Raw genomic sequence first — 72,089 nt, forward strand, 5'->3', positions numbered from 1 at the left:
TGTTGACCCACCTGAAGATGTGATACCCATAGGTGTAAAATGGGTTTTCAAAACCAAACTCAATGAAAGAGGACACGTAGAGAAGTATAAAGCCCGCTTAGTTGCAAAAGGGTATGCTCAGAAATATGGAATCAACTACACTGAAGTTTTTGCTCCAGTTGCTAGACTTGACACAGTGAGAGTGTTGCTAGCAGTAACTGCTCATCATGCATGGGACGTGTTTCAGCTTGATGTAAAAGTGCCTTCTTGCATGGTGAAATTCAAGAAAATATCTATGTTCATCAACCTGCTGGGTTTCTCAAAGAAGGTAGAGAAGGCCAAGTATACAAGCTAAAGAAAGCTCTCTACGGGCTCAAACAAGCTCCACGAGCCTGGTACCGTAAGATTGAAGCTTATTTTGCCAGAGAACAGTTTGCACGATGCACCAGTGAACACACCTTGTTCACAAAACAGGTTAGAGGCGATATTTTAATAGTAAGCTTGTATGTGGATGATCTCCTCTTTACTGGGAGTTGCATAGCTATATGCGAAGAATTTAAACACTCAATGCAGTTGGAGTTTGACATGACTGATCTTGGCAAAATGAGACACTTCCTGGGCATAGAAGTCATACAAAATGAAGCTGGTATTTTTATCTGCCAAAGAAGATATGCACATGAGATTCTAGCTCGGTTTGATATGTTACATAGCAACTCTGTGCGAAATCCCATGGTTCCAGGAACTGCTTTATCTAAGGATGATGAAGGAATTCCTGTAGACGCTACAAGGTTTAAACAAGCAATTGGCAGCCTCATGTACTTGACAGTCACACGTCCAGACTTAATGTTTTGTGTCAGTTTAATTAGTAGATATATGGCCAACCCCAAAGAGTCTCATTAGGCAGCAACAAAACGTGTTCTCAGGTATCTACAAGGCACTATTGAACATGGTCTCTTCTATCAAAAGGGACAGCAGAAAATAAGTTTTTCTGCCTATAGTGACAGCAACTATGCAGGAGACTCAGATGATAGGAGAAGCACTACTGGATCAGTATTTATGTTTGGAACTGCTGCTGTATCTTGGGCTTCAAAAAAACAGCCTGTGGTAAGCTTATCAACCACTGAAGCTGAATACATTGCTGTAGCATATTGTGCATGCCAAGGTATTTAGGTCAAACGAATTATAGAGCATCTTGGAATAGAAGCAAACGGAGCTACAAAAATTTTCTGTGATAATAGTTCTACCATACAATTGTCCAAGAATTCAGTTTTTCATGGCAAGAGTAAGCATATAGCAGTAAGATTCCATTTTCTCAGAGACTTAGTTAATGATCAAACTATCACACTGAAATACTGCAATACAAATGAGCAAGTGGCTGACATTATGACGAAAGCTTTAAAGATTGCACAATTTGAAAAACTGAGACGTTTGCTTGGAGTATTTGCAGTTCATGAGATAAGCTCAAGAGCTTAAGGGAGGGATTGTTAGCTATTTTAGTTTGTTAGCTATTTTTAATAAGTCAATAAACATTCCTAACTTATAGGACTGACTAGATCTAAGTAGTTGCTTATTTTACGCTTCATTTGTTACCATTTCAGTTTGTACAGGCCTATAAAGCCATGCTTCTATTATTGAATAAATCATGTATTCTCTTCATAGCTTTCTCTATGCTTTCATATATTTAGATTAACAACAATTCACCTTCAAACCAATAAAAGATGCATTGGAATGGCAATACCAAAGGCTCAAGGGAAATGCCTCTTGAAGGAGTAGCATTAGTAAGCTTTTTGCTTCTAAAGAGAGGAGCTATAATGAATCTGTCAGAGAAAGCAAGCTAAGGAGTTTAGATGTAAGAACTCAGTGAGTCATGCTTTCCTTTGAACAAAAGTCACAGCTAAAATTGCACAACTAGTTCAAGCATATATCTGTGATATTTTGGTGTTACATGAAAATATTTTCTTGTGAGCCATTTGTCAAATACTTGATCTGCAAAGAATTAGAAAATGATCAAGTGGTTTGAGAGAAAGGCATCAGGGGAAAACTTCTTACTATAAAAATCTGACACAGAAGAACAATGCAAAAGAGCCAACAAGAGGAACAGAAGAATGATGTTGGAGACCAGAGATGAAAATATTTCATTGTATATAAGTGGGTGCAAATCTCATCCCATGAGCCGTTTTTATGGGGTTGAGTTAGACTTAAAGTCCACTTCGTAATATGGCATCAGAACCATTTAAAGCTTATCATATCGAGTGTTTGTTGGGCCTATCGTGTCACCCGCTATCGGATTATCCATAATATGTTGTCCCACGCTCTCGGACGTGAGGGATACTTCGTAATAAATGAAAAACCAGTTCTAGTATGCAGATCACTCTGCATGAAGTCTCCAAGGCAACCCTGAGAGAAACATAACAAGTCTCTGCACTGAGCTTTTTCACCAAAATGAAAGTAGCATATTTTCATAAAATAAATTAAAAAACACTAAAGGGAGTGCATAGAAATTTAGAATAGTGACATATTACGAACAAACCAAATCCAGGAAAAAGTGTGCAAAAAGTCTAGGCACAGTTCTTGCTGGTGATTCAATATAGTGTATTTGAAGTATACCATTGTTGAGGCTTGTAACAAATTCTGATGTAAAGTATTATCCGAGTAACCTAAATAAAAAGAAATATAAATAAATATTTCATTTAAAAGCTTAAATAACAATATTTAATTTATCAGGTACTCAGTTCAAAGAAAAAAAAAATCTTAAAATAAGAACCGGATTTGAAATCTATATTTAAGCCTGTAATTTTAGACTTGTAATACAAGTACTTGTATACATACTTGAGAAAAGTTATGAAAATGACATGATTTATTTCAATAATTTTTTTCATAATTTCAATTACTTTTAATAATAGAAACAACTTATATTTTAGTTTTATTTCTTCAGTTATAGAAGCATATTATACAATAATTACTAAACAAAACAACTTGTATATAAGTGTTTAATCAAGTTATTTAAGCTAAATGCTTCATCAAGCTTCTTACTTTAAAGACTCCAAAGAGACAAATTTTGAGTCAAGGGAAATAGCAATTTATGTATTTGAACTAATTCAATGTTTTTTAATTCAACCAACAGTAGTTTATGAGGTTAAGAAATAGCCTCACCAAGACACATTTTAATCCAAATCTTCCTAGTCAGAACACCTATCTGATAAAGACATAAATAAAAGGAGTATGAACTCTTTATTGAAAATAAAGATAGTTATACTAAAAACCATCTTTTAATAATCAATAACAGTACAATTTCTACTGAAGCAAAGAAAACACAATGCATAGTTGATTTTGGTAAAAAAAACAACACATAATAAAATGAGTGAAAGTGTAGAGAGCAGCTACTTTTAAAAAATATTGCAGCATTGTTTCCGGCAACTTTAGAAAACACTACCAAAGGCTATTGTAGTTTCTTGGACTCTAGATAATTACACAAAACATAGAAAAGTTCTTGCACAAATATAAGATGACATAGGATTCTTGTATATATTTTCTCTTAATGCATGATATTATTAAAGTAGGGTAAAGCAGATTTGGAAAGTTAAGATAAGAACCACTAAATGCAGTGTCACTACCTTTTTCTTTATTGTAATCCTAGTGATGCTACTGTCACTATACATTAATCCAAATTCATTATAAATGCACAACTGAACAATAGAAAACAATTGAGCCTATTTCTGGCTAATAATTTTCAATTTCAAATGCAAACACTGGCATTGATAATAACATTTGGAGAAAATAACATCTGTATTTTCACTATACTGGTTGTCTTTGTGTGCCTAGCAGCAAAAAAGAAAAAGAAAAGGAAGGTGGACAATAAATGAAAGTAAAAGCAGCATTCTTTGTTTTTTCCACTTTAATTGTCTTTGAGATCTTTACCATTTAAAACGTGTAGTAGCAGAAATATTATCCTGGTAGAGGTGCCAAATTGGTTCTTGCTTAATGTGGTATATGAAAATTACATGTACTCCAATTAATAATTGATGCATTATCCATTCTTGAACTTTAATGTGTTTTCTCACTTCCATATCTTCACTCATAAGGAACTGAAACTGATAAATTCCCCATTGGTTTCACTTAGAGTTGTGTTGTGACTCTTAGATAGAGAGAAAAGGTGAGAAAAAAGAAAGATGTATGTAACTAGGCCTTTGTCTATGTATAGAAGATCTCCAAGTACTTTATCAATACCACCACCAGATGGTCCATATTCAGGTTATCTTGTGATCACAGATGAGGAAGCAGAAGCAGAAGACATGTGTTGTTGGCGTCTATACAGGCGTAAGAATGTCAAAAAGCTACCTTTCCCTCAGGACAAAATCTTCTCAATCAGTCATGCATCAGAGTATCAGCAAACTTCAAACACCAAGGTCTGGTTTATCCCTGTGCCTGATCAACCTCTATCTTCTAACCGCTACTATGTCATCAGAGCCAAAGGCAGACATAAAGGGTATGTATATATGAGTGCATTATGCTTTGGTTCTGTCTATATATTGAGTATGGACCAACACCTTACCTCATGCTTAAATGGTTTTTTCATAGTCTTCTGTGCTCGCCATAACTATTGTTGAAAGTCTGTATCATCGTATCAACTCAATTTTAATTTATAGAAGATCTTGTTTTACTTTTTATTTTTATTTTTTCTTCTTAGAAAGGTATATAGAGTTATTATAGAGAAAATTGTTCAGAACAAACATTTAGAAAAAGCTTTATCTAACTTATTGTCAATGTGAATTAGTTTTAAGATTGAATCTAACACCATATTAAACTCTAACCTATTATGGTGTGTGTATATATATATATAGAGAGAGAGAGACAGCTTAACTAATTTTGAATCGATTTTAAGATGCAATCTAACAATTGCTTCATTATTTATACTAGTTTTTCAGTTAGTCATGAGCAAGCTGAAGTCAGAATTAAGGTCACTTCATTCTTCTTAGAGGAGTAATGTTACCAATTTGAGTCTTTGACTATGAATGAATCCAATTAGTTCAACTTGAACTTATTCGGCCTTTTTGTCAAACTTGCAACCACAATGGTAGTTTATGTAAGATTTATCAGAAAAGTTTGTGCAGTTAACATTTGTTGTCTTAGATAACATTTGTTGGAACTATTGTGTGGTTTTGTAGGAAAGCATACAAGTGCTCGAGAGAGGGGGACATTGTCACATGTTGCTTCACTGACATGTTGAATGATCAAAGGCCAAAGCCTTTCAATCTGAAAGACTTGTACCAAATTTTCAAGATTCACAGTCACCAGACTGGTGGTTTCTTTGCTAGGTCCATTACTCCTGATGGCATTCCCCCCTCATTCCTAAGGAAAAAAGGGTGGAGAATGGAAATCTCAGGCTCATACAGGTCATGCAGACTAAGTGAAGCTCTAGGAGTTGATGCTCCTCTAAGGGAACAGCTACCAGATTTCAGCTTCACCATCTCTAGAAAACGTTCACCTCCTCTGACAGTAGGAAAATGGTACTGTCCATTCCTGTTTGTGAGGGATGGAACAAGACTCAGCCACCAAATGAAGAAGTGCATGTATTATAGCATGACTCTTGAGCAAAGGTGGGAAGAGGTTTACTCTTGTGGCAGAGAAGAGAGTGAAGGGGATGATGGTGTTGTGGTTGTGGATGTGTGTGTGGAGAGAGAGGTGGCTATGATTTCTGGCATGGAGGCCACAAGGAGTGGAAGCACTGATGCTGATGGTTTCTTCTGGTTCAGGGCATATGATCCATACAGCAGGAGAAAGGCTAATGTGGGTTTGAGTTCAGCCATTGTTGAGCACATGAGATGGGTGGAGGAGGCTGGAGGATGGGCCAATGGACATGGAAGAGAGAAGGTGGTGAGAGTGAGGGAAGAGGCAAGAAACCAGGGTGAATGGTTAAGGTTTGGATGTTATGTGTTAGTGGAAAGTTTTTGTTTGAGGACACTAGAAGGGAAGTTAGTGTTGAGATATGACTTTAGGCACATACACAAGGTCAAATGCAAGTGGGAGTAATCTAGAATTAAGTACATTTGTTACTTTGTAGGATTAGAGTTGGAGTTTTATGTTATATATGGATGAGATTGAGATAAAAAAAAAAAAAAAAAGCAATTATAATTCAAAAATAATGGTAAAAGTATTTAGAAAAGTATATCCAAGTTTTGTTTTGAATGCTTAAAAAGAGTTTTATTTCTAAATTATCTCTCCATGCACAAAATGTTTTTGTTTACACATAAATTGTATTTTAAACTTTTGTGTATTTGTTGTTATGTGATAGTTGTAATACATATGCATCTCTTGTGACCATTTATAAACTGAAGAGTTGTTGGAATTTTAAACTAATTTTAAAGAATTAGATAACACTATAAAAAAATTATTAAATAATAATTAATGTAGAAATTACAAATAATTACTTAATATATTAATTAAATTAGATATTATTGTAGAGATTAAAAAATTATTGGTATTTAAGGTGATTTTTATTATTAATAAAAAATTATAAAATAGTTTCTAAATTGATATCTAAATTAATTATCAATATTTTAGTTATTAATATTTTATATTATAAAGTAGTCTCTAAAAGACTACTAGAGACTAATTTAAAATATAAAATAACCAGTAACTAAAATCTTGGCAGCTAATAGTTAAATATCAATCTAGAAACTACTTTATAAATTTTTATTAATAATAAAAAGTACTTTAAATACCAATAATATTTTAGTTTATGAAGTGATCTGTAATTTAGTCAATATAGTAACTAATTATTTTGATTTCTAAAATTAATTTATATTTAGTGATTTTCTTGTAGTGAATTTAGAAATTATTTATTAATAATAAAAATTACTTTAAATATCAATAATTTTTTTTAATGTAGTGTTAATTTAAAATAATTATTTGTCTGTTTTAAATTTTAAAAAAATGCTAAATTTGAAAAAAAATATTCTTATATTATTTATTTGATGATGAAGTATGACTAGCTTTAATATTTGACTAGCTATCGGATAAATGGATTAGTCTCTCAAACCGTTAATAATGATATTTGACTATGAAGACTTGGTTGGAGAAGTTTAAAAAAAAAAATCATTTTTATAAGTATTTCTAGTAATTTACAATAATACTTATTTAATTAAAATGTTTAATACATTTTAAACCCTAATCCTCAAAAACTATTTAAAAGTGTTGCAAATCTTTCATGTGATATTTAAATGCTAAATATTTTTTTCAATATTTTTATTTTGCAAGGATCATCCTTATTTAAAATCATAGAACTAACATATACAAATAAGAGTGTTATCTTCTATTCAAAATGTTTTATAAATAAAGTAAGGTTTGAATTTGTAACATCCCTATATTTTCCCATATCTAATAATTATGTATGAAATATTAAAATAAATATATAAATATAATACAAATATATATAAAATTTCATTAGTTTAATGTTTCAAATTATCTCTCTCTTCGTAAGACTTGAAACATTTACATAAAATTTAAAACAAAATTTCAAAAGAAAAAAAAAACATTTTCCATCATTCATCTTCTCACCGAGAAACTACTTTATCACCTGTAACATCATCTGCTCCCGTGTAAAATACACGATCGTCACAGATTAAAGAAAAACAACCACAAAACAAAACAAAGGGTAAGCTAGGTATTTTTAAAACTTATAACACAAATATAGCTTTAAACATCCACATAAATCCATCCTTTCTCATGCATTTCACACAACCATCAAGTGTCTGTCAACAATTTCAATATTCATCCTTCTCATGTCAGACTTCTACTGACTCTTAACACATAGACATTTGACTCTACTTCCGGAAGACTCGTGTATTGAAATTAGCATCCAGAGACCTGCACCTGTCATACTACTGCTATGAAACCCACACAGCCATGCGCATAGTTATCTCAATATCTCCTCATCATCTTCATATGACAGGGTAAATCCATTTGATCTGATCAGTTCTTTCAAACCTCAAACTCAGCCAAATGGACCTCCTTCAACTCTCACCAACTGAATAATTTCATCTATGTGATTCCATTATATCAGTAGAGTCAGGATCGTCTCATTTACAGGACACTCACAAATCAATACACCCTAATAACAATCTCAACACGGTATTCTCTTTCCTGAAAATACTATGTCTTGATTAGAATTCATATTTTGAACCTCATAATATCCAACATCAAACAATCAAATCATACCAATGTTTAGAATTTCCAAAATACACAGCAATTCATTGACTAATTATATAAATGTCTAATTAAAGAGATTTTCAATTAACTATACATGAAATAAAAGTTTACATACTTTATAAGAAAACTATATAGAAATAAATAAATCAATCTTTTAAAAGCGAATAAAAATTAGTTTAATATTTTTTATTTTTTTTTATTTTACTTTAGCTTGAGCTAGAATTCGCTAGCTTGAGCTAGAATTCGCTAGCTTGAGCTAGAATTCGCTAGCTTGAGCTAGAATTCGCTAGCTTGAGCTAGAACTCGCTAGTTTGAGCTAAAATTCACTAGCTTGGACTAAAATCCTCCAGAGAGCACCCATAATTTTAGCTTGAGCTAAAATTCGCTAGCTTGGGCTAAAATCCTCTAGAGAGCACCCATAATTTTAGCTTGAGCTAAAATCCTTCAAAGAGCACCCAGAATTTTTAGCTTGGGCTAAAATTCACTAGCTTGGGCTAAAATCCTCCAGAGAGCACCCAGAATTTTTAGCTTGGGCTAAAATCCTCCAGAGAGCACCCCAAAATTTTTAGCTTGAGCTAGCACTTGCTAGCTTGAGCGAAATATGCAGAAAAATTCTGCATAACTTAATATACCTATTAGATTATAAATCAATATCTCATTCAATTCATAAATTATAAATCTACACATTACATTGATAGCATGATACAATCACTCTCATTGAATCATTGAGTTATTATGTCCATTTATACATATATATGATTTCTAATTCCAAAACCATTTAAATCAAACAATCAATTCTCAATCACAACACTTTCAATTTCAAACAAACTACCATGTACTCAGAACAAGAAATCTAGCAACAAAATCTGGAATTGGTGACCCCGTCACACTCACATTCAAATCTTCTAACCTAGGGTTCTATTGAAGATTTTAAACTAGCTTCCCTTACCTTTACTTGAGCATATGCTCACGAAGAGCTCCAAACCTACCAAAATCTTCAAAAGTAGCTTAACCTGCACCACAGAGTCCTGATAAAAAATCTAACTATATCTCTAAGACTCTGATCTACTAAAGACTAATCCTAAAACTAAAAGACGCACATGCATACACTTAGATTGAGATAGACCTACAAGTTCAAAATTTGACTCAGAGAAAGGTAAAAATTGAACTTACTCTATCAGATATTCTGATCGGGCAATCTTATAGGATTCACTGTCAGGAGTCCAATGGCAGACTCCGATCGCCAAATTGATAAGCAAGGAGATCAGAATCTTAGAGAGGAGGAGAGAAAAGGAAAATGAGGAACAAAACTGAACTTAGATTTTGATCGGGCAGCCTTGTAGTCTTCGCTGCCAGGAGTCCAACGACAGACTCCGATCGCCAAACTGATAAGCGAGGATATCAGAATCTTAGAGAGAATGCAGAGGAGGAAAGAAAAATGAGTTTTTAGAGAGATGATGGTTCTTTTAAAATGAAACCTGAATAACTAAATTTCTATTTATATAGCCTTTTCACTTTATTCAAGTGTCATTTTAATTGTACCATTTATACTCTAAGACTATTTTTCTCGGTCCTTACAGAATTACTTTGCTTATACCAAAAACAAAATCATTTTTAAAGAGAATCTCCCAAATGAATCTCTCAATAGCTCATACAACTACTTTTCAGACTATCAAAAAATATTAAATAAAAATTAATTTTAAAAATAAAAATAACTATTTATTTTTTTTACTAAATTAAATACTATTTTATAGATTTAAAAATTATTATTATTTAAAGTAATTTTTATTATTAATAAAAAAATATAAAACTAGTTTTTTTATTGGTATCTAATTAAGCTAATTACATATCAATTTAAAAACTAATTTATAAATTTTTACTAATAATATAAACTACTTTAAATATTAATAATTTTTTATCTATAAAATAATATTTAATTTAATAAATATAGTAATTAATTAATTTTTATCTTTAAAATTAGTTTTTTTAATAATTTTAGTAGTATGAGCTTACAAACTTTTCTTCTTCCTATAATATTACCATTAACTCCATATATCTCTTTCTCCAAGGCTTCAATGAGGATGCATTTTTAACATTAATTTATTGCAAATGCCAATCTTTATTTGTTGGTAAGGACATAAGAATGGATATTGGTATTGATCTTGGCAACTAGTGCAAAATGTCTCTTGCTAATCCATCATATACCTTTGTGCATACCCTTTAACAACTAGTTTTTATATCTACAAATATTGCCATCAACTTAGTTTCACCGTGAATAGTCATCTACACCCCCACTATTTTTTTTCTTGGAGATAGTGGAACACGTTTCCAAGAGACATTCCTTTGTAGAAAAGTGCTTGATAAGGATCGCACAAAATAGGATTTAAAATTTAATGTAAAAGATTATTTATTGTTGATTTTATAGTTGATATGGTAGTAGAATCGAGATACAAGTAATGTATCGGAGAGATGATATTATGAATCGTAAATCATTTCGTATTGTGAATAGTAAGATTCATAAACATTAAATATATAAGATATGTATATATGCAAGATACAATAAATTATATATATATATATATATATATATATATACCACACAATTTCACCAAAACAACCTCTAAAAAAATAATGTGGTGCATAATGTTATTAAACAAATTCTGTCTATCTTTTTTTATTTACTCATTTTTTAAAATCCATATTGATTCACAATACGAAATCGTTTCGTTTCACGATGCAGCGATTCTTCGTACAAATTGTACGATACAACTAAGATTCATGAACGAAAAAGATTTTTCAAACGATTCGTATCGTGAGAGGGTGAAACCGTATTGTTTCGTACGATACGTATCATGAATCGTAAGATACTAACTAATATGGTTGTTAGCATAGGTATGGTTAAAAAAAATTATAAGGTTTTGGTATTTTATTACATAAAAAAAATCAATAAATAAAATTAATTTTAAAGATAAAAATAATTAATTATTATATTAAATAAATTAAATAATAACTAATTAGACATTTTAAACATTATTTATTGATAATAAAAATTACTTTAAATAATAATAATATATTTTTTTTCAAAAATAATATCTAATTTAATTAATATAATAGCTAATTATTTTTATTTTTAAAATTATTTTTTATTTAATAATTTTTTTTGTAATAATATTATTATAGAATATGCTTATAGTGAAGCTATTCTAAAGAAAAATCTTGACAAAAAAAATGCTTTGAATTTTTTCATATCGTTTAGAATGCAATTAAAAACTTACTGTTGGGTTTTTTTTGGTACCACTTCATTTAATAATTTTGGTTAAATTAATAATTGCATAATGAGAGTAATAAGTGCTTGTTTGTTCAGTGTCAAACAATTATTTCAATGAGCATTGGGCACTGTAAGAAGAGCACGTGTGTGTGATCATCAAATACATGGGAGGTTTTATCCTTCACAATAACATTAGGTTCGAATTCTTATAGGATATGAGAAGAGTTTGAAGAAAAATGTAATAGTGTGAATGTTAGAAAGCTCGATCGAATATAACATTGTTATGAATAAAAGATATTGAATGATAATAGTCTCTTTCACGGTTGAAAGGTATGATAACATATGTTTATGCTTATGTTGATGTTAAATTCACCTCACCTTTGTTGATTGTGATTTCATTCAAATAGTGAGGTGTCATTGTAAGCTTTTTCAAGATAAATGCAAGTCCTAAGACGTACTTCTAACGCTTCAATTATTATTTTTGCATTATTACAATACTTGCTTATTAGTGGGTTCTCACATGTTATAGCAAGCCAATGGTTTCATTGTCCTTGCACCTCATCCCACAATAATTTTAAAAGATAGTTTTTTTCTTTTTTATGATAAGGATGTTTACTACCTTTTGAGATGAAAGTTTTCTTACAAAGCTATTTAGGATACATAAAGATTATTTTGATAACATTTATATATATATATATATAATAATAATATAAGGTAGAATAGTCAATTTACGATAATTTTTACACATCAGTTCAGAGTCAAACGTTATCTATTAAAACGCAGTGATATTTTTTAAAATTAAAATAAACATATAGACAATGGTTCATGGTAAAACTGTTGTCTATGGCATTGACTGGACTCATTGATGGCGGTTCTTGATAGGAATCGCCGTCTATGAGCATCACATTGACTACGGTCTAAAACCACAATCTATTTTTTCAAATTCAGACATAGATGACGATTCTTACTAATAATCGTCGTTTATGTGTTTTTTTATTTACCCTAATTACGAGTCTGTCATTCTCACTTTCGTTCTTCTCGCGCTCTCATTCTACACTTTACTCACTTTCGCACTGCGACCTCCTTATCAATCGCCAAACATCTTTCTTCGTCGAGCTAACACTTCTTTTGGGCCACCAGTTTTGCTTGAGGGAGTATAGCAAGCTTGTGGCACATGGAGTTTGAATCTATGTTAGGCATATATATGGGGCTCCATGCAAACAAATCAGCATTGCTACAAAGGACTTGTTTTATCTCATTTTATAATGAACGACGAACCATTTTTCCAACTCGTGTGGTTTGGCTGGAAGAGAAATGAACTTTACAATGGCCATCGACTTGTCGAAGTTAGACAAATTTTCTTCGAACTCGGCCTTGGGATCCAAATCCACATCATCTTCGGGATGTGCCTCCTAGATATTGTAAATTTGATGAGTATTGCCGTACTTTTCAGGGATATCGAGGATAGGCTTCGTCTATGTGGTACTACTCGAAGTCGGAGCCTTCATGAAGTAAGGCGTCACCTTTAAACTTGGTACATAACATTCCCAAGCAATTTTTGGGTCGATCTTCACTATGATAATGGAGTCATTATCGGCGAGAAACTTCATAGTCAGATGTGGAGTAAACATAACAACACTGAGTTGATTGAGTGTTCGACAGTCGATGAGCATGTATTATGAAGTATTTGCTTCATCCAAAAATATATTTGATAGTTAATGTTCGATGCGCCGCACTGGTACCGAAGGCCGGGAGCAAGCTGATGTACCCTAGTGTGCACTCGCTCCCCGATCATGACCTTAATAGCCTCCTTGGAAGTTTTAACTTCTACCTCGCCATCCTCCATGTCCTCGATCGCAGTTGGGCTGGCCAGTCTGAACAAAACGGCCCAAAGCTCCAGATCATATGAGCTCTTTGATCAGGTTATGCACTTTGTGTCATTCTTCAATAAGTCGCTCCTGATTTTGATGGTAGCTACATCTCTTGGTCGGATAAAAAAAGGGGGTGATGGCATGGGTTAGGGTACCCGGACGAGCTCGAGGTTAAAAGCTTATTGTAACATTGTATTGCGGCTAGCTTTAAGAGGTGTGTATGTTTCAAATTTGTTATTGCACCTTTTTTGAAGTTTTGAGTGTGAGCGGGTAGAGCGGTAGTCTGAGCTTTAACTCGTTTTCTTCGAGTTTTGCTCAATACTAATGTAACTAACATTTCGTGCTCGGAAGACATCCATGTTGGCCAAAGGATCAACATACAAAGAATCTAGGAAAGACCCTAGATGCATGGCCACGACTGGATGTAAGTTAGGAATACTCATGGATGCTTTGGAAAACCGAGTCATGTATTGTTATAAGGGTTTGACATCTTCTTGGATAACACTTTGAAGGGACGTGGAATCTATTAAAATGGGTTTATAGTCGCAAACCAAGATGTGAATCTGGCACAAAAGGTTTTGAAAGAGTCAATCAAGTAGGGAGGTAAAGATAGTACCACATGAGAGTTGCTCCCTTCAAAGTGGTTGTGAATAGCTGACATTGTATACGAAGATCTCTAGAAAATAGATTGGCCCAAGTGAGATAGGCCTTGACGTGAGTTTTCATGTTTGAGTACCCATCGTATTTTTCAATGTTCAACCACCCCATGTTTCATGTAACTAAATTTGCATGACCTCTAGGGTGAAAGGAAGAAAGTAGGCCAACATTTGCATGTGTCGTCCTTAGGGTGGAGGCAACAGTGCCTTGAAGAATAATTGTTGTGGGCACAGTTGAGTTTCTATAGTTCGTGACTGAACTCTCAGTTGTAGGGCATCAACTGTTTTCACTAGTCCTTAAGATTGGTTGTAATTCAGTATTGGCGAAATATTTGAAATCAACTTTCCTCGCATGCTTTGCAATGTCCTGCTTAGGTCCACAATTGATCTTGGAGGAATTACAGGGTTGGACTCAACTTCCTGCTTTATGTGTTGCTATATGTGTGTTCGGAATGGTGTGTTGTCTAATCTTGCTAAGTGTAGCAAGTTGTTGTTGAAGAGTCATTATCTCATTATGATGTTGTTTCTGGATAGTTTGGATCTTCTCATGATGTTGATTTTGTAATAACTTTGTGTCCTTGTCGAATTTGTGTTGCATTCTCATGATCACGTGTTGTACAAATGTTTAATTCTTATAGAAGATGTGTGTATGTGTGTCTTAAGTGCTTCTAAGGTTGAGGGATCTATTTCAAAATATAATGTTGACTCTACTGTTTGACTTCTGGTGAGTATTAAAAGAATTGTAAACTGGGAAGAATTTTATTGAGGTCCCACGATAGGTGTAAAATATTCTTACCAGATATGAGCTGAAATTGTTCGAGATAGATGTCTGAGTTATTGGGATTAAATGACCTCTTCGTTGAAGGGTTGTTGAGCTTTAATGATGAAAACTGAGTGATCCACCTAAAAAAAACTCTATGACATTCAAATAAGTACAAGTTTAATGGAATATGAGTATATAAATAAGTAAGTAAAGTTAAGTGAGTACTCTCTTAATAATAATAAATCTATATTTGTAGGCTTTTTAAAAATAATCTAATTAACTAATATTCGTTATCAAATGTCAAGTAAATTCTAGTGGTAATAAAAGTCAATTTCTTCTAATATGACTGAGTTATATAGATATTCATTTGGTTAATTTTCATTATTACAAGTGTGCATTATTTACTCGGTATTTTTACTCTGTATTTTCTTTTTGTACTGTATAGTACAATAATCATTTAACATTTTAAATAGAAAATGATAGATAAAAGAAAATTAAAACATGAAAATAAAAAAGAAAAAAAAAAGAAAATCTTGGGTTCGCACGATCTACACATTTACAGAGACACAGTGAACAGGTTGACGAGGAACGTCAACGTTTTCAAATACAGTTCGGTGCTGTTTTTCTTTAATGTGGAAGTTTCAGTATTATAACTTATATATATCAGCAGAGAGTTAGAGTTTTATATAGTGCTAGAGTAGAACTTCTATTTCTGCAACATTCATCAGTAACTAGTTTTTCATCTCCTGAACAGAAAATGATGTCTCACTGTGTTTTCCCTGTTGATCCAGCTACTCCTTCACCTTTCTTCCACTCTAAAGGTACTTTCCTTCTTACTTTCCATGATAAGTATATTACTATTCTACAGCAAGTTAATCTCAAAGTTCATTCCACAAATTTTCAGGCTTTTTGTGCTTATGGGGTTTTATAAGATGAAAAATTTAAAGACCCCAACTGATATTTTTCTATTCATAAACAAACAAGGGAAAAAATCCAAGTGGGAGACAAACAACTGTTAGGATAAGTAATTTAAAATAGTGCACACTACACTGTCAAACTCAGATTTGCAGATTTGGTTGCTAAATTTTATATAATCAAATGGGGATTGCGATTTTGTTTTGACCTTTGATTCCTGGTCTGCATAAATTGGTTATTACTTATGATTACTTGTTCTTGTTTTGTCAACTTCAGTTGGAAAGCCATGGTCTCAGAGATTTGCCTTGAGTGTTAGGCCAATGCACCCTAAGAGGGTTTCAAGTGCCTGCAGAGTGAGAGCAACTTTGGGTGATGCTGATAAATCAATTGGAATTCCACGCCAATGGTACAATGTTATTGCCGATCTTCCAATAAAGCCACCTCCACCGTTGCATCCTCAGACTTTTGAACCAATCAAACCAGAAGACTTGTCACCCCTTTTTCCTGATGAGTTAATCAGACAAGAGATAACCAGTGACAGATTCATAGACATACCAGATGAAGTTCTTGATGTTTACAAGCTTTGGCGCCCAACCCCTCTCATTAGGTTTGATTATCTATCATGTATATACTATCACTTTTCCATGGAGTTGTTTGGAAGAATGCTATTATTGGCTAAAATTTATTGAAAACCACCAAATTTTGCATTTTCCAATAAATTTTAACTAAAGTATCAAGTCTTAGAAAAAGGGTGTTAAATAGTATGTTGCTAGCACTTCTCTTTGAGATATTGTCTAAAGATTATCTACTCTGATGAATTTAGAGCCAAGAGACTGGAAAAGCTTCTTGATACGCCAGCTAGGATTTACTACAAGTACGAAGGAGTAAGCCCCGCGGGATCACACAAACCGAACTCTGCTGTGCCACAAGCCTGGTATAATTTACAAGAAGGTGTCAAGAAAGTTGTGACTGAAACTGGTGCTGGACAGTGGGGAAGTGCATTGTCCTTTGCATGCAGCATATTTGGCCTTGAATGTGAGGTATGAGCCTGTGGGGATTGGATTCAGTGAGAACTCAACAAACTGAACTAATGGGTTTGCTCAATCAAAGATGTCTTGAATGCTACTAATTTCTTGCTAGTGCTGGTACATTTAACTGTGTTATCATGCATGCATCTTTGTTTACAACTAACAAGAAAAATGTAATTGAAATGGCATCGAATTAGTTGTGCACTATGAAAGCAATCACCAATGGTAGTTTCTTGTTTACCCCTTCTTCTGATCTTTTGTTTTAGGCCAACAAAGTTAGCAGTAATCGAATGATTTCATTCTCAGGATATGAAACTATGGTGTTTAGTTAAATGGTTTATATATGTAGGTGTGGCAAGTACGCGCTTCTTATGATTCAAAACCTTATCGGAGGTTGATGATGCAAACATGGGGTGCAAAAGTGCATCCATCTCCATCTATGATCACTGAGGCTGGTCAGAGATTGCTTCAACAGGATCCATCAAGCCCAGGGAGTTTAGGCATAGCCATATCAGAAGCTGTGGAGGTTGCTGCTAAAAATGCTGATACAAAGTACTGCTTGGGGAGTGTACTCAACCATGTTTTACACCACCAGAGTGTTATAGGAGAAGAGTGCATCAAACAAATGGAAGCTATTGGTGAAACCCCTGATGTCATTATAGGATGTACTGGTGGTGGCTCCAACTTTGCAGGACTAAGCTTTCCATTCCTTAGAGAGAAGCTCAATAAGAAAATCAATCCTGTTATAAGAGCAGTTGAACCTTCAGCATGCCCTTCATTAACAAAAGGAGTGTATGCATATGATTATGGTGACACAGCAGGGATGACTCCATTGATGAAAATGCACACACTTGGGCATGACTTTATTCCGGATCCAATTCATGCTGGTAATAACTTGTTATGCTGATAGAGTTTGCCGTTATAGAATTTAATTTTTGAAAGTGGGTAGCTTAGCTTGTGTTGATTTGGTCCTTGAAAATATGTGTCTACACATTCTAGTCCTTGAATTTCTCAACACAACAAGTTTGTCCAAATCTTTCAACTTCATGACAATCTAGTGCAGGCATCTATGAACTTTTAAGACAAATTTAGTTCCCAAATTGGTTCAACTTCATGACAGAAGGATTAATTAGTCAAAATGGTGACAAATTCAAGGACTAATTGTATTAACAAACTTTCAAGGAGAAAATCAACATAGTTTTTCATTTTCGGGTATGGTGTTGTCTACTTACTATCACATTTCCTTTTGCATTAACATTTTTGCTTATTTGTAGGGGGTTTGCGTTACCACGGAATGGCACCATTGATCTCACATGTTTATGACTTGGGTCTAATGGAAGCAATTTCAATTCCACAAACAGAATGTTTTCAAGGTAATTCTCATTCTCATCTCAAGGAAGAACACAATAAGCCAGATTAGACAGAAGTTATAAGGCTAAACAATTCACTTGGCACAATAACTATAGAGAGTAAGTGCTTAGCCAAATTAAGATGATGTAGGATGAAATTGTGTGTTTTTGGTTACAGGTGCTATACAGTTTGCCAGGTCTGAAGGGTTGATACCAGCTCCTGAACCAACTCATGCCATAGCTGCAACCATTAGGGAAGCTATTCGTTGCAGAGAGAGTGGGGAGGCCAAGGTTATTTTGACAGCAATGTGTGGACATGGCCATTTTGATCTGCCAGCTTATGAAAAGTATTTGCAAGGTAACATGGTTGACCTCTCATTCTCAGAGGAGAAGGTTAAAGCTTCACTGGCCAATATTCCTCAAGTGATTCCTTGAGCTGAGGCTTAAAGCTTCACTCTCAACACATTATGTGTCTGAGTTTGCTTCAGTGCTTTTCATCCCTTTCCACTGATTTGTTATATCTAGTTTGTATTATGGAAAAACACATCAATCTATATATAATTGATAGTTTGAATTCTTTAATATAAACTTTGACTTACCTTATTTTGGTAGAGCCCATAAAATGGACCACACTTTAGATGTGTCAAATCAAACTTCTTATCAAATTTGAATTGGCTTTTGCTTCCTCGCTGTATATATTGTCACATGTAATATATAATTTTTTTAAATATCCAAAATATTCTTACAATTTTATAGGGGTAATTTGTATTAGGAAATAGGAATATGAAAATGATTTTGAAATGGAGAATGTCCATAATTATGAATTTTGGTTTATGGATTTGAATTTCTATATTAATGTTTTGTTTAGATCAGAATTTGATAAAGTTGATTTGAAGAAAAAGTATGAAAAAAAGTGATATTGGTTGAATTACTCTAAATAAAGTAAAAAATTAGAAAAAGTTTATGAAAATTTGTGAGTGATTGAAATTATATTTTTTAAATTGATAAAAATATAAGTTTATAAATTTATCCTTATATTTAAAAATTGTTAAAAACGTAATTTGATTTATTTATTTATAAATTATAATTATTTTTAATTAAAATTTTATTTAAATACGTATAATTATAAATATTTGATAAAAAATTATTTTTATATTAAATAACATGATTATTTTTATCTTTATTTTTTTTAACTAATATTATTATTATATAAATTTATTTCTTTATTATTAAAAATACATTTATAATTTATATATAATATGATTAACTAAGTTATTTTATAATTATTATTTTCTTGTAATTTTGATTATATTTGAATTGTAATTTTATTTTAAATAAAAATAATAATAATTTAAGTTTAAAATAAAATAAAAAATTATAACTAACTATATATATATATATATATATAACTTTCTTCACAACTCTTTTCTAACCCTTTTCTAGCATGCAAACAAATTTTGAATGCATAACTCTTTTCGTTTTCATGTTTTCTATAATTTATTGTTTTAATTTTTATACTTTTTTGTGCACAATACAAATTTTCTTTTTTTGCCAAAAATAATGGGACCTAAATTTAAAATAACAATGGCAACACATTTAACTTAAAGTGGGGTATGCAAATTTCAGATATTTTACACATAATAATCTGGTAGAAAAGACAATATTGTTCAACTTTCTTCTACTTTACAAATCGTGTCTGGAAATAAATAGACCAGACAACCACTGAAAAACATCTTTAAATACGCTGACAAAACTCAAGAATCACACATCACTCAAAATGTCAAAAAAAATCACTCTATAACTGTCGGAATATGTTCTTCAACATCACTCAAAATGTCAAAAAAAATCACTTTATAAGTGTCAGAATATGTTCTTCAACATCACTCGAAATGTCAAAAAAAATCACTCTATAAGTGTTAGAATATGTTCTTCAACGTATATAGCAAAACAATAATAGACTATGTTGAAAATTGACATAGTGGAAAAAACAAAAGTCAATTAATAGATTTTGAAAATACAATAGATTTAGAAAATTGAATTATGTGTACGTTTTGTTCTTGGTGACGTTTTTGGCTTTGCTTGATAATGAGATCGTATACTTTGCATGTACTATGTTTGGTGATGTTTAAATTTGCATGTGGTGCAATGTACGTTTATCTACCAAAAGTCAAGTTTTACGTACCGAAAATATATTGATTAAAAAGAAATCATTGATTTGAATATAAGATACATGCATGAACTAAATTTTTGTAACTCTTGAGTGCATTGTACTTGTTGTTGTTGAGAGCATTTAAGCTAAGGTGTGAGTGAATTCTAAGAATGAGTAAAACGTGAGTGTAAGTACCAAACCATTTTACTAACCTATTTAACCATGTAATTGAATTGGGTTTACTTAAAAAAATTATAGATATTTTTTAAATATTGGTTAACTTAAACTTGATTTCTTGATGTATGGGTTCGAGTTAAGTTAGAGGTGGATTGACTCTTAACTCATCAATACTAATTTCTTATATTTTTTATTTTATTATAATTATTTATTAATTATATTAATAATTCATCTTCCACATAAAATAAAAAATAATAATAAGAAAAATATATAAGGAAGATGAATGTTTCTTTTCCTCTTATTTATCTTTAAATAAAAGAATGTTTTATATTTAAGTATTCGTAGAAATTAGACTGATTGAGATTCAAGAATGTTTTATATTTAAGTATTAGTTCAATTATTAAAGATTCAAGATTTGTAAATGACATTAATTTAAATAGTCTTGTTTAAGACACCCATGTCCCTTAAGTTGAACCCAAAGGATTGCAAAGGTTAAACTTAAAAATATTTGTTCTGAAATATTTAAGGATGAAGAGGTTTAGTGAGTAAGTATACAACTTGCCGGGAAGAAGAAATAGGTAGTAAGTGAATGAGATCATCTTGAAGTTTGTCTCTGATTAAATATCAATCAACTTCAATATGTTTTGTATGCTCGTAAAGTATAGGATCTTCAGCTATTTGAGTAGTTGCTCTATTATTACAAAAAGTTGCAAAAGAACAAGTATAAATCAAGATATTCAAGTTAGTGCATGAATAATACAACAATTGAGTTCATCGGTGAGTGAAACTAATACTTTATACTCAACATTAAACCGAATTTTGTAGGCTTTATGTTGGACACAATGTTCACAAAATTTCACTTGTTCAATTTTGTCACTATCAAACAAGTCCTACTTTTTCAACTCAACTAAGTCTTTCTCACTTACATTACCTAATATCTATGTCATGTCCTAATCTTAGACAAAATAGTCTTCTTAGAAATAGACATGAAGTCAAATACTATGACATCTTCCAAGGCATACATGGAGGACATTGGTTCTGATCGGAGGCGATTATGTGTAAGGAATGTGTTAGCACCCTACAACATTCGTCATAAACAAGTTACCTTTAATTAAATGTGTCAAACAAATGTGATTTTTAAAATGTTTATTGTACCGTTCGGTCACACGATCAGGTCAAGACTTTATCATGTAGATCGGGTGTTTTCGGCCCAATGAGTTAGGCCCAATAGATGTTTTCGAGTCGATCAAGTCGGGTCACGTTAAAAGCCCAATAGCGCTTGATATTTAATGCACCCAAATCAGTTAATTAGGATTCCTTTTTCAACACCAATTTAGCAAAAATGTAACTAAAAACTATATTCTCTACTTGATCATCCCTGAATAAAGGGAAATATATTGACAATTTATTATGTTGGTACAAATTCCTGAAGAAGGATCTACTGGTGCTATAAAAGGGTCTTGAGACCCTGAACAAAGACAAGTATTATTCCTTGCAATACATACTACACTAATATTTTTATGTTTTCACTGACTTGATCGTCAAAGTCTCTTCAACAGGTGGAGCTCTCCTCACATCACAGTGATCTTCAACCACCTCCAAGATCCGACCCAAAATTGTTGGCGAGAATATTAATTTTTCAACAAAAATGCATGTAAAGATGAAGAGAATATTTTGAAATTTTTATTTGAGCCCAATAAAGACTGACCTTGTTCCTACATATTCTATTCACAATGAAAACTCAGGTTAAGTAGTTTTTTTAAAAGAGATTTTTGTGTTGATATTTTTTAATTTTATTTTTTCTTATAGTTTTATGATTTTTTTATAGCTCACGTTGATTTGAACATAACAGTGCGAGTAACTATACTTCATACCCTTACAAATTGTATAATAAACGAAATAATGTAAATAATACATCAATATTATAGACTTTTGCATGATTTTTTTAAATTAAAATAAAGTGTTATATAAGAATAAAGTATTAAATATAAGATGATTTTCATTTATTCAAACAATTATTTTTATTATATTATACTCGTATAATCTTATTTTATTTTTAAATAATTCGATATGAAATATAAGATTATGCGTCCAGTCATCATGGGGTTATTTAAAGTTTATTTAAAGGTTTTTTTTACCATCATGGGGTTATTTTTTGTTTTTCACCAAAATGGGGTCTGTTTAAAAAAAATTACAAATTTAGGCAAGTCGTGCCAATTCGGCACGACTTCATTTGCACAAATCGTTCCAATTAGGCACGACTTCTGTCTTGTCATACTGAAGCCGTACCAACTTGGCACAACTTCTGCCCTGTCATACTGAAGTCGTGCCAACTTGGCACGACTTCTGCCACATCATAATTTTTTTTTATTTTATTATTTATATATTGGGTAGTAAATTATGTAATGTTAAAAATTAATTTGATACATGATTTTCTAAGAGTGTTAGTTTAAGGAACAAAAAATTGGAATAATTTACTTCTAGTTCAACTTTATATTTTTATTTTATATCTGGTAATGAATCTTACTAATTTGTTTAGTTCTAATTAATCTCTTCTCATCATTACGTGTTTTGTAAAATCATTACTTCTCAAGTTATTTATTTTGCAAATTCACAACAATAATTCTCTATTTATTTTTCAAATACAATAACTTTTCATTTATCTATTTATTTTCAAATTCAATAACAATTTTCTTCATTTTTTAATTAATCAAATAATCAAGTTATTGTATTACATTACTGTCAAACATGATTCATACACGATTATCCAATTTTTTGTTCCTTAAAACTAACACTCTTAGAAAATTATGTATCAAATTAATTTTTAACATTACATAACTTACTACCCAATATATAAACAATAAAATAAAATAAAAATATGACGTGGCAGAAGTCGTGCACGACTTCAATATGATAGGGCAGAAGTCGTGTCAAGTTGACACGACTTCAGTATGACAAGGCAAAATTCGTGCCTAATTGGAATGATTTGTGCATATGAAGTCGTGCCAAATTGACACGACTTGCCTAAATTTGTAATTTTTTTTAAACAGACTCCATTTTGGTAAAAAGCAAAAAAAAATAACCCCATCATGGTAAAAAAACCTTATTTAAATGTAGAAAATTTAATAAAAATTATTTCTATCATATTAATATATATGTATATATAAATTAAAAAGTACTATATAAATACAACAACTACATAAAATGAATTGGTGCAAAAGAGAAAAAAAAAGTAAAAAATAAAAATTACCCTATTAAAAAAATTACTTCTTTTTTTACAACTCACTAAATTATTATTTTAATTATATTTTTTAATATTTGAATATAAAATTATTAATGTATATTATTATATTGATAGAATAGGGTGTAAAGTGAAAGTATTTTGTCTTATATGAGTGTCGAAGTATAATTTTTATAGTTTTTAATGAAGATTAACGAAACTTAATAGTTATTTTATCAAAAAAATGTTTTTTTTAAAAAAAAAAAACTCCCACTTGAGAATTTTTATGTGGCAGTAATTGCTTATGTGGCAAAGGGTAGAGAGGTGAACTCCACAAAATATTTGAAAAGCTAAACTTTGAAGGGTGAAAAGGTAAAGTTTGGGAAAATTTGAAAAGCTAAAATTTTGAAGGGTTTTTGGGAGGTAGGGATGGAGAAAACTGCTGCAACTTTTGAAAAGCTAAGATTTTGGGAGAAATTGGGCCTAAAAGGCATGAAGGGAGATATTATCTGCAAGTTGTGAAAGTGGGAATGATAAATTGGGAAGGCAATTCCTTCCTGCACCTTAACCTTTTTCTTCCTCCACCCACACAATGTTATGTAATGACAAAACTTTCCTTATTATTTCTTCTTCCTTTGTCCACAAATTGCACAGACAGACTCCACATACTCCATTTTTCTCTAAACGACGACGACGCTGCTCCATCTCTTAGCACATGAAGGCATTTTTGTTGGTGGTGGTGGGTGGCGTCTCAACAACCTGGTGGTGGTTGGGTGGTTTCTCTTGAAGATAAGTAAACTTTTTTGGTTTTCGGATTTGTAGTTCTGTTTTTTTTTTGTCATTTCCACAGTTTATATGTAGTATTCTCTTTAAGTAAATTTTTTCGGTTTTCAAATTTGTAGTTTTGTTTTTTTTATTGTCATTTCCGCAGTTCATATGTAGTATTCTCTTGAAGGTAAGTAAATTCTTTTGGTTTTTGGATTTGTAGTTTTTTTTTTTTGGATTGTCATTTCCGTAATTCATATGTAGTATTCCAGACAATGCAGTCTGATAGTTTTACGGAATAGAGAATCCACATTTGTTTTTTCGTATTCCAGATTATTGAATTTGTAGAAATTCCAGATTGGGGAATTAGTAAATTTTTTGGATTGGTGAGTTCGATAACAATTATGGATTGATGCTTCCGGTAACATTTCGGATTGGTGCTTCCATTAACATAATATTGACTTATAAGACATCATCTCTAAAGGGTAGTGTTAGGAGTTTCAATATAACAGAGTATCTTAAGTTTCATTTGGAGTAATTTGAAATGCTCGGTAAAGTATGCAACTGTTTTGTTCTTTTTTCAACAAGGTAAGTTTTCCAAGTACTCGGGAGTTAACAAGAAATGTCATCTTTCTTATATTTTCTAGCATGGGTTCATAACAAGGTTATGCATGATCCAACTTAAATTAATGCATATTCCGATTGGTTCAAAGCAGTCAAATTATACAATTATTCTATCATTCAAGCAATTTAAAAATCAACATTAATGTAGTTTAGAATCACATCTAATCTAAAAATTGAATTGTTATTCATACAATTGTGACCACCATGATGAAAACAATAAACTCTGATATAACTCAAAGTGTGTTGAATGAAATTTTCTTAGAACATAAAAAACTTAAAGAAATTTTTTTTACTATTTATTTCAATTACTTATATATAAAAAAAAAGTAGTCACTCTCATAAAACTCTCTTGTTAAATATTGTTGTTGGGGGTTGAGATTCATACTTCTTCTTTCTTCACGATTCATCTACATGAGTTTAATGTTGAAAAAACTTGATAGATTGACATCAAATATTTGTTTAGATTAATAATAAAAATTAAATGCATTTCACCTACTCTTTTTTTTTTTTTTTTATCTCATCTTGCTTATGAGAGCTTCAGAGTGCATAATGTTTTTGTCACTTCAATGTAGAAAGTAGGTGACACTAACACAACAGCTATTTCTAAGTTTTTTCATATGTGTGTTTCTTTTTTATAAAACACACTTTTTAATGTGTAAGTTTGAGATATTTTTTCTAACTTCAAGCTTTAAGATTGAATATTCTTATTCATGTTCTTCACCTAGACATTAATTCTTACACAAAAGAATAATTAGATTAAGTATATTTATTAGATTAAGTATATTTATATCCTTAAAAGTAAGCATGGAAACAAATATACTGATAAATCTTTATACAAATGTAGTGTGAAGTGAATTAATTTTGATACAACATGTTTTTAAATAGTAAAATACAAAGTTTGCTCTTTACTGAAACAATTTAGAGAGACAATATATTTGCACAATATATCTCTCAAGCATCATATATTTACAACACAACAAATTCTCTTTCTACTTCAAATAATTAATTACTATTTTTTTTTCTAAACTTTAAGACTAGAAGTTTTTTAAGGTTGGACCTAATAATTTGTGTATTTAGTTCAAATAACTTTATAATAAAAAAATCAACTCAAAACCACTGAGGAAAACAACTCTATTTGCATTGTTCATGAGGCAAAAAAGAGAATAAATTCATCAAAAACTGAATATAAAAAACAATACATAAAATCAAATAATGGAAGCAAGTGAAAAGTGAAAAGAAGCAATTAGTAGAGAACAAACTAAAATTTATTGATAACAAAAACGATATTTTAATTATAGTATTTATTTATTTATTTCAAATCAAATAATTTAAAAACTTAAGTTGCATCGAATTTTTCTTTTACTGAATAACTTATATATTTTTATTATAATTCTCATTCAATTACTTTTTCTTCTTTATTTCATTTTTATCTGGGAAACAAATTGTTACTCTTTAGCCCCCAACACTTTTGGTAATAGAATATATCATTAAATAAAATAAATAATCCAGATATGGAATCTCATATTTGATTTGAAAAAAAAAAGGACATAAATTATGTATAGAAAAGACTTAGAATAAAGAGTGATAAAAAGAGAAAAATATAAAATAAAATATGAATGGAATGGATAAAAGTAAATAAATTTATAAATATTAAATAAATGATGTATCTATTTTTGATTTTCAACCTTATTAAACGCTACTTTGGTGGAACAAGTTTATTATTTATTTATTTATTTATTTTTTTTATCCTCAGAGAATTTCTCTAGCATAGTTAGCAAAATGCACCGCACCGTATCACGTGATCGAATTTTAAAAAAAAAGAGCGAACACGTGAGACTCCGAAATCAAATCAAACGAAACCCCACTCTCACTCGCTCCGTTGTGTTGGTTATGTTCTTCAATTCTTGTTCTTCTCTCTGAGAGAAAGAGAAAATTGAACATTGCGAAGCAAACCATGGAAGCCATACTTGTGGATTGCGTGCAGAAGAGTCTTCGCCATTTCATGCACTCCAACGCCATCTTCATCTCGCAGCGTCTCTGTGCTCAGTTTCCTTCCGAGGTGGTGTTTCGTTTCGTTTCCTCCTCTTTTTCAGCACTTCGCACTCGAATTTTTTAGTTCTTATTTGGTTTCTAAGAAAATTTGTAAACCTAAACGGAAGAGAAAATTAGTTGCTAAAGCCTACGAGCACGAGGAACTTCAATTGTTTTTTTTGCCTTTTCTGTTACTTTGTTGCGTTGTCTGTGCTTTGAGATCGATGGCTTCGGTTAGGGTATCTTTACCTGTTCGATTCGATTCTTTGTGGAAGCTTCTCGAACGCTCGAACGAGTGTTGTTGCTCCGAGATATTTTGATTTTCTTTTGTTGCGTTAATAGATTCATTGAATTGAGGTTTGGAGTTTACTTGAGTGTTTGATAGGTTTCTTTAGAGTGATGAATATGGATGATGATTTTTCTGATTTCAAAATTTGGAGTGAGTTTGTGCCGTGTCACTGGAAGGGATACTTGTAGTTATAGGGCCTATGGCCACTTGCAAGAGACTCCTAAAGTTTGGTATTAACATAGAAGTTCAGTAAGCTCTACAATGTGTGACCTCGGTTGGTAGAGAGTGTTATACTGGACCCCATAGGCCAGGGCTCATGAATTCTTCGCGTGGTTCTAGCATTTTCCTTTTGCTAGGTTCACAGGAAGGTTCTAGAGACAATTATACTGGGCCCCCAAGGGCAGGGATCAATAATTCTTCATATTGTTCTAGCATTTTCCTATTTGCAATGCGTGAGGGTTTTGTCAACAGTGATATCATATTGGTTTTGCAAGTATAGATCAGCTGTGAGATCAAGAAGGATGGGCTGATTGGCTGGCTGCCTCAGACAGTCACAAGCTGGACTTGGTTAGTTAGTTGGCCAATAGAAGTTGGTTGGGTGGTCTACTGCCCCTCAAGAGCTAAGCGTAAGAGGTGTAAGATTATTTAGTTTGACAGTCCAACTTGCAATGGTTGCTTGTGTAACATGAAGATGTTTTTTTTTGCAGAATTTAAGGCTTAACTTTAGGGCTAGATAGTTTTTTGTTCTGTTGTTAATTATATTCAATATGGCAAATGTGAATCCTGCAGATCTGTTGGAAAGAATATGTCCATATTTAAGATTTGCTATTATGATATGTTTTATTACCAACTTATTATTGTTATACATGTTGGCCAAGTTTTTCAGAATTGATATGTATGATGTATCCTCATTATCTGTTGTACTTGTATTGTAGCTAAGGTACATGTGTTTTGTATGTGCCTCTTAAGAAAGTGGAATTCAATCCAATTCAACCTCATAAAACAAGTTTAGTAAGGTTAGGTTTGTACCCACCTATATATTATAATTTGGCCAAATCTCTAGATGATATGGGATTTTCAACACACCCTTTCCCGCTGAGGACGTCAAACGTGGGAATAGAGCAGGATAATAGGTTGCATGATAGGCCCAACATCTCACTAGGATAGGTTGTTAATGGCTCTGGTACCATCTTACCAAGTGAAATTTAAGTCTAACTAGTAACTCAATCTCACAATATCATCTTAGTAAGGTGAGGTTTGTACCCACCTATATATTATAATTTGGTCATATGTCTAGACGATGTGAAATCTACAACAATGCCTTTGATACTTGTATTGGAATATACTTAATTAACATCTTTGTATCCTTATAACACTGTTAATTATTACTTGTTCATGAATGTGTTTGCACCCTTTATTTGGCTATCTATTAAGTCCACGTCACTTTCTAAATGACATTTTTTAAACTTTCTTAGTCAGTGTTTGGTAATTGTGTTTGTTTTATGCAGACAAATTTGCAATTGTTAGCTGGATGTTACTTGCAGAGCAATCAAGCTTATTGTGCATACCATATCTTAAAGGGTATTTTTTTTGCCTTACTTAGTTATTTATGTCTCGGTCAGTTTTGGAGCTATGTCCTATTATTTTTAAATATCATATCACTACCCTTTCTTTCCCCCCTATTTAATTAGCTTCTAATAGAATGTTTTACTTCCTTGACTTGCAGTTATTTTGTAGCAGTGCTACTTATTATTTATCTTGACTTATTATTTTTCTTATCTATTACTTGAAGGCTCCCAAATGGCTCAGTCTCGGTACTTGTTTGCGATATCATGCTTTCATATGGATCTTCTTACTGAAGCTGAAGCAGCGTTATGTCCTTCTATCAATGACCCTAGTGCAGAGGTATAAAAACCAATTTAGAATGTATTTTAGATTAATGGTTATCTCCTAATTATTAAATTATAAAAATATACAGGTGGCCATATTTTATTTCCCAAAGAATTTTAAATTTATTATCATTTATATTATGCATCTAATGATCCTCTCTCATACCTTCTCATTACTGGGGTACATTAGGTTTTTTTATCATTGTTATTCTACTGTACTGAGTTTAGTTTGCTAGTAGTGATTCATTTTCCACATAAGTTAACATATCCCCTCTGTTTCCAGTTGCTTTTTATTATAGTTTGTTGGTGCATTTTCTGGGAGAAGGTTAATGATTTTGTTAATTTTGTTTTTCTTACTATGTAGGTTCCAAATGGTGCAGCTGGTCATTATCTATTAGGGCTCATTTACAGGTTACTGAACAGTCTTCATATCAATCTTGACTGCCCCCCTCCCATCACAAAATATATTATTTGATAATTATAAATTAAATAATCTAACTAATTTTGCAAAAAATCACATAACATACAATCAACAATGACACCAAATTAGTGCTGTTGTTCTTACTACGTTACATCTTTCACTGGTATGCACAAGAAGCTAAGAAGAGTTGTACTTATACGATCTTCCCTTGAACATAGTGATGAATAGCATGCTATAGTGGCATACAGTGCAGAGCAGTGATTAGGCACAATAGTAGCATGTTCTTGAATATGTCCGCCATAGTTGTGACCAAAATAATGGCCCTAGCATTCTAGCTACACTAGAATGAGGCATTTTGTAAACCCCATTTTGCCCTCAATAACATCATCACTTTTTTTGGGGGTGCCATAAAGCTGAAATTTTGCTTCAGCCGTTATAATTTAAATCTCTAGTTGTTGCATTTTCTCATGCATCCATCTGTGAACTGCCAACCTCCTCTGTTCTTTTCTCTGTGCAATGCCCTCTCTCACTTGTTATCTAATGTTTAAGATATCTTGTGTTTGAAATATGATTATATCTTTTGAATTTTTTTTTGTTTCCTCCCTTGACCTTGTACTGTTAAGTATAAACATGTAATGGATTTTGAGCATGCATTTTTATAGCTTTTGTATTTATATAATATAAATATTTAATTATTTAATTTTTATTTAAAATTTATTAAATAAGTCATCCAACCATGTGCTATACCTATTGTAGCCTTTTCTGTGGTTCGTTGCTATGCACTGCAGCGCTTCTTTCTTAGCTTTGATAACTATGCCCTAGAAATATTAATAACTTGCAGTGAAGCTTTTTGGTGTTTGTAACTATCTTCTTTGAGAAGGATGGACAACTCCAAAACAATCCTATCAAGAATTGGAGAATGCATTTTGTTGATACATAAAGTAGACAACAAGGGTGATTTCAACCTTGAATTTTATAACCAGCTCTTTAAAAACTATATGGATTGATGTTGCTCGATAGTTTCACATGTGATTCTATAATATTTAGATAATTTCACTTTTCTCTATTAGCGCATCCCTTAGTCAAATCTATTGCACGTTCACGTCACAGCTTTGGTTGTCATATGGTGGTTGATTCCCATAAAGTATTTGGTATGTTCAGTGAATATTTGATCCTTTGTTACTGGTTTCCATTGAATTGTCTTTAAATGTCTGTCTTGGCTTTAATTCATACTATTTTCATATCTATATTCTTTAATAATTATTCTACCTTTTCAGATGCACTGACAGAAGGAAAAGTGCCATAAAATATTTCAAGCAGGCACTGTCAATGGATCCTCTAATGTGGGCTGCATATGAGGAGTTGTGTATATTAGGTAATGTGAGATGATAGCACTTGATTCCCGATGACTGAACATGCTTGATGAAGCAACTGGCAAAACCTAGAAGTTTAAATTGCTGCTTGCTAAATTGTTAAGTGCATCTTTAGCTTTGAAAAAATAAGATAGCTAAAGCAAACATTTTAAACAGTATGGTATGGTAATGATGTACTTATTGTTTATACATACATTTTGTTTTTGTAATGGACCACCAGGCATAGTTTATTGTCATGGTTTTCATGTGATAGATGAAATAACTCAACAGTAATGAGCCCTATAAAATATTTTCTTTCTTACTATACTGCTTATGGCTTTAACAAATACTGAATCTGTCAAGTGACTCAATAGGAAGCATACATATGGCCAGGAAATCAATGCAAAATTTGTTTGCTGTAACTAAATGACTGTTTTCTAGTGTAAATCTTATATTATTCTTTTTTCATTATCTCATTCATTCATCATTATTATCATTACACTGTTTTCTTAGGTGCTGCTGAAGAAGCAACTGTAGTTTTTGGTGAAGCAGCTGCTTTTTGCATACAAAATCAATACCTGAATTGTTCAACCTCTCCAAACGATCATATGTCACCTGAAGATAGGAATGAAGCTGCTCCCAGATCTTGTATTCCCGAAGAAGGGAGTCCAAGGCAACTCAAACAAATGCAAGGTCTCAAGGATATTGCTGCGTATCATCATGGAACATCTATATTAGGAGGAGCTACTTGTCAACCTATTAATAGTGGTTCATCTAACATGTCATTTTATAACACCCCATCTCCAATGGCTGCACAGGTGACTCTAGTTTTATATTATGTACGCCTATTAATGTGTATAAAAAATTTGTGAAAAGCTACAATATATATCCAGATATGGATAAAGCCATCCCGTTATTCTGTAGTTTATAAATTGATAATGCAGGTTCCTTGGTCAATTACATGTGTTTGATGTCCCTTTTTCCTTATAAAATGAATGACATGTTCTGTTCTCATTTTTTGCAGTTGTCAAGTGTTGCTCCACCCCCATTGTGTAGGAATGTGATGCCAAATTTCCAAAATCTTACTACACTTAGTGTTGACTGTTCTCCTAAGTCAACAGTGAACTCTCCTATTCAAGCCCCTCGAAGAAAGTGTGTGGGTGAAGGAAAGTCACGAAAGGTTGGTTCTGTAGTTCAATCGATAGTTGCATCTATAGTAGATAAACATGCCAATTGTCTGGGATTTTCTCTGTAATCTAGGGTAAATCATGGCACCATGGATTCTCATTTATATGGTTGAAATATTGTTACTCAATTTTCTGGATTCACCCAGCATATAAGCTTAGTTATAGTTATTTTTGCATTCTGTTCTTTGTGGATTTTTATTTGGTGCTATTTATTTTAAGAAGAATAGTTGAATATATTTTTTTTCATATTATAATGTGTGGATTAATTGACTATTTATTCTGTTGAGTAACTTGTGTTTTGCATGATTGTACTGATATGTACTCAGTTGAATGCTTGACTTTTCCAGATGATACGATAAATATTCTGTCATTTTCACTATTCCTTTTTTTCCTAAACTAAATATATATTGTTACAGATTTCAGGTACATTATTTCCTGATTCTGGTCCTCGACGTAGTTCAAGGCTCTCAAGTAGTGAAAATGTAAACGCAAATGCTAATTCAACATTTGTATCTGGAAATGGAACTAATAAGGGAAGTTCAAAGCTAAACCATGTGGCATTTCATAGCATGGCAACTCGGAAAGGGCAGTCATGGGCCAATGAAAACATTGATGAAGGTGATGAATGTGTATATATCTCACTATTCTATTGTTTAAGCTTATTCTTTTATCCGGAAATGTTTCCCTTCAAAATAGTAGAGTTGCAATCTTTGTGAAGTCATTCTCTTGTACAAGCAGCATCCCACCTGACAATGTTAGATTTCTTGTCAGTTTCTTCTGTGCTATAGCCTTTCGAAAGATTTCAGAAGGAAAGTTCATATCATTGATTTTCTTGCTATCTCCTTTATCTAAACTGGTGAGCCAGATAGAAATACTAGTCCATTGCTAGGTGTCAGCATAATATGTTGAACTACTATATTAACTTGAAGGTTTGCATATACATTTATGATTATGATTAGTTCATTTATTTTCTTATGGTGATTATTATTGCCTAAAGGTTTCCTTGTTTCAAATTCTAAATGATTTCCTTTTTTCTATTAGGGATTCGTACTGATGTTCTAGATTATTCTTTAAATGATACATCTACAAATTCTTATTCATCTCCTGTCGTTGAAGCCAAAACATATGAGCAAGAAGCTGCAACTTTTCAAATTGGCCGCCAAGTAACAAGTCGTTCTAAGCTCATCACTGGCGCTTCAGAAATATTAACCCTTCTAAGAGTTCTTGGTGAAGGCTATAGACTTGCCTGTTTATATAGGAGCCAGGTAATTAATTAAATTTTTCTGGGGAATATCTAGATAATATTGAGGTTATTATTGCAATTAGGGATTTTAAATTGGAAATAAAAGGAGGAAAATACCACCTTGTCCCAAGTTTGCATTTGTTTCCTAATATCTGTTTGTCGAAGAGCAGGATGCGCTGGATACCTATCTGAAACTTCCACAGAAGCATTACAAAACTGGCTGGGTTCTTTCTCAGGTAATTTTGGAAGCTCGATGCATTTTCCCTGGTATTTATTTGGGATTCGTCATGCTTATTTTGTTTTATTCCAATTTTTGTTCAGTGCACGTACTAATTTTGTTCTTTATAGTACTTGACTATTTTGCACTTCATTGAAAGGATATCTTATCTGCCCTTAGTTACACTTCTCCACTTTCCTCACAGTTGAAAGGAATAGAAAGAAATAGAAGGAATGTATTTCTGATGTGTCTTACAAATGTGATTACAGTCTCTATTTATAGACTGTTTTACAATCTACTTAAGGAAGGAAATAATAGGTAATAAAAGACAATTATAATGGTTGTTTAAAGCTGTACAAATCAAATAAAATCAAATCACTAACAAATCTCTCCTAATAAATATAAATGGAATCTGCACTTAATTACAACATAATTCTCCTGATTATGCAACACTCCCCCTCAAGTTGGTGAATGTATATCTATCATTCCCAACTTGCAAGTAAGATCTTCGAATTGTTTTGTGGGAAGTCCTTTAGTAAACATATCTGCCAATTGTAGTCTTGACGGGATGTACTCCGTGGCTATAAGACCATCATCCAACTTCTCCTTAATAAAGTGTCGGTCTATCTCTACATGCTTTGTTCGATCATGTTGAACCGGATTGTGTGCAATACTGATAGCAGACTTATTATCACACGCCAAGCCCATAGGAGCTTCATATTTTATTTTAAGGTCATCAAGTATGATCTTCACCCATAATAGTTCACACACCCCTTGAGCCATGGCTCTAAATTCTGCCTCTGCACTTGATCTTGCAACTACATTTTGCTTCTTGCTCTTCCATGTCACCAGATTTCCACCCAAGAACATGCAGTAGCCTGTGGTGGATCTCCTATCAACAATCGATCCTGCATAGTCAGCATCAGTATATACTTTCATGGATAAGTTTTCCCCTTTTTTGAATAACAATCCTTTTCCTGGGGAGGCTTTTAAGTACTGAAGAATTCTATCTACTTCCTGTGAGTGTCTTTCCCTTGGATCATGCATAAATTGGCTAACCACACTAACTGCATAGGCTATGTCTGGCCTAGTGTGTGATAGATAAATGAGTTTCCCCACAAGTCTTTGATATTGTGTCTTCTCCACTTTTGGGTTTTCCTCATCATTCCCAATCCTATGATTTTGCTCTATTGGCACTCCAGTGGGCTTACAACCCAACTTACCAGTCTCTTTGAGAAGATCAAGGATGTATTTTCTTTGAGAAATAAAGATGCCCTGTCTTGAGTAAGCAACTTCTATCCCAAGAAAGTACTTCAGCTTCCCAAGATCCTTCATCTCAAATTGAGCAGCTAGTCTCTCCTTCAAATTTTGTTTTTCAATCTCATCATCACCTGTAATAATCATAGCATCTACATAGACCAAAAGTAGAGTGAGTTTACCATTCTGAGAATGTTTTATAAACAGAGTATGGTCACCTTGGCTTTGTCGGTACCCCAAAGATACCATAGCTTGAGTAAACCTTCCAAACCAAGCACGAGGTGATTGTTTAAGACCATACAAGGCCTTCTTAAGTCTGCACACCTTATTTTCTTCATTAACATTACCATAACCCGGTGGAATCTCCATGTATACTTCTTCCTCCAAGCATCCATGCAAGAAGGCATTCTTAACATCAAACTGATGCATCTCCCAATCAAATTGCGCTGCCAAGGAGAGAATAATTCTGACTGTATTCATTTTTGCTACTGGAGCAAAAGTTTCCTCATAATCGATCCCATAGGTTTGAGTGTACCCTTTTGCAACTAACCTTGCTTTATATCGATCCAACGTGCCATTAGACTGATACTTCACTGTGTATATCCACCGACAACCCACTGCCTTCTTATCCTTTGGTCTCTCTACAATCTCCCAAGTCTCATTCTTTTCTAATGCCTTCATTTCTTCATTCATGGCTCGAACCCAGTTCTCATCCTTTAAGGCTTCTTGTACTGATGTAGGGATTCTAATAGAATCAATAGCTGAAAGAAAACTCTGGTGCTGCATAGAAAGTTTTTCTGTAGACACAAATTGAGATATAGGATATTTGGCACAAGATCTTTTTTCTTTTCTCAAGGCAATAGGTAAATCATCTAGGTTAGTTTTATTTAAAGTGTCCTCAAGGGTCTCATAGGTATGGGTTCTTACCTCCGGTTCGGACAATTGAAGTTGCTGTTCGATCAGGACGGGTTCTTGTTGCCTTCGTTGGTATTGTTTCCCAAAGTATCTGTCCTCATTATTCTTCTCTGGTAATGATGTTGGCATAGGGTCTTTGTCATTCTCCTTAAGAACGGAATTCTGCAACAAAGGAAAAGGTGGCAACTCAAGGTCCTCAGCTTCTTGAATACTCTCCCCCTGAAGCTGAGAACTAGGAAAGAAAGACTCTGTTTCATGGAAGCTGACATATTTGGAAATATAAACTTTACGACTTTGAGGATGATAACATTTGTACCCCTTTTTGTTGGGGGCATAACCAATGAAGACACATTTGATGGCACGAGGATCTAACTTACCTCGATACGGGCTATGAACATGTACAAAAGCTGGACAACCAAAGACACGACTCTGAAGACTAGTTAACATGGGAATAAAAGGATAGAATATGGTCATAAGTTGAATAGGAGTAACACCCTCTAGAACCCGAGAAGGTAATCTATTAATTAAATAAGTGGCAGTCAGGACGGCTTCCCCCCAGTAAGATTTTGGAACAGACATTTGGAAAAGTAAAGCTCTAGTTACCTCAAGGAGATGACGATTTTTTCTTTCAGCAACCCCATTTTGTTGAGGAGTGTCCACACAGGTTAATTCATGAACAACTCCATTTTCCTGAAGAAACTTTGAAAGGTTCTGGTTGACATATTCTCGTCCATTATCAGAACGTAATCTCTTAATTGGACTTTCAAATCGTGTTTGAACCATTTTGTAAAAATTTACAAACAAGTGAAAAACTTCAGACTTATCTTTCATAAGGAATATCCAGGTAACGCGAGTACAATCATCAATAAATGAAACAAACCATTTTGCACCCGAGATATTAGGAATAGATGAAGGTCCCCATACATCAGAATGAATAAGATCAAAAGGTTTTGAACTTCTATTATTATTCGAAGGAAAAGTTGTTCTATGGTGTTTAGCAAACTGACAAACATCACAATGAAAAGACTCAACCGATAATTTTGTAAATAAAACAGGAAATAAGGATTTTAGGGTACTAAAAGGAGGATGTCCAAGACGTCTGTGTTGAAGCCATATTTGAGAAGATGACCAAGATTCAGTGCCTTGCTGAAGACTAGAAGTGTGTGCCTGTAGTTTAGCACATTTTTTAGTTTCTTCCTGTTGTAAGTAATATAACCCGCCCTGCTCTTTAGCAAGTCCAATTGTCTTCCCCGTGGCAAGATCCTGAAAAACACAATGGGAAGGAAAAAATGTCACTGCACAATTTAAATCTTGGGTAATCTTATGAATTGACAAGAGGTTATTAGATAGGTTGGGAACATGAAGCACATTTTTTAAAGGGAAGGAAGGTTGAAGGTGGATATTACCACGACCAGTAATGGGGTATTGGAACCATTAGCTACAGTAATATGTTGGTTATAAGACAAGACATTGTAGGATGAAAAATAAGAGGAATGAGGTGTCATATGATCAGTAGCACCAGAGTCTATAATCCAGATATTCTCAGTACCAGAAGCATTAAAGGATAAGAAACTAGAACTCTTACCACTCATGGTTAAAGAACAAGAGCTAGTCTTACTAAGAGAGTTCATGAGAGCTCGTAAACGTTCCAACTCTTCTTTGCTGAGTGAGGGGACCTCCTCTGCTATTTGAGGGAAAGGTAAGGTCGTACTTTCAGAGTCAGATGATGCTTGATTAGCATGCCTTTGTATGGTACCTTTGAATCCTCCAATACGTTCCAAGACCTTCTCCTTTCCATGAAGTTTGAAGCATCTTTCCTTAGTATGACCTGTCTTTTTACAATAACTGCACCAACGATCTTCACGATTAGCCTTTGTGGGAGGCTTTCCAAATGAAGGAAATGAACCTTTTATAGGTCCCTTGCCAGTCGCCATAGCTGAACTATCACCAGAGTTGTTAGTACTTAGAGCTGAACTATCAACGGAGTTGCCCCCATCCAACATTACTAACCTCCGAGTTTCTTCCCCTCGTACAATGTGAAAAACCTCTGAGAGAGAAGGGAAATTTTCCTTTCCCAAAATCTGAATCCTAATTGGATCAAATTCAGGGTTTAATCCAGAAAGAAATTTAAATATGCGTACCTTTTCAAGAAATTGTGTTAGTGCAATACAGTCATCTGTGCACTTCATCTTCAAATTTTGATATTGATCTAATTCGATCCATAAACCATTCAACATACCATAGTAGTTTGTTACTGAAAGGCTCCCTTGGCTGGTATGAAAGATCTTGTTTTCTATCTCGTACCATGCTGCAGTATCTTTTTTCATGGAGTATGTTTGACAAAGGTTTTCCCAAATCTCCTTAGCACTGGAGAAGAACATACAATTTCGGCTAATCTCTGGCGTCATAGAATTCCATAACCAGGTCATGATAAGAGAGTCTTCATCGTCCCAGTCTTCATATTTCGAATCAGTTTTGGCTGGAGGGTTCCCTTCTAGGTGACTCAATTTCTTCCTTCCTTTGAGAGTAGCACGAACCAACTGGGCCCATTGCAGGTAGTTGTTTCCATCGAGACGATAACTGCTTTGCAACATCGGCAAATCATTGGAGCTAAGAGAGGTTGTGTTGTTAGTTGCCATTGGTAAGAGTTGACCGAAATACGACAAAACTGGAGGTGATTTTTGTTTGAAAAAAAATGCTGGAAAAAAAAATTCCAGCAGCAGCGGTCAACGGTGGAGGTCGGCGTCGGAGGTCGGCACGTCGGTTACGTCGGTCGGCACGTCTGTCAACATCAGTCGGCAGCGGCGGTCGGCTACGTCGGTCGGCAGCGGAGGTCGGCTACGTCTGTCGGCAGCGGAGGTCGGCTACGTCTGTCGGCAGCGGAGGTCGGCGTCGGAGGTCGGCAGCAGAGGTAGAGGTCGGCTACAGAGGTCGGCAGCGGAGGTCGGCAGCGGTAGTATTTGCAGCAATAAAGGCTGCCTAGAAAAGTATTTGCAGCAATGAAGGCTGCCAAAAAATTGTAGAAACAGAGTCTCCCAGATCAGGAGCTCTGATACCAAGTTGAAAGGAATAGAAAGAAATAGAAGGAATGTATTTCTGATGTGTCTTACAAATGTGATTACAGTCTCTATTTATAGACTGTTTTACAATCTACTTAAGGAAGGAAATAATAGGTAATAAAAGACAATTATAATGGTTGTTTAAAGCTGTACAAATCAAATAAAATCAAATCACTAACAAATCTCTCCTAATAAATATAAATGGAATCTGCACTTAATTACAGCATAATTCTCCTGATTATGCAACACTCACTAATTAAAAAAAAGGATTTTCTGTATATGAAGTCTTCTTTTAGGTCCTATCCTCAAATCAAAATTAATCTCACTATTCCACTTAACTAATCTTTTACTACTTTGTGGCCTAATTCAATGAATATAAGATGTCAAGTAAATCAAAGCTTTGTCAACTTTAGATGAGACTATAAACACAAATAAAACAAAGAACTAGAATAAAAACTCAGTTAAATTAAATCTCAGCACAACGGTTTTGCTTGCTTGTGAGTTGTTCAGGCTTCAAGCCTGGAAGATTCTTGAGTGAGGTTTACTTTAAATATATAATGGTTACTAGGCGTCCTCCATCTGAAAGATGACAATAGATTAATCATTTTGGATGGACAATAAGGTAGTGGGTGGGAGAGACCAAGGAAAGGCAAAACTATGAACAACAATTTGGTGTTCATGTATGTCAGATGCAGGTCTGACATGGCCTTTGTTTGACACAGTTAGATGTCCACTGTTTGTTTTGGAAGGGGCTTACGAAATAGAAAGTTATAGGACATTTGTTAGGTATCAAGATGCTGTACACTCTGGACCCTATATATATATATATATACATATATAATGAAGTAAAAATTATTTTCCTTGGATTTTCAATTTTATGTTAAGCACCAACAAACTAATATCTTAACTGCCTCCTACTGGTCTCTCACACCACATATAACACTAACACCATAAAACAAAACTGCCTCATAGCACTTGGCTTATCAGTGCTTCCTTGTACAGAAACAATGTTGTCCTCAAGGCTAAAATGAGAAAAACTATTCCTTCCAGCAAAGTGATTGGATTTGGCTTTATTAATTCAACTCGTTTGAAATATCCTCCTTACTTTAGCATGTTTTAATGCAGGTTGGAAAAGCATACTTTGAGCTAGTTGATTATTTAGAAGCTGATTGTGCCTTTAGCCTTGCTCGTCAGATTACACCTTATAGTTTGGAAGGAATGGATATACATTCAACGGTCCTTTATGTGAGTTGAAATATATTTTCTTTGTTAAAAGAAAACCATTTTTCTTTGTTGCATTTTGATTTGCACATTTGGTCCATTCAACAATAAAGTCTCTTGACAGGAAGATACTTAATCAACAATGTTTTGATGCCCTTGCTCTGGGCTCCTGTTCTAATGTTATACCTAGAATGTATTTGAGGCTATGATTTCTCTGATGTTACATAGCTACGTACTCTATATGTAAAATGATTCCTTTTTTAATGGTTGTCATCTACAAAATTACAAAAGGAACCCTGGATGTGGGGCACCTGGAATATCCTTGTATTTCTTTAGCTTCTTCCTTCCACTTAAAGTTTAAATTTTTTAAATGATTACTGGATGTTTGCCTGACAAACTGACTTATATCGGGTGCAGCATTTAAAGGAAGATATGAAGCTAAGTTACCTGGCTCAGGAACTGATTTCAACTGATCGCTTAGCTCCTCAATCTTGGTAGTGTTACATTGAGCTTTATTTTAATTGTGTAACAATTCAGTTTTTTCTACTCAAAATTCTTCTTATGCCATTTTTATGTGCTACTCTCTTCTTTCCAGATGGCTGAAAACTACATTTTCCATGTGTTCTCATGTGTGTGGATGCACATGTGTGCACACATATTGTGAACCAAACTTTGAACATTTTTTGTATAATTTGGTTTTCTAGAAGTATTTGCCTGTGAAGCTGATGATAATAGTACCGTACAGTTCTAACACCAATATTATTTTAGCAAGTTGAAAACTCGAGAGTAGAAAGCCCACCCCCTGCTGTATTTGGCTGTTCTCTTCTAATTATTGTCACTTATCCTGGTTTATCTTATGAATATGGCAGGTGTGCCATGGGTAATTGCTACAGCCTGCAGAAAGATCATGAAACTGCACTGAAGAGCTTTCAACGAGCTGTTCAACTGAATCCCAGATTTGCATATGCTCACACCCTTTGTGGACATGAGTATGAACATTTATCTTTCATTTATGATACACGTGTCCAAACATGGTTTAATAACTTTTTATGCACTCGATTCACTGTTCATTGCATTGCAGGTATGTTGCACTAGAAGATTTTGAAAATGGGATTAAGTGCTACCAGAGTGCACTCATGGTTGATTCAAGGCACTATAAGGCATGGTATGGACTTGGAATGCTATATCTTCGCCAAGAGAAGCTTGATCTCTCTGAACATCATTTCCGTATGGCCTTCCAAATCAACCCACGATCTTCTGTTATACTGTCATACCTTGGAACTGCTTTGCATGCTTTAAAGGTTAATAATTTCTTGCCAGTCTAGTTGTAGTAGTACAAACTACAATACCATTTGTCTTTTGCTCAAGTTTTTGTATCCAGTATTCTGAAATTATACTTCTTTGATTTGTCAGAGAAGCTGGGAAGCATTAGCCATAATGGAGAAAGCTATCTTAGCAGATAAGAAAAACCCACTTCCCATGTATCAAAAGGCCAGCATACTGATTAGCTTAGAAAAATTTGACGAGGCTTTGGATGTCCTAGAAGAGCTGAAAGAGTGTGCTCCTCGTGAAAGTAGTGTTTATGCTTTGATGGGCAATATCTATAGAAAGCGTAACATGCATGAGAGAGCAATGTTTCATTATGGTGTTGCTTTGGATTTGAAACCATCTGCAACAGATGCTGCTGCCATTAAGGTGAGCTGGCCTTTTAACAGAGTTTCAACAATCCTTTTGCTCTATAAACTCGTTAACGATTTTTACAGATAACTAATCTTCTGCTCTCGGATTCTTATGCTGAATGTGTAGTTAATTTGTAAAGTAAATGACCAATTTAGTTCCTGAAATTGTGTTTCACTATTATTTTGTCTGTGAAACTAAGGAAAAGTCAAATAAATCAAAATTAATCATTTTTGTCATTTTGGTTTAGTCTGGTGACGAAATAACATGTCCAGGGACTAACACAGAAAAAAAGTTAATTCTAGAAACTTAAAATTTCAGAGACTAATACATAGACAGATACGATTTCAGGAACTAAGTTTTGACCATTTGCTGTTAATTCGTATGATTACAATAGTACATGGAACAAACTTCTGATTGTTGTCATTATTTATTCTTTTCGAAACAGGCTGCTGTTGAGAAGTTGCATATACCCGATGAGTTCGAAGACGATTTATAGCTCTACCTTTAAAGTGCAAGATGCAAGATTGCTTTGGGCTAGTTGTGTATAGAAGCAGGTCAAAGGCTTGAGTATTCATCCCAACAATCATCATTCCATTTAATTTTCAGAACTTTAGAACTGCATACAGTTTTGTAGAAAAGTCGAATAAGGATTAGAGATATGATGTATCAGAGGTACCGAGAAGCTCCTATACGTGTACAAATAGTTGCGTTACGGGAAAATATATGTACCATTTGTTTATAAATCAACGCTTTAGTCTCTCAGCTCTGGTTTAAATCATTTGAAGTGTCAAATATCTCATTTTGAATTCAATATATGATGAGAAATGTTAATAACACGACACGTTCTGTCACTTGTTAAAATTTATTCTAATTATGCAAATGACATAAATAATCTTTAGGGTACAATAAATAAGTATCCTAATTAGGGATGGTGAATATTCTAATTTACAGTAAGAAATATAAACTGTCATGTACAATTGAGGTATTATTTTCTTAATTACAATTAATCAGGATATGTATTCTGCTAATTTGGGAAACAACTTCTATTCTTGGCTTGATATCCAAAACCGTCACAAGTTGGATTATAGATGTCAATTATATCTAACTTGCACCCTAAGTTTTCATATTGAGCTTTTGACCACCTTGAATAGAATATCTGCAGTTTGGACGTGTGTTCCAACTTCACTACTCAATCATTCACATTTTTCTTGATGAAAATCTTATTGTTACAAAATAATCTCATAAAGAGTTGATATGAAACCTTGAGTTCCTGCAAAATTTAGTATAACCATTATATCTAAACATTGCAGCTACACTACTCCTTGTTACTACTAATTTTTTGTTACTTCTCCAAGTCACTAAATTTTCCCAAACAAAGGAACAATATCCACTAGCTGATCTCCTATCACCTATAGATCCAATCCAATCTACCTATCTGAAGATTTCAACATTTCTTTCTATGCTCTTTCTAAAGTAAAGCCCTCAAAGTTTTCTTCAAATGTGGTAGTATACAATTAACTTCTTTCATGTGAGCTTCCTAGATCATTTATAAATAGGCTTACTAAGCTTAAAGAATAACTAATGTATTGGCGAGTATGAATAAGATAAATAAACTTTTACACTAGTCATCGATATCTCTCCTTGTTTTAGAACTCTTCTCCTCAACACCAAATTTAACATTAGATTCCATAAGCGTATTAGTTTCTTTACTCCCCAACATTTCAATTTTGCAGTAATTCAAGAACATACTTTTGTTATAAGGTGCATTCATTGTCATGTGGTAAAGGCTAAGAGGATTAAGTTACAATTGAATCATGACGATTTGGTTGCTACGTACTTAAGTAGAAAGTGTTGTGTCATGGCTATAAGCTATAACTTTTGATCTAGTGGTTAGTGTTTGATTCTACGATTAGTATCATAGACAAGGTCACAAGTTCAATTTCTAGTGGGGCAATTGTTAAGATGAGATTGTTAAAAGTACCATCAATTATCTTATTGTGGAGGCTTATAATGAAAATATTAAATTCAATGAGGATTTGGTTCATCCACACGTACACGTCACGAATATCCTGCCTTTCTATGTTATATAAATTGGCTAGGTGAGCCAACTCACAATCAATAAGTTTCACTCCTAGCAAGACACTTGTTGAGGGAAAGATTGTTGCAAGGTGCATCAATTGTCTCATGGCAAAAGTCATGTAGGTCAAATCATTATTGAATTATGAGACTTGGGTTGTTACACTCTTAAATAGAAAGAATTGTGTCTTGACTATAAGTTATAATTTTAGCTTACTATGAAGCACTCAATCCAATAATTAATTGAAGAAACAAGTTGGCTTTAGAAAAGAGGTTGAATAGAGCCTGCAATCTTTTTAACAAATAGATACACCATCTAGCAGACAATAACAACACAATAATTTATATTAATTCACTCTCAACTCTTGTATTATGTTCAATTCTCCTTTGAAAACACCTTAAAATGTTCCAATAATCAAAGGCTTTATTATAGAGCGAGTGCACAAATCACTGTTGATTATCTTTTCTCAGTCTTCTCCTAAAACTAAGATAAATGGTAACAAGAATAAGTCTTAGAGAGGATATAACAAGAATTCTCATAAAATGGGTAAGTTCATAAGTGAAGAACACAAAGGGTTCACACTTTCTATGAACACAATTCACACTTAAGCTTATAACTTTACTTTTCTTATATGTTTTATTGAAAGAAAATTAGGCTCTGGAAATATGATCATTGCTTGGTGTAATCTTCAATGATGATATCTCTTGGTGCTTGATAACATGATTGCAAATTTTCTTAAAATAATTTGAACTTGGTTAGCTCAAATTTATTTTTGGAGTTGTGTATTGAAGGTTGCACCTCTTTTTTACATAATGCGGGAACAAACAAGGAAACAAAATATATATATATATAATATAATATAATATCCAAACATAATTGATTATATGTTCTCTTAATATAAAAAGTTTTCATAAATACATTTTTTGAACATTGGAGAAATCACTTATTAGTGCATAGGATAATGTATATTATTTCATGCAATTTCAATCATACATATATATATAATATATGCAAAAACATGTCTATGATCATGACTTTATATCATTTAATAAGACCAATAAAACTTAAAATAAGTAATGCAATGTCTTTGCTTAAACTAAATAAATGGTTTAATGAGTTACAACTTCATAAAACGTATATTAGAAGTTTCATAGCAAAAGATATTAGCATGTACATCATTTAACAAATTTCGTTCATATTTTTATCATCCAAACTTTATCCACTAAAAGAATGTCTAGTGGTTCTAGACAAAAGTAGGTCGTCTAGGTCTCAACAATCTCTTCATTTTCTATGATGAAAACTACTTACACATTTTGAAGCATAAAAGGAAAAATATGAAAAGATATAGCATAATGATATAGAAAATATGGTATCAAAGATTTAGAGTAAGTATAAGAGACTGATGGACACAACATATTATAAAGATGCATAGAAAATTGATGTATTTATAAAACATGTAGGACAACGCACAACGTCTAATATGTGTGAAAGACAAAATGTATCTTTATGTTTCTTCCATTTTTTTTTTCAAAATCAACACAACAAACAGTTGGAGTGTGTCATCAATGTTGCGACGACGGAGGCGGTGGTGTTTGAGGGATAAAAGTAAGAAATAGACTCTAGAAGAATGGTTGTTTGAGCCTAAGACTTTTTTTTTTGCAAATAGATAGACTGTCTAGTGGACAATATGGTTTTTATTGGTTCACCCTCAACTTTCGAACTATGTCTAGTTCTCCCTTGAGAAACATCTCAAAGGGTTTCACTAATTAAAGACTTTATTACAAAATGAGTAAAAAAATTGCTCTTGCTTATCCCTTCTCAATTTTTCTCTAAGATTGAAAACTCAAGTATTCTTTTATATGTTACTCTTGATTTACAAAAAACATAAGATTGATGGTTACTTGATTAACTTTTAAATAGAGTATATAATAATAATTCTCACAAGGTGGGTAACTTCACCAAGGTGAAGAATACAAAGGTTCTCACTCTTTTGACTAACACAATTCACACTCAAGCTTAGGACTCTACTTCTCTTATATGCTTTCTTGATAGAATATTTTAGTGATGAACTTTGTGGGTCTTTGGTCAACAACTTCCTTTAGGATATGGATATCTTATGTTAAGATCTAGCCACTTCTATTCCTAAAAAAGGCCACCTGAGATCTATATCTTTAACCCCAAATTCTTTGGCTAAGAATTTTTTTAACTTTCAATGATGATGATGATGTCATTGACATAGACGATGAGGAGAACAAGTTTGTCCTCTTTGGAGCGTTTTACAAACATTGTGTGATCCATTTGGCATTGAAAAAATTCATGCCCTTTCACAATCCTAGCTAACCTATCAAACCAAGCTCTTAGAGATTGCTTAGATTCATAAAGTGTTTTTCTTAATTTACAAACCTCCCCTTAGTTATCAGATGATTCTAGTCCTAGAGTGATCTTCATATAAATATCTTCCACAAGTCCTCCTTTTAAAAAAGTGTTGTCGATATGCAGTTGACGCAAGCCCATTCTTGATTTACTATAATGGATAAAAAAACTCAAATAAAGTTCAGTTTTGACCCTGGTAAGAAGGTTCCCAAAACAAGTTATATAAACATATATACACATCATCCAACAACTAGGAAAATTAAAATATCCCCCTAGCTCTAGGTAGCTCCTCCATTTTTACCAAAACATAATCCACTATTCTACATAGTACAACCATAACAGTGTACACATACACCAAAGTGAACTAATTTTTTAAAAATCATCTTACAACATGATATACATACATGTATATATGTATATGAATGTGTGTGTAAATAATGCATACATGTATCATTCACACCACATTCTTAACAACAGAGAACACATACACAATAAATTACATTTGAATAACTTCCATCCAAGAATACAAAAATCCTCATCAGTATCTCAATTAAACAATGTATTGTGACACTCAACGTCTTTTCATAATACTTGTATTAAGTATGTCCCACCAAAGACTAACTCTTGACCCATAATAAGTATATTTGAAAATTCATCCAAGGTTATCAGACTTGAGAGTCTACATAGACTCGTGGGAGGTCTGTAAACCTGACTCGTAAGAGTCTACTTCATTTAAAAAAATTATCAAAAAATAATAATTCATGTTACCAATTCCATAATATTGAAATAAACAAGTTCATACACCAACAAAATAACTAAAACAACACAAATGTTATCAAGTTTAAAAGTCTCATTCATCTAATCCTCTAAGGAAATTGATGACTTTTCTACGGCAAGTACACCGTGTTGTCAAAAGTAATAATTTGTCCCTAACGAATGATATCAAACCCACAATGAACTGTTGAATAATTAAGTAAAAGATTCATTAAATAGAAAACAAAATAATAAAGTTTGTTGGAGTTTGTTATGATTACAATGATTAATAAGAAAACAAGTCAAATAGTTTGTTGTTTCAATTGGGAAAATATGGATTGAGGTTCATCTTTCTCACTCTTTTGTATTTTGATTAGCATGACAATATTGTGTCCTTTGATTGATTTTGATGCCCATAAAAGATCATTCATATCGATTTCTCGCATATAAAATTATTAAGATGCCTCCTAAATATCGATTCCTCGCATATTTATAAAAACTTCTTATCGGTAAGATCAAACGTTGATCGAAATTAACATTTCAAATTTATTCCTAGCATTCAAATATGTTAAACATTATCATTTGGGTTAGAAACTTAGAAGTACTTTCCAGTCGAATCTAAATTTTGAGATCAAGGCGAACAAGCATTACTAACAAAATGATAATATCAATCATTAATCAAGAATATAATATTATGTTTAGATATTACCTCAATACATAAGCGTTTGAACATATTACTCCCAATCCAAAGGGTATAATTAACCACACATATGTTGGCTGTTAGAAAAAGGGAGAACAATAAAAGAAGATTCCTGATGTTTCTCCTTGACGGGCGTGTTCTCAAGGGTTTCTAACACCTCCTATTCTCCCAACTAGATTACAATTCACTCAATGATGTTTTCCTATCAATCTTGTGTGTCTAGGGTTGTGCCTCAAGCCTCCTATTTAACCTAATTGGATTGGGCTAAGTGACTTCTCGTTTGGGCGTTATTGGGCTCGCCTGGGCGAGTTGCACGAGAAAAGGCCCAACATCACTGGAGTAATCTCGCTTGGGCGAGATTGAGCTCGCCCAAGCGAGATCCTCTAGGGGCGTCTGGCTTAGGTGAGTTTGGGCGAGCTTTGGTGGGTGCTAGTGTGTTCCAACTTTCCCTTTTTAGCTTTGTATATTCTCCTTTTGTCCAATCATCTCCATTCTTTCCTAGAATCCTGAAATTAACATAAATTTGGGAATAAATCGTTCTTATTCAAATTAAAATCACAAAATATGTAAAAAGGTATAAATTTATAAATTAGGGGTTATTTTATCAATTAATATCCAAAAGTATATGTATTTTAATATGAAATATTACTGAAATCTAGAACTTATCATAAATCATCTCCAAGATCTTCATGATCATCTCCATCATCATCTCCATCACCATCAACATTATCATAAAAAACTATATTATCAAAATCGGTTGCATCTAGAATTGAATCATTTAAACTTGTTCCTTTAGCTAAGTCACCATTTACACCATCATCTTCAACTTGAATTTGCTTAACCTCAACACATTACCTCCTTCTTCAGTTATTCATTCATTATCAGACTCAAAGTCATCAAATGGGAGAGCAACAAATTTTCTAATTTGTTTGTTTCTCAACTTCAAGTATACATTACATAAACCAAGTCATTCATTTTTTTATGGTGCAAATGATTTCTTCTTTTTGTATGAACCTATAATTAAATATGAAATTTTTGTCAATATATAAATCAAATCAAGAAAAACCTTAAATAACTTCATGAACTTGAATTACCATTTCAAATGAGCTCTAATTACGCTCACACCCTGAAGAACTACAAGTCAAACTCAAAACTTGAACAACAAACCTCTTTAGTTATGGAGTTCTATCCCCAAACATCTCCCACATTCTCCAGGGAACATAACTTTCCTTCACGCCTTTGCATCTTCCATAGAAAATAGTCCTCTACCATAGTGAAAATCAATAAGTTGCAAATTGATTTTTGTTATTTTCTGCAACGTCATTAACCAATCTTTTTCATGCATATGTACAACCCCTCCTTCACTCAACATCATCATTTCTAAAGTTTGGTTCATAGTGTAACTGGGGGTTTAGATAATAGGTAGACACATGCAAAGACTTATGAAACTGATTATTCCACCTTTGATTAATGATTTTCCAAATAGGTTCATAACTACGTACCAATTATGTTATACTAGAAATAATTACACAAATAAGTAAGTATTTAAATTTAAAATGGAAGGAAGTTAGAAATGTTACCTTTTCTTGATATTATTAAAGTTTCTTTTAATCTTCTCTTTGACGCAATCCATCTCCTCATATATAAATCTCATTGCGGGTTTTGCATCCAAATCTACCAATCGAAGGACAACCATAAGAGGGACAACAACTTTTAAGCATATAGTTACATTCTTCCAAAATTGACTATCTAATACCACATTTTGAACTTTTCTCCCTTCATGTTAAGTTCCAAACTTTGTTTTTCTTCTTCAAAGTTAAATATGGTCATCAATGATATTTTCATTTCATACAAACAAATTAGAGTCAAGTAAGTTGTGACAAATCTAGTCATTCCACACCTTATCAAGTCCATTCCCTTTGTAAACTTATTTTTGTATCAAAACAAAAAATTAACATAAAAAGTAGAGAAAATATTAAATAAAAAAATCAAGAATAACGGTAACTTTCTTCTCAAATTAAAATGAATTTACAAGTAAAGTTTATATATAATAATTATACTTATTTTACATAATCGATTAGGTACTACATAATGATAAAATACTAATGATGTAATAAATTAAATAAAAAGTATAATTAGGGGTAAAAATTACTTTTACTAATAATTATATTATTAAGTTTTTATTAATGTATATTTTATATTATAATAAAATATAAATATGAAAATAATAAATGAATTAATTTAATATTTTACTAATATACATTTCATATTATAACAATAAATAATTAAAATTAAAAAACTAATAAATAAACTATTTAATTTAATATTTTTATATTATAATAAACATATAATTAAAGTAACAAATAAAATAAATTTCATTAATTTAATTTTTTATTTTTTAAGTTAATTTATTTTAATATATTTTTATTTTAAAATATAACTTTATTATTTATTAAAAATTATAATAATTTTTACTTTAATTTAAAATTTATTTTAATTTTAACCTCTAATTATTTAAACATTATTTTTTAAATATATAATATAAAAATAAATTTATTACATCAATCAAATTAACTACGAATTTCCTTTTCACTTTTCATTCATTTTCCATCAATTCAAACTACTCAACTTTTTCCTCTAAATTTTAAAAAGTAAAAGTAATAATAAAAATACACACATTTATAAAAAAAAAAAAAGAGTGAAAATATATATAAGCTCTCCCTGGTATTGATTTTGATCTCGAAAATTCAATTTGCATTTTACCGCCAGATATTTTCATTCATCCTTCACTCTGCACTTTGAAGAGAAGTGTCATGGAAGCAGAAGAACACTTTCAACTTCCTCATCTATCTCACGGTCTCTCTCTCTCTCTGAATTTCGATTAGGAATGTCACCAAGAAAGTTGTCACACTTTTTCTGCCTTTTTTTTTCTCTTCACTTTACAAGTTGAATCATTCTGAGAATAACCTTCGTGCTAGGGTTTCGTTCAACACGATTTCTGCTAGTTATGCTTTCGCTTTTGTTTTTCATTCTTGAATCTGATTCCTTTTATTTATTTATTGAACTGAAGTTGCAAATTCTCCGGTTCAAGGCATGGAAAACGTGGTGGCAACGGTTAGCGGTTACCACGGCTCCGAGCGCTTCGATCTCATCAAGCTGATTTCACATGCCGGCGCCAATTACGTTGGCACAATGTCGAAATCGATAACGCATCTGGTTAGTTTTTTTTTGAAGTTTTTTTTTTTTTTTTCTAGTTTGGTCGTGGGAGAGAATGATAGAGCACGATTGATAGGGGTAAAGAGAAAGCTTAATTGAAATAGAGAACTAAATTGAGAGGGATATAGCTTAGTTGATATAGATAGACAGATAACCGATAGAGATTGATAGAGTTTAATGCCGTGGTGGATATTGGTGTGCATTGTCGAAATTAATAATGCATCTGGTAAGTTTTTATTTTATTTTATGTGTGTGTGTGTGTGTGAGGGAGGGAGGGAGGGAGAGAGAGAGAGGTAAAGAGAAAGCTTAATTGAGAAGGAGCTTAATAGAGAGATAGAGAAAATACTTGGGAGAGAAAGAGAGCTTTGCTGGGAGAGACAGGCAGATAGATAGAGATTAGAGAGTTTAATTCCATGGAGGGTTTTGATGCATCTGGTGAGTTGTGTGTGTGTGAGAGAGAGAGAGAATTTTGTTGCGCAATGTTGAAATCAATAATTCATCTGGAGTGTGTGTATGTGAGTTAGAGTTAGAGAGTGAGAACTTAATTCGATGGAGAATTTTGGTGCGCAATGTTGAATTTCGTAATTCCTCTGAGGAGTTTTGTGTGTGTGAGTGAATGAATGAATGAGAGAGAGAGAGAGCTTAATTCGGTGGTGGATTTAGGTTATGTCCAGGTTTGTGAGTTAGGAAGGTATGCTTTCTGTTTATGTGTGGTGAAAGGGAAAGAAATGTGAGGGAGAATTTAGACGGAAGAAGAGAGTTTGGGAATGAACGAACAGGTTATTACAAGCTTTCATTGACGAATTATTTTATGATTGATTATTTTGTGATTGATCAGGTGTGCTGGAAATTTGAAGGAAAGAAATATGATATTGCGTTGAAGTTTAGAATACCTGTAGTGAACCACCAATGGATTGAGGACTGCATAAAGGAAGGAAGGCGTGTTCCAGAAGATTCTTATACCTTGCAGAGGTGAATTTGTTTTATTTACCTTGCAGAAGTGAATTTGTTTTCTTTCCCCTCCTTAGGGAAGAATTATACCAGAGTGTAATGGATTTTACAGAGAGTTATAGCATTTTGAAAGAAACTAACTCATGATGATTGGTTGTTTTAGTCAGCATCCAATGTCATCATCATGCTCTTGGAATTAGAATGAGCGTTGAAAAGGCATGAATGATCAATTTGATATTGCGAGTTTTGATTTGGATTGTGTTGGCGTAAATTGAAAGTTACTGTGATATGAAGCTTTTCATTTTCGTGAGTCACAACCCCACAACTTACACCTGAAGGAAGTTACGTTGACATTTAACATGGCATTAGTGCTATGCTACAACTTTTGGGAAAGTTGGTTATTTACAGTTTTGATACACTATCTACCATATATTATGTTATACGATGGGCGTCTTTGTTGTGGACTCAGAAGTTTGCTTCTAGTTTCTTTAGTTTGGGATCATCGGTTTTATTATCTGGTACTGGTAGATGATTATTTGATTTGAAAATCTTGGGTGCATTATTTGGTTATATAGGAGCTTATTTTTTTTGTTCTCGTATAATCTGACATGGATTAAAATTTGGGGAATATTTTTCTTAAGTTCACTTATTATCATTATTATTTTCAGTGGACATGAAGTAGGGCGATTGTTACTGGAAGTTCCCCACACTGTTCGAGATAGTAGGTTGACAAAGAAAAAAATCGTCAGTGACAAGTTACATGATACTGGGTCTGAAAGGCAAGAAACTAACTTCGGTTCTGGAATTTCAAGAACTTATGTTTTGGAAGATTCTTGTTTAATGAAAAGGGTAAATTAGGCTCTCGACTCTCTCTGTTCTCCTCTTGGACGCTTTTAATCTTTATGATTCACATTCTGAGTGTTTTCAAGCAAGTTCTGATTCATAATTTTGTTGCCTGATTTTAGAATGGGGCACAACTTTCAGAATTTAATATGTGGAGTCATTAACATCCATCTTTAGAGTTGATCATTAACTACTATCAACGAAAATTTCATTTGCACACCCAGGTGTTCCATTTCAATCTCTATATATTTTTTATGGTATCAGGCAAGATTTTTTATTGCATTTCTTTGTTGTTCCTTGATAGATTAAAAACTAAAGGTACCACCATGGTTCTTTGGCGTAGATGGGATTGTTTTCTTTTTAGATTTGAGTCATCGTCAACGTTTAGCTGTGACTTTTCTGATATTTTTTGCATCAATGGGTTATTTCAAAATTTGTAGCCAGTATTATTCATCTACAAACTTGAATAAATCTGTCTGCTTGCTTATGCAACATATGTGGTTTGCCTTCCACCAAATGCTCAATTAAAGAAAAACATGCCTTAGGTATGGAGATCATAGATTACTTTTAGGCTGAACGATAATTCAAAAATATGTAGCAGCTAGCTGATTGTTTGCATGAACTTTTTTCTGTATCTCAATCATTTCTTTATTGCTGGTGCTTTATGAAGTACTTGCATTACATGTGCTATCCTCTTGAATACAGCATTATTTGTTCTTTCGGAATGCCCATTAATTTCTTTTCTTTTCTCTGCATTCTCTATTTTTAGCATGATGAGTCAAGTTCATATTCGTCTAGACTGTCAAGGAAAGGAAAAAGGAACATCTGCAATGGAAAGGGAGACAGGACTGTAGCTGGACCTTCTCGTAAAGGAAGAAGACTTACCAGAAATCTTGTTGATGAAGTTGTGTTGGCTCCTTCAATTTTGGATTTAAGCCCAGATAATCCCCTTTTTAGAATGGATAGACTGCAAACAGAAGCTGAAGCTACCTCTAGCCTTTCTGGTTGTGTCAATAGTAACATTATTCTACAAAATAGTGAAGGACCTAATGCTGGATTAAGTAATGAAAGTAGAATAATCAATGGTGGTTCAGATGTTATTGACCAGATCAAAGATTCAAGTCATATATCTGCTCCTAGAAATTCAACTTTCTTTGTAGAAGATGCCCTACCTGTGCCACAAACATCAATAGATTTATGTTCCAGTGATGATGAAAAGTTCATGGACGGTGATCAGGTTGAAAATGGTGCTGGCTTGCCTACTTCATCCGAGATGTCATGCGTTATATGTTTCACAGATTTCAGCACAACTCGGGGGATTCTGCCGTGTGGACATCGATTTTGTTTTCCATGCATCCAGAGTTGGGTTGATCACAGGGTATGCCTTTTCTTTTATCTACCATTTCATTTATCTTCCATTTTCCATTTTCCATTTTGACGAATAAAAGCCTATTAATTGATAATCATAATCTCTGTAGCATTCCATTTTCTTTTGAATAGATTTCAAAGTTGGTCTCTATTTTTCGAATCCTAACCAAACTATGTAATTTAACTTTCATTCATCTTATGCTTCTCTTTCTCATTGAGAATGAGGCTCCACCTCATTGTTGTGCCTTATTTTCTTAGTGTAACCCTTATGAAAGTACATTTACGAATTTTGTCGAGTCTATGATGCACTATTCGAAAATATCCTATTTACAGATTTGGATGGATTACGGCAAGCTTGTTTGTCCTGTATAACTCGTTAGATTTCCTCTTAATGTCATTTGGATGTCTCTTTCATTCTCGTTTGTTTTTCAATATTTATAGACTTCAATGAGAAAAATGTCAACCTGCCCTTTGTGCAAGGCAAGTTTTGTGATGATTAAGAAAGTCGAGCATGCAGCCACAGCTGATCAAAAAGTATACTCTCAGACAATCCCATGTAACCATTCATCCTCAGATATTTTTATCCCCATGGATCAAGAGTTACGGCATACTATCTTTGAGGTATTCTTATTCATTAAGTTATATTAGTTGTTATCTCTATTGGGTGTTATTTTTCTTTTTTTTTCATATTAGTTGAAATCACATAAAAGACGAGCCTTAACTTGGTGGTTAGATTTCTACCTTGTGATCTAGAGGTCATGGGTTCAAATTCTAAAAGTAGTCTTTCTGCTTGTAGGGTTAAAACTATTCTAGATTATTTTAAAAAGATAGAAAAGAGGAAAGAAGTGACTGGAGACACTGGTAAATTTTTTGAATAAGTGGTTGCTAGATTGGTGATTATACAGTAACGTTTTTGGCTTGTATACATTGCATACAATCTTTTGACCCCTTTAAAAATATTGAGTGGTATTCACTGAAAGCCTGTCATAGATTCTACTGGAACTTAATGTTTCTTATATGCTTTTTGTTTAACTTGGACTGCTCATAAATAAGTGGCAGTTTAATTGGTTGCTGCAACCATATAGTGAAAGTGATTAAGATTTATTCTGTCAAAAGAACAGTAACGTATCAGCTGTCAACTTTTGTTTTACTAGTTAAGTAGGAATGCTTTATGTGTGGACTCTACCCCACCCAACATTTTGTTCATTTTAATAGATTTTTCTTGCTTATTAAGGGTTGTTGTTTGTGTAACAGACCAACATTCTCACTGTTAGCCTTATGATATCCATGATTTTGTAATGTTGAATTTCTATTTGTCCTTTACTAGGCAGACTATGATTCCCACGAATCCATGATCCATAAAATTTAATGTCGATTAGCATGGTTCTATACAATGATAATGCACACCACCTATAAGAACCCAGAAGAAAATATATATGAAATTACTTGATTTTATTTTGTGAATTACCATTCTTGTGATAATTTCCTCTAAAGAAAAATGTTAGGAATACACTTTCTAACACAAATTTTGATTACATCCCACCTTTTATATATATATATATTGGATTGGGTTGCTTCCTATAATGTGACTGAAAGTTTATACCCATCTTAATATGATTTTCTCTTTGTGTGGTTTGTCTTTTGCCTGTACAGTCTTCACAGAGTGGAGCTTGTGTAATTTGCCGTGGTCGGGAACCAGAGGATCTCCTTGAGAGTTGTGATATTTGCCAAATTCGAAAGATCCATTCTTATTGCATGGACCCTCCTCTACGGCCATGGACATGCAATCATTGTAAGGAACTTAGGATGCTTTATCGCTCTAATCACTCCTATTAGTGTCTATCTTTTATCAGAGTCTCAAGTATATTTTCATTTCATATGAGAGGTCTTGTAATCTTGGGGAAGCTTATTCATGCTGTCTATCTTTAGCTAAACTTTTAAGACAAAATCAATATGACCTCACTTCATTCAGATAATAGTCTTTTAGATGTCACTTAGGGTTTAATTATGAAATAAAGTTATTGAGAAAGATCAATCTTTTAAATCAATATATTAATCTTTAATTTTAAAATTAAAATAATATATTTAGTTCATGCATATTATCTTTAAAATAATTAATGAAAATTATCATAATTTATTTTATGAATAAATTAATATTAATACACGAAGAAAATGTTTTGGATGGTAGTTTAGATTATTTTTTTTAAAAAAAATAGAGTTGTAATATATAACTATTTTTAATAATATTTTGGGGCTACATATTTTTTTCTTTTTTTAAACAAAATGAACTATTTTAGAAGTACCTTTTAAAAGACCTTTTCAAATAAAAATTGATTTTGATTATAATTTATATTATTATAATAAGGAATATATCATTTCATAATTTTGTTGGTGTCAAATACTTTTAATAAATAATAAATTATTTACTTAATAAAATAAGTAATTGAATAATTTTTTAAAAGTAACTTTTACATGATTTTCTTAATACCATTCTTATAAATTTATATATATATATATATATATATATATTATTGTATGTCATATTTTTAATTAATCACTCAAAAAATTATAGAAAATTATAAAATATATTATTTTAATATAATAAAAATAGAAATATTATGAAGTATTTTTTTAGTTTATTATATCATTACTTGATCATACTTCTAATTAGTTATTAAAATAATATAATTTTTGTAGTTATTTTAGTTATTTTAAACACATTAAATACTTATAGATAATTTAACCTAAATAAATAATTTTATGACCAGTATGGATGAAGTACATGGTTATTTTAACTTTTTGTAAGAGAAAGTTGTACAAATTTGATTTGATTTGATTCAGTTGTCTCTTTGGTGCAATCTAGTTCTCAAATAACATGAGTGAAAAGAAGTTCAATTGAAATTCACTCTAGGACTCTAATAATTATGTCAACTTTGCAAAGTAAACAAGAAAAAGACATACATGTTTATTGTAGTGTGTATTGCACAGTAATGATCAAAACTATCAAAAATATCACTAAACAATATACCAAATTTGTTTTCAAAATGTTTTAAACCCTGATAAATTGCATACACTAATAATTTAAAATGTTGGATAATTATTGTTCATATTCAAGTTTAATCTTTCAAAGAGGTTAAGGAACCTTTCAATGTGAACACTTTATTTTTACATATCTGTGTTTGGATTGAGTTTGACTGCTCATAAGATCAGAGGACCTTAGTTATGCATTATGCTATGAATGCAGAACAATCTCAATATTGTGATCAAATTCAATTCAGAAGATTCATTGCATCAACTGTTCTTTTTTTATGATCCTAATGCCTCCCTGGGGCCCCTTACCTCCACTCTCTGAAAGGAACATTAATGTCTTTCGGTTGCTTCATGTCCTATTCACAGCAAATAAGTATTTTAAAACATTTTATTATTATTATTATTATTTAAAATTTATTAAAAGTTACAAATGTTAAGAGACGTTGCTTTTCTATTTAACATTTTCTATTCTAATTTTATAATTTTAAGAAATTCCACTAATAATAATATGAGTATGTACTAAAAAATAAAATAGTGTTAATAATACGATTTGTTAGTAATATTTCTTATATTTGTATATAAAAAAATAATGTGTGATCCCATTTTAATATGCAACATCATTTCCTAAGGTTTTCTTAAATTATATGATTTATTAAGGTGTTTTTAAAAGATATAATTATTATTTGATATTTAAATTATAATAAATACTTTCTGTTAAATTTTTATTTTAAAAAAATATTTAATAAATATTTTAACAAATATAAGTATATCTGTTTCTAATAGGAACTAAAATATAAAAAAAATTATAATTTTTTTACTTTAAAGTAAGATTTATAGTAAAATCTGCACCTTCCATTTTCATGGAGTTCCAAAGTTGAATATTGACATTTTTGTGGCAGCCATTGAGTTTTGAGTTACTCCAATTTTATGTGACCGATATGGATATTCTATTTTAGGGTTTTGAGAAGTTAGATAAAGATTACCGTTCTGTATATTCTTTCTGCTGATCCGTGTCAGTGTTTTTATGTCGGATTGTGTTTGCTTTTAATGTTCATTGTTTTTGTCGCTTTCAACTTATTTCTGTAACATCATTTCCTCGGTCTTTGCCTTTGCCTTCATGGCGTGCCTTCAATCTCTATTAGTATTACCTTTTCTTCACATTCTTACATTATTTTTCATTTCACACTTCATAATTTATTAAGTAAATTGGAGTACTAATTTATGTTTATAATTTTTTCTCTCTAGATTTTATGTGCTGCAATGCTTTTTCATCAGTTTTCTTTTATTTATTTTTTTATAAATTGAAATCTGTTTTTATTTAAAACATTTTATTGTATATAAGTGGAACAAATCTCAATTTCATAAACCGATTTTATGAAATTAAATTAAATTTAAAGTCTAATTTGTAATAATTACTTTATTGTTTCTCATTAATTTAGTAGAACAAGTTTATATTTAAAGTTTATATTTTCAGTTCATTAATGTCAACTGATCAAATTATCTAATGAGTAAGAGATAGAGTAGACAAAGTAGTTTGTTAACTTATTTTTAATTAAAAATTAAAATATTAATTTCTATGTATTGTATTATTTGAATGATACAAGTATATAATTTAAGTTATTAATAATTATAAATATAATTTCAATTATTAATTATAATAGATAATTTAACATGTAAAATAATAGTATTTTAATTTATTTATATGCATTATAAAATATCACAAATTTGCAAAAGAACTAAAATTCTGAAATCGATATGATATGATATTGATCAAACTTAAAAAAATATTTGTTCCTTTTTTTTACTAGGTAAAATCAAAATAGGTGAGATTGTCTTTATTTGTCACTCCTATTTTTATTCTTTATAATTATATTGATTTTTTCTTTGTGGATTTTGAAAAAACTTATATTTAATAATTATAGTAAAATTGTTTACTTATATTTAATAATTATAGTGAAATTGTTTACATATATTTAATCATGAATATGTGGAGCGAACTTCATCATGCAATTAGTGGTGTATGTTGCGGTTTTGACTTAATTTATGTTTCACAATAAATTAATGAGTCAAAAGTTTGTGAATCCATTCTCTAGGATGTTAGTTATTGAAGAGGTCATTCATACAAGATTCAATGATTATAGATATGATTCATACAAGATTCAATGATTATAGATCTGATAAGGAGTTATCGTCAAATTTTTTAATTTGTAGGTTAATTAATAAGAAATAGAAAAAAGAAGAAGAACGAACATTAAAAGTTGTCATAAAAGTGTCTAAATTGTTAGTTCTACCATATACTTTGAAGGATAAAACAACATAAATAGATGTGATGGAAATGTGGAACATGTTCAGTATGGTAAAAAATTAGCTAAGAATTGGATATGAATGAAATTATGTGAATCTTAGAAGGTTGATAAGATCTTGATCAACTCAAGATCCTTGAAAAGATACTCATTTATGGTGGAAGTAAGAAGAAACATGGGTTAGGCTTATGGTTTCACAATAAAACAAAAAGAGAAAACAAGCATGAGTTGTAAAAAGAAATAAAAAAAAATGAATTGAGACTTAGAAATAGAGAAGAACACACCACCTTTGTGATAAATTTCAAAGGATAAGTGCAAGAAGACTAGTCACTTGAGAAAACTTCTTAAGATAAGAGTAGATAATTCTACAAGACTTCATAGAGAGAATTTCATTCAATCTACACAAGTGACTTTACAAAAGGGAGAGACCTCATTTTATAAGCATGGAACTCGGCCTAGGAAAAAAAGAGACAAATTATGAGAAACATGAATCACTAATCTAGAGTTAACTCTTCTAATCTATCACTAAACTCTTCAGTCAACTCTTAAACTTGATTAACACATGATAATTTCTTGAAACTAAGAAAAACACTTGAGTAGTTTCTTAAATTTAAGAGGTAGTTCCTTGATTTAAGGAAAAAATTATGATGATTTTCCTAAAAGGAACACAAGACACAAACAATGTGTTCAAGACACATGTGTAGAAGTTACAACCAATTATTACATTTATGAAAGTGACACGTGTTAGTTGAAATTCTTCAATTGACTCTTCTACATTCCAAAACTATTCACTTGCCTTCTAGTATGACTCTTTGATTATTTCAATAAATATTCTATAATTTAAGAGTTTTATAAATTTTAATTTCTTGTTAAAACTCTAATCTCTTCATCTTTTTCTTCCTTGTCATGCTTCTTATTTTTATTCTTTTATATTCCTATTCTCTATCTTCAACAATTTTTTATCATCTTTATTTACATTAGGTAAAAAGTTCATCATTTATAAGAAGTTTTGTCTCTAAACAAAGATAGGTATAACAATTTACAACAAGTCAATTATGCATAAGAGAAAGACCTAAGGACCATGTCACTAAAATTGGTGGGTATCATCTACCACCACTTCTAAGTGGAAATTCCTTCAACATGCTTCACATGTCATACATTAATTTCTTGCACTCCCTTCCAACAAGGATAATGTGGAGACAATAGGTCCAACATTAGGAATTATCCTTGACCTAGGAGAGTTAAGCAATCAATCTTTGATAAATTCAATGTGAGATAGATGCATCTCAAAACATGAGCAAGAATACTTTGAGACATTCTCTTTGTTTATCAATACACAAACTTTGAAAACCTTTTCAAATAAGTAAATGCTACCTAGCAGAATCTCTACTCTTTTCTCATTTTTTGAAAACTTTTCGAAACAAATTTTAAACTCTATCTTCTAAATTTAACTTGCTACTTCAATCTCAATCTCTTTTTATAATCATAAAAATTTATGGTGGGATCCAAAAATGATAAAAAAAAAGAAAAAAAAATAGAGTGAGCAGAACTGATGGTAAGATAATAGACTTATGGTAGACTATCTATAAAGTTGAAAGTGTTTCACAAAAGTTATTAAGATTTTAAAAAATGTTTATTTTTAAATTTTTACTTTGAATTCTAATTTAAAAGTTAAATTGTATATAATACAGGTATGAAAAGTTCTACGTAATCAAATATTGTGATGAATATAAATTTTAAAAATTATTATAACCATGAAGAAACTGATTATACATATAATTTATGGTTGTAGACACATAATTAATATTTAAATTTTCTCAAAAGTAAAGCCAAACTTTAGCTTAATATTTTGTTATTCGTTCTCTTCCTGGTCCAGCACATTTAAAAAAATTGGTTTCTTAAGCATCAGTATTTAAAAGTATTTAAAGTAGAAACAAACAATTACCAAACAACCTTGTCTCACTGAAACAGCTTTTATTCTTTGTTCCTTCTTAAACGTTACATTTTAAGTGATAAACACATGGATAGAGTACAAAACTTGTCCTAATATTAGGTCTTTGTCTAACATCTTTAATTATATAGGAATCCATGACAAATCAATTTTTGTCTATGAAGATGGTGCACATGTAAAGCATATAATAAAAAGTAATCATATAAATAAATTAATCATTGATTATTAATTTATCATTAGGAATTAAAAAACTTTTGAATATATATATATATATATATATATATATATTAGTTTCTCAAAGAAATTAATTAGCATCTACAAATTGAAAGACCAGTGTCATTTTTAAATTTTGAAAAATTAAAATTGGATTTATTAAGTCTTAAATTAAAATACTAGTAAAGAATATTAAATAAAAACTAATTTTATAGACAAAAAATAATTAGTTTATTATTTTAAATATTTTTTACGGAGGGAGAGTTTTTTTTATAATTTATTTAAAATAAGTTACATTTAAGAATGAAATTTGTTAGAAAAGATAGCCTTAAACGAGAGGGGGTGAAATGTTTAAAGGGAGTTTTTAAAAACTTTCTCAGCTAGAACAAAATCATTTGTATGAAACTCAATCAGTAATTTAGTTAGCCAAGATATAAAGTACAAAACAGCAAAGCACCAAAAAAATAATCGGTTGTTTCTTCGAAACAATCGGTTGTTTATACCAGCAAAACAATAACAACTGAATTGAAATGAGTTTAAGGGAAGAAAGAGATACACAAACAGTTTATACTAGTTCACTCTTAAACCAAGAGCTACATCCAGTCCCCAGAAGCCACTGGGCAATCCACTAAGCAATCAAAACAGATTACACACAAACCACCAAAGAAGTGACCTTGAACCCTTCAAGAAACACACTTCCTTTGACACAACACACAAAAAATGTTGATCTTGACAACCTCAAGAGCACACAACACTACTTGGCAACAATACCAAAATTTACAAAATGTTCAGAACAAATTACACTTGTTTACAGAACAATCTGAAATCAATACAGATGTAATCATATTCCACTCTCTCATGAGAAAACCCAAAACTTGATGTGAATGTTCAAAACTTGAAAGCAATCTTTCACAACTGAAAAACTCAAATTTGTTTTTCTTGTTTGTTATAAAACATAAACAAACTATTTATAGCTTTCAAAGATTGGTCAAAGCATTTAATAGAGGAGCGTATTCAGTTGGAAATCATTTAAAGCACACTTAACTAACAAAACAGAATTCTGTTAGGATTTTCAAAGAAACAATCGATTGTTTTGGTTTGACAGCAAGTCAACAAACCAAAACAGTTTTCAACCTTTTCAAAAACACTTAAGAGCAAAACAATCGGTTGTTTCGACAAAACAACAGGTTGTTTTTCACTTAGTTTGAAAAACACTTTAAACTCAAAAAGGTTTTAAAACACATTAGCTTTAGATTCAAGAAAGAGTGGATTACACAAATAAACTACCCAGTTCCTATTCTAAACACAACAGCAATTCCAGTCTTGCATCAAACACTTGGATTTGGATTCTTCAAAGCCTTTGATCACTCTTGATCAACAATGAGTTCGAAATATATTATATAGGCCTATGCATTTATAAACTTAGAAAGTTTATGACCCTTTTGTGAATGTTTATGCAATGTTGTATAACTATTGTTGGTTGTGCTGAAATTTGGTGTAAGTTGAAATAAAATTATCTTTTATTTTGAGTTTTGAAGCTAACACTATAAGAAAATCATGAAATAGAAACCAATTTGATAGACAAAAAATAATTAGTTGTTATAATGACTAAATTAGATACAATTTTAGAGATTAAATAAAACCTTGGTAGCTAATTAGATACCAATTTAGAAACCAGTTAACAATAATAGAAACTAATTTAGAAACCACAAGTCTTTTTAGTTTCTAAAATGATCTCTAATTTAGTCACTATAGCAACTAATTATTTTTTTGTTTCTAAAATTAGTTTCTATTTCATGATTTTCTTGTAGTGTAAATACAATATTTAGATTATATTTTATGAAACAGATTGAAGTGTATATATGTAATGAAAATGAGTGTAATATACATTTCAAACGGTCATTTTGAATTGAAATGATTGAAATATGAAATCCAACTTGAACATTTTAAATTTGTTAGAATGTGTAGAATGGTTGATTGATTCTTGGTGTTAGATTATATAAATTTTGACTTTTAAATCCTATACATTAAAAATCCAATATTGAAAAGTTAAGGAAGAATTTATTCCAAATTCGAAATCTGCAAATTGATATTGGATTCCTAAAACTTACCATAGTCTATGATACCAAAGTTTGCATACCTAAGGTTATATAGGTGTGTGGTTACACTGTGATTCTTCTTTAGTATACGTGTTGTGTTCTTCTCCTTAGATTGTTCCAGGATCTTTATAAGTAGATGGAGGAAATGCATGAGGATACGAAGTTTAAGATATCTTATATTTATTGTGAAGGTAATCATTGTGAGAATAAACTTGCTAATTCTATAATTAGTAATAGATTAAGCTTTAAGTGATTTTTAATTCTTTTTTTTTCACAATAAGTATCAGCTCTCTTCATTCCATTTTGTTTAGTTCGTTTTAAAGGAATTTGTTTTTATATCTGTCTTAGCACATTTTTAATGAATTGTTGTTTCATGTGATGATACATGACTGTTGAATCTTGGAAGGTGAACCTAATCGAGATGTCAGCTGCATAGTTTTATAAAATATAAAAAAAAAGTGAAAAGTTAAATATATATGGAATTTGGAGAAAGTGAAGAGAGTAGGAAAGGGACATGGTTTTTTGAAGGAAACAAATGTGGTAAGTCGTTTTTCAGTGAGAAGCACGTTGGTGACCACTTTGATGTTTCATTTTCATATGCAAACAATTAATGCATTTCAACCTTTATCTTTTCCTCCTTTGTCTTCTTTCGTCAACCCCACTTCAATACACTCACGTGCACCCATTTTCCACATCACTCCTCTTCAATGCTTTCTCCTATGCTTATCTTTGCTTTGCTTTTTCTTCAATATTTTTAACAACTTCTAAAGAAAACTCATTTTTTTATTTATATAAAAATGCATCCCTACTTCACCAAATATAGTTTAATATAGATTTTAATATAATTTCTAACCATTATTTTTCTTAATTTTGATAAACACTTTTTAAACCAACTTTGTAACATCCAAATCAATGATAAACCCTAAAGTCAACCATATTTCAAATATTATGATGTTGTCGAGTTTTAAGTTTAAACATTAACGTTTTTTTTAAAAAAATAAAAAAAAATATTTAAGAGATGTTCTTAACGGATAAAATAATTTAAATTAATATTTTCAGACAGACATGGATAAGAAACAATAAAGAAAAAATTTCACAAAAGAACATTAACAATTAAAAAAAAAGACCTAATTGCATGCTTGTTTTCAGTGTTAAAGAAAAGTGGACTTATATTACTCTAAAGAAATTATAATTTGTTTAGAATTTGGCGTATATTTATTGAACAATAACATGAAAGTTATCCATAAAGAATGTTTCATAGAGTTAAAAGAGAAAAGTATTTGTAAATTATCTTGGGATTTGATTTGTTAGTCACGAGAGACTATTTTTATTGCTAATGTATTTTTCTATAAAAAAATGTATTGCATTTGTTATTTATGGTGTGTAAATATTTAATTGTTTATTTTTTTCTTAATACATTTATTAATAAGAGTTTATAATCAATGAAAGAGTTTGAAAATGAATTTAATTATTCGAAATGAAAATAAATTTATTTAGAAAAAATGATATTATAATAATTCAACACTTTTGTAAATAATAAATTTTTTACTAAAGGCTTTAAGTTTAAGTATTTTCAGTTCTAGTAAGTATACCAAATTATGATTTTAACCATTCATTTTCTTTTTTATTTTATTTATCGTAATCAAAACAAATTTTTATCATAACTTAATTAATGTGTGTATGTATGTATATCAACTTTTAAAAGTAGTATTTTAGTATGGATAAATGATTATTTTATATCATTAAATTTATATTAAATAAATAATTTTGAATGGAAAAAATTTATATTATAATCAAATTTTGTAATAAATAAATATTTTTGAATGTATACATTATATTTAAATTTATAATAAATAATTAATTAATGTTAAGGTGCACATTTTTTTACTATTAATTTTTTTAATTAAATGTAAAAATAAAATAGGAAATATATTATATAGTTCAAAGATATATTAAACTTCCATCTAAGAAAAACTCTTAAAAAGTATTTTGGTTGATTTATAGTAAGTATTATATATTCTAATTAATAGATTGTATTAAAAGTATTTAATAGGTAATGATGTAGCCGTTACATATAAATGTCCAAATTTTACAAATTGTATTAAATTCAGTTTCTGGTCAAACTTATTTAATGCTGTATTATAGTTTCGTCTTCAAATTTTGAAAATCTGAGAGGACATTGATTATATCAATTATAACACAAAAAGTAACTATATTAAGTTAGGTTTATTTAATATTTTTATTTGTCTACAATAAAGAAAATGGTTTTTAAAATTACTCTCAAATTAAATTATTAAAAATAATCTTTGGATTTAAATATAAAAATATATTTGAAATAATAATACTAAATAATATTTAGAGAATTAAAATTTACTTATACTTAACTCCATTAAATATGCGCCTCTTCTCCTTGACATATAAGACATATTAATAAGAACAATTAAATTAGATGAATTTAAAAAATACTACTTATATATAATTAAAATTTGTTTTTAATATATTTTAAAAACTTTTCATTGATATAAAATAGAAACATTCATAGTATTTAACTAAAATAAATAATGATTTTGATTAAAAATATATATTATTAACAAAATAAATTTTCATGTAATCATAAATTATGCTATCAATTATTTTTCTGCCTGTCAATTTCATCCACAGCTTTCCCTACGACAGGACCAAGATCCAATACAAGCAAATTCCAATCCAACAGTAAAACAGGTACAAATAATTTCATTTATGATAATTTCCTCGTAATCAAAATATAAAACAATAAATATATATAAATTAGATTTAAAAAAAAGTAATTTTGATTTAATTTTTAATTTTTTATAAGCTTTTTTACAGTTTAAACGGCAATAAAATTAGAAAACTGATCCTGGTGGTAAAAACCTTGCAGCCAATACTTCATTTTAAAGTAAATGTAATACTAACAACAATGAGGCAAGTAAAGAAAATAATAAATTTATTAAATTTATAATTTTTTTTAAAAGATTAATATATGTTTTCAATATAGCCAAACAAAAAAACTGCCCTAATCAAACACTTTGAAATTTAACAAAAAAAAAAAAAAAGCCTTTAATTTATTGAGGAATTATTTTCCTAAAAAAAATAGATATAAATTTTTTTCCATAAATTAGATTTTATCATTTTCCTTTTTCCTGTATAGTTTTCCATTCTTACCTGAGAAAATGGCATAAGCAAAAACACACACACATGTTCTTCCCAACATTGAACATAAAAAACTTTGGCTTTTGGTGGATGTGATTGATGAGAAAAAGAAAGAGAGAGAGAGTAAGAGAAAGAGAAAGAGAAAGAACATAAACATAAACATGAAGAAAAACAAAAGATCTGATTGAAACTACATAGGATGCATGAAACAAAATTGAAGGGAAAAGAAGATTGAAGAAGACTGAGAAATGTTTGAGCAGAAATGGAGCATCTCAGAAAGCAAAAATTTTGGACTTTGGTGAATCAGCTACTTTGAGAGTTTCCTCAATGAGTTTTCTGGCTTTTCTGCTCCTAATCTCCATTCTCATGCTTTCACTCTTCTCCACCTTATCATACTCACTCTTCTTCACAATCTTCAAACACCTTATCTTAGATTTCAAACTCACCATCAACCTCCCCAACCCCATTCTTTTTCTTGATTCTGCTCATTAATCACAAATAAACTAAGTCAACCACAAATGAACACAACTAAATTCCATAATAACCATGATAGTTCATAAGAAGAAGAAGAAGAAAAACATGTGACAAGTACTCAAAAGGAAGAGGAACATTGAAACAAACCTTGTGAAGGAGTGACTGTGAAAAGTTTTGACCTTTCCAATGTTATAGAGAATACAGAAAAAAGGGTCTCTCTCTCTCTTTATATATATATATATATATGTATGTATATGTGTATGTATATGTATATATGTGAGAATGAAAGTGCATTGAATGAATTATGGTATATTCGGTGTCCATTTATGAAGTCTGATTCAAGAATTGTTTAAAAATTGAGTTGAGTGTATAACAACAGTCAAATGATAAGATCAAATTGATTGTACATTGAAAAGTAAAAAGCTCATTACTTTTTTTTGAATAATAATAATAATAATATCAATACGTTTATATAAATAAAATTAAGTTTAATCAACACTTTTGTTTGTGGAAGCAGTTTTGCAAATGTACAATGGTTGAATGGTTTTTGAAATTTTTAGAATTGGTCTATTTTAAAACTGATATTTTAAAATATTATTGTTCATACTTAATATTTGAATAAAAATATATTAATTCCATCGTTATGAGTAGCTTTATTATTATTTAATGATGCTGACCGTATTAATTTAATAAAGTAATTATTAAGATATAAAAATTAATAATAAATTTAGATAACCATCGAGTATAATTTTTTTTTAAAATTTATATAATCCAATTTTAACTGTATATTTAATCCTTCTAATTTTTGAAGCTAAATAGTTTTGATTCATCAATGATATGTCATCAATAACCTCTCTAGTTATATTATCTAAAAGTTATATTATATAAATAATTATATATTTATATGTACATATAATTTATAATATTTCAAAATAATATTCATCTTCATAATAATTCTCATCATAATAATTTTTAAATATATATATTTCAAAATAATATTCATCTTCATAATATTTCTCATAATAATTTTTAAATATATATAAATTTTCACACTTCATCCATTATAATGAACTAAACAATCAACAATCAAGTGTATACAATTATCTCATATTTAATACTACTCAGGCAAGAAATTCACTCACACATACATTAAACATTTAACTCTATTTTTAGAGGACATGTGGGATGAATTTGACTAAGAGATATGCACCTATCATACTACATTCACTATGTTATCTCTCACATAGCTACATGAATATATGAACTAAGTGCTCTCATATAAAAAGATAAACTCATATAACCTGATAGACCAATTGTCTTTCAATTTGCAAAATCAACCATATGAACCTTCATTAACTTTCACCACCTCATAATTTTCACTTAACGATTCCAATGTACTAGTAGAGTCAATATATCCTTCTAGATGAATCTCTAATTCAATGCATATCCTAAACAAACTCATCACGATATTTCCTTTCCTGAAAATATCCTGTCTAAGTCACACTTTCACATGGTTCATAATTCATACAACACATTGATATATCATATAATTATACAAAAAAATTAACTTTAAAAACATATTAGAACATTTCAAAATCACAAATCATAGGTGCATAAGACGCATTCTCAACCAACAAGTCTCAGCTTCGCTCCACGACCAAGTCTTGGGACCAAATTCGCCTAGTGAATGTCTGACTCGCCCAACAATCAACCCTGAAACCAAATTCGTCCAACGATAATTATTATTATTATTATTATTATAAAATGTTTTTATTTTTAGTCATAATATCTCCATCATACATACAAATAATGTTACTTTTTTTATATATATTTTTTATTTTGAACTTTTTATTCGTTTATATATATATTTTTTATGTTAATTGTTCTCGTACAAAAAAAAATTGAGAGACCTCGTATTGGTTGAACAATTAACTTCTCTATTTTGCTTGGTCGACATAACCTCCTTTCGCTCCTTCTTCCACTCCTTAGATTCGGTCGGGCTACTCTTCCACCCTTAACTCTCATTCACTACTTTCAGTCAAACTCCTCTTCCTTCGTTCGCTATCAATCAAACATTCAAGTAAGTGTTTGATATTCAGTGCAATAAATGCGTAATAATAACGTACATTTTCCTTGAAAGTTGTACATATTTATATGTTTGTGATGGACTTTGTTAATGTTGGGTCGAGATTAGCTTATGAATTGTGATTAAAAGTGTATTACCCAACTCTTTGTACGACTTAACCTTATTAATCATGTTGTTAACTTTAATGCATTTTAAATATGTCGGTCGGTCAAAACCAGGTATCAAAGTATTTGGGACTCATCCGGTTCTGACCAGTTCATTAATATTTGAGTATTTTACTTTGTCCCTTTTTATTTGTCATTTTGAAAATTAAAGATTAGTTATATACTTAATTTTTCTATCTCAGTTTAAAAAAGATTAAAAAATAAGTTACTAATAATTAACAACCCCATCTAAGAAACATCCAATAATTCTGAATGAGAGACAATTACTTTTTCTAACTCCATATTTTCTTTCTATACTCTCAATAATTTTGAAATACCCATTTTACTTTTTGTGCTTTATATCTCTTACCATTTTTGTGCTTGTTTATAATGGAGCATTGACTATGGCACTATTGTGAATATGCATACTCCAACTTTCCACCATTTAAACATTCATACTTCAACATGCATTAGACCATGTTGCATGTTTTTTCCCAAATGCTTCATTTTGTACACTACTTTATTGGCTAAAGAAAATAAACTTTGGATTCATTACCAAAATGAATAAAAGGTTAATTTTAGACTATCTAATCTAAAAGAAAAAATAACGATTCTAATTTTTTAATTTAACATATATTTTTTAATTGTACAATTGAAATAAAAAAAAGTAATTTTAAAATGTGAAATTTGAAGAATAAGATTGAATGGTATAATTTAATATACAATTTGAATTAGACAAGTATATTTCGAATCGTGTAATTTAAAACTAATCTTTTTTACTTTTGATTGTAAAGTTAGTTTAACTAATATGGAAAATTAATTTTATTTTTATTTTTCTTGAAAGATTTTAGAGAAAATTATTTAAATAAACTTCTAATTATAATAAAAATATCTTTAGATAAATTTATTTAACAAATTTACTATTTTTTATGTGATGGCACATGTTTTTTTTACAAGTATGTTTGGATACATTTTTTCATAAGTAATCTTTTAAGAAGAAAAAAAACAAATGAATTTCTTTGTAACTTAAAGTTACTTAATATATAAGTTAATTTATGAAAGTACTCTTACATAGTTTCTCTAAATTTTTAATTTATGCATAAATAAGTTTAACTTATTTTTTTTTCTTGTAAAAGTCTTCTAAAATGATTTGTCCAAATAAACCCTAATCGAAGAAATCATGTTGCAAAATAAGACTCAACTAAAAATAATCAATTTATACGAAATTAGGTTGACGATGAATAATATTATATTTTTAGTTGTGGTCCATTTTACCAGGGAAAATAACACAATATTTAATGTGCATTTTTGGGTGTACTTATGCAAAACTAATTTTAAATTAAATTAATTCTGATGAAAATTGATTTTAAAAGTGAATTCATGTATCTTTGAAAATATTTATCTTGAAAGAAAATTTGCAGAAAACACAGTATTTTTTTTTAATTCAATAAACAAACTATTTAAAGTTACTTCAACTCAAAATGAATTTTGGATAAAAGTAAACAATTCATCAATGTGATTTGAGTATAAATGTTTGAACGAGTTTCTTTGTAAATATGTTTAGAAGAGAAAAAATAAAATAAAAAATTAATTGAACCTTTTGTAAATTAAAATAAATATATCATTTTCTCCTAAAAATATTTATAGAGAAATTCATATAAACAAGTACCATATGAATTGCTATTTGAAGACCAACTTCTTTAAGCTATAAATTGTGCGGGCCTAACAGTAATTCGAACTGACCCATATAAATGCAAGGTAGTTGCATTCTGCAACCCAATATTTCAAGGCTGCACCTCTATAAAATTTGAAATTTCAATTTTATCCTTCTGAAAATAAATTATCAGTTCAGTTTTGAAATGTACGATGACACACACAATTTAGTGACATTTTCTTTTTACATTCTATAATGTTAAAAGTTATTTTTTTTTATTTCAGAAAATAGGAAATATAAAATATGTATTTTTCAAAATACATGTTTTATATTCTGAACTATATATTCTTAAATATATATATTTTTTTCTGAATTGTATTTTGCAATGTACAATGTTAATAGATTTTAGAATGCATTTTCAGATTTGAAAACACATTTTTGATTGTACATTCCTAAATATATTAATACATTTCTAATTATGCATTCTAAAATATCTATTTATCTAAAAATACATTCCATAATATACGACATGAATTTGTTTTTCTAAAGTAAAATTGTTAATAAATTAGTAAAATTTGTAGTGTGGAATGTATAATCTAAAATAAAAAATTTAGAAAAATAAAATGAAAATTTTAAATTTTATGTGGATGCAACTTCAAACTGTCGATGTGGGTGCAGCTTCAAACATGGGGTGCAGAATACAATAGTCTAAATTCAAGCCTATATAGGTTGGGCCATGCATTCCTAGATCTATCACAAATAACATTTAGAAACTAATTAATGAAGTATATGTTAAGAGAGAGTGTTTTTTTTTTATCTATTTTGAAAATTCATTTAATAAATGAAAACCTTTTTTTAAATGAAAAATGACTTTTTTCATAAGATAAAAGAAAAGGTGACCAAGTGTTAAACTACCTAGAAGATATTATGCATGTCTTCAGATTTTTTTTT

The 72,089-nt window shown here is 31.1% G+C and overlaps 4 protein-coding genes across 4 annotated transcripts; all 4 read left to right on the plus strand.

Annotated features, from left to right (window-relative positions):
• Positions 1 to 3,886: 3,886 nt before the first annotated feature.
• Positions 3,887 to 6,305, plus strand: LOC137837074 (uncharacterized). The gene is made up of 2 exons (XM_068645930.1): positions 3,887 to 4,465; positions 5,145 to 6,305. The coding sequence occupies exons 1-2, from the start codon at positions 4,149 to 4,151 to the stop codon at positions 6,007 to 6,009; spliced, it is 1,182 nt and encodes a 393-aa protein (XP_068502031.1). The 5' UTR covers positions 3,887 to 4,148; the 3' UTR covers positions 6,010 to 6,305.
• Positions 6,306 to 15,255: 8,950 nt separating this feature from the next.
• LOC137837075 (uncharacterized) lies at positions 15,256 to 18,640 on the plus strand. Its single transcript, XM_068645931.1, has 6 exons — positions 15,256 to 15,566; positions 15,937 to 16,267; positions 16,484 to 16,700; positions 17,038 to 17,575; positions 17,963 to 18,061; positions 18,216 to 18,640. Exons 1-6 carry the CDS (start codon positions 15,503 to 15,505, stop codon positions 18,470 to 18,472), a joined length of 1,506 nt encoding a protein of 501 aa, XP_068502032.1. The 5' UTR covers positions 15,256 to 15,502; the 3' UTR covers positions 18,473 to 18,640.
• An 8,177-nt stretch (positions 18,641 to 26,817) lies between these two features.
• Positions 26,818 to 42,495, plus strand: LOC137837076 (cell division cycle protein 27 homolog B-like). Its single transcript, XM_068645932.1, has 16 exons — positions 26,818 to 27,031; positions 28,801 to 28,873; positions 29,085 to 29,197; positions 29,546 to 29,592; positions 30,880 to 30,977; positions 31,468 to 31,772; positions 31,979 to 32,134; positions 32,558 to 32,759; positions 33,183 to 33,406; positions 33,555 to 33,620; positions 39,958 to 40,077; positions 40,471 to 40,547; positions 40,923 to 41,042; positions 41,135 to 41,354; positions 41,467 to 41,748; positions 42,179 to 42,495. Exons 1-16 carry the CDS (start codon positions 26,927 to 26,929, stop codon positions 42,227 to 42,229), a joined length of 2,259 nt encoding a protein of 752 aa, XP_068502033.1. The 5' UTR covers positions 26,818 to 26,926; the 3' UTR covers positions 42,230 to 42,495.
• A 7,869-nt stretch (positions 42,496 to 50,364) lies between these two features.
• LOC137837077 (uncharacterized) lies at positions 50,365 to 55,982 on the plus strand. Its single transcript, XM_068645933.1, has 7 exons — positions 50,365 to 50,492; positions 50,707 to 50,852; positions 51,691 to 51,824; positions 52,472 to 52,652; positions 53,416 to 54,024; positions 54,456 to 54,635; positions 55,668 to 55,982. Exons 1-7 carry the CDS (start codon positions 50,450 to 50,452, stop codon positions 55,848 to 55,850), a joined length of 1,476 nt encoding a protein of 491 aa, XP_068502034.1. The 5' UTR covers positions 50,365 to 50,449; the 3' UTR covers positions 55,851 to 55,982.
• The last annotated feature ends 16,107 nt before the right edge of the window (positions 55,983 to 72,089 follow it).

This window comes from Phaseolus vulgaris, chromosome 4 (assembly GCF_000499845.2).
Source record: "Phaseolus vulgaris cultivar G19833 chromosome 4, P. vulgaris v2.0, whole genome shotgun sequence".
NCBI lineage: Eukaryota > Viridiplantae > Streptophyta > Magnoliopsida > Fabales > Fabaceae > Phaseolus > Phaseolus vulgaris.

Coding starts and splice junctions, on each gene's coding strand:
- LOC137837074 (XM_068645930.1), top strand. CDS start 4,149: ATGTATGTAACTAGGCCTTTGTCTATGTATAGAAGATCTCCAAGTACT. Junction 4,466..5,144: donor GCCAAAGGCAGACATAAAGG/GTATGTATATAT, acceptor GTGGTTTTGTAG/GAAAGCATACAAGTGCTCGA.
- LOC137837075 (XM_068645931.1), top strand. CDS start 15,503: ATGATGTCTCACTGTGTTTTCCCTGTTGATCCAGCTACTCCTTCACCT. Junction 15,567..15,936: donor ACCTTTCTTCCACTCTAAAG/GTACTTTCCTTC, acceptor TGTCAACTTCAG/TTGGAAAGCCATGGTCTCAG. Junction 16,268..16,483: donor CGCCCAACCCCTCTCATTAG/GTTTGATTATCT, acceptor TGATGAATTTAG/AGCCAAGAGACTGGAAAAGC.
- LOC137837076 (XM_068645932.1), top strand. CDS start 26,927: ATGGAAGCCATACTTGTGGATTGCGTGCAGAAGAGTCTTCGCCATTTC. Junction 29,593..30,879: donor CTATTAGGGCTCATTTACAG/GTTACTGAACAG, acceptor CTACCTTTTCAG/ATGCACTGACAGAAGGAAAA. Junction 40,548..40,922: donor CGCTTAGCTCCTCAATCTTG/GTAGTGTTACAT, acceptor TGAATATGGCAG/GTGTGCCATGGGTAATTGCT.
- LOC137837077 (XM_068645933.1), top strand. CDS start 50,450: ATGGAAGCAGAAGAACACTTTCAACTTCCTCATCTATCTCACG. Junction 51,825..52,471: donor GATTCTTATACCTTGCAGAG/GTGAATTTGTTT, acceptor TATTATTTTCAG/TGGACATGAAGTAGGGCGAT. Junction 54,025..54,455: donor AGAGTTGGGTTGATCACAGG/GTATGCCTTTTC, acceptor CAATATTTATAG/ACTTCAATGAGAAAAATGTC.